The 72,089-nt window shown below is 35.5% G+C and overlaps 1 protein-coding gene and 1 pseudogene across 2 annotated transcripts; both read left to right on the top strand.

Annotated features, from left to right (window-relative positions):
* The first annotated feature begins 3,138 nt into the window (after nucleotides 1-3,138).
* Nucleotides 3,139-3,483, top strand: LOC100920718 (annotated as a pseudogene).
* Nucleotides 3,484-15,209: 11,726 nt separating this feature from the next.
* FGF9 (fibroblast growth factor 9) lies at nucleotides 15,210-55,198 on the top strand. 2 transcript variants are annotated; one of them, XM_031960795.1, is made up of 4 exons: nucleotides 15,210-15,423; nucleotides 15,631-16,415; nucleotides 27,398-27,501; nucleotides 54,247-55,198. In XM_031960795.1, the coding sequence occupies exons 2-4, from the start codon at nucleotides 16,136-16,138 to the stop codon at nucleotides 54,490-54,492; spliced, it is 630 nt and encodes a 209-aa protein (XP_031816655.1). In that variant the 5' UTR covers nucleotides 15,210-15,423; nucleotides 15,631-16,135; the 3' UTR covers nucleotides 54,493-55,198. The 2 variants fall into 2 exon arrangements, with proteins under 2 accessions (XP_031816655.1, XP_031816654.1); XM_031960794.1 differs by having other exon boundaries at nucleotides 15,210-16,415.
* Nucleotides 55,199-72,089: the final 16,891 nt, after the last annotated feature.

The following is a 72,089-nucleotide window of genomic DNA, read 5'->3' as shown; positions in this document are numbered from 1 at the left end:
GTGGTAAAAGATTATGAAAGACAATGAAAGCCAAACAAAGGCTTTAATATTCTCTCCTGAAAAGTATAGGAAAAAATTAAAATGTATTGAAGTAGAAATGTAAGATCATCAGATCTGTGCTTTAGAGATATCATTTTTAACACTCAGTGAAATATAGACTGGAGTTGGGAGAGGCTTGTAGCATGCAGCTCAACCATCATGCTATTGCAGTAATATAAGTATAAGATGATGAGGGCCTGTAACAAAGTGATGACAATGTCAGAGGGAAAAAGGAGGCATATATAAGAACATTACAAGGATAAAATTGACAGGTTTTAGTAACAGCTTGAGGGAAGAGTCATGAAAGACATATGTTATAACAAATTCATGGAGGATATTTGTACTTGTAATACTGAAGAAAAATTCAGAGGTTGAATGAAAAGTCCTTGTACTAATATTTCTAACTACATTTACTTCAGTCAATCTTCTAATAAAAGGTAGTAACTAAAATCAATTTTGTAATTGACTATATAATAAGAAATAAATGTGATCACAGGGGACAAAATATAAATATTTTCTTACATAAAACTAAAAAGGTTTTGTATGAATCTAGAATATCCTAGAATTAGAAGAGAAACTGTGGAATAGAGGAAAAGCTTGGCATAAATGAAAAGTCTGATTTACAAGATTTGATGTGACAAAAATATGTCAAGGGGCTATTCCCTAATGTGATTAAAAAAAGATATAAAAAAATTTCTAAATAAGAAATCTTAAACTATTAGCAACCATGTGAAATCTCTAAATTACAAATAATAAAATGATTGCAAATTAAAGGGACTTTGATGTTTTATGCCATAATTAATAATTTGACAGAGATAATAGAAGGTTGAAATAAAGTCATAGGAATTTGGGGAAGATAAGCAGTAAGGCAAAGTCAGTGGAGTTAGGGATTATTGGCTCAACTGTTCTGGAAACTTTCAAATTATATGATAGTTTGCAAATAAATGATTAAATTGTTTGCATTTGACATACTAATTCTATTACTATGCATATTTCAAGAAGACTAAAGACAAAGGAAAAAATTCAATAAATTATAGTAATCATAGCAATATTGTGTGTATATGTATGTGTGTTAGCTAAAAATATTGGAAACAAATTTAGTATTTATCAGTTAGTGAATAAATCGTGTAATGTGCATATTATCATGCCATAAAAAACAATGAATGTGAAGAATTCAAACATAAGAAAACACAAGATGCAGAGTAAAGAAAGTAGAACCAAAAAAATACAAAATATAATGCAACAAAAATGTAAACATGAATAAATGTAAGATGCAAGTGAAGAAAGCAGAACTGAGAACATTATACAAAATATAAATAGAAAATAATGTAAGTGAAAACATCATAAAAAGGAAGCAGAACTCACGTTAAATATAATAAATAAATATAGGTTCCAGAAGACAGATAATGGAACTTACCTTCCTTAGCAGAATGAATGAGTAATGGATGTATAATATTGTATATTCTAACAGATACAATTGCCATATTGTTTGGTTTGGTTAATAATTTTAACATAGTAAGTGATAGAAGAAACTATATAATACAAAATAGTTTTTTGTGCTTACATGAAATTGAGAAACTTTTGAATAAACAAAATGTGCCTAGGATAAAAAGTAGAATTATTGACTGGGGAAAAAATCTTTATATAAAATTTTTCACGTGAGGGTTTGAAATCCAAGCTATGTAGAAAACTAAGAGAAGTATGTAAAACAAGGGTAAATTGAATAGAGATAAGTACTGAGAAATTTAAGAAAAATAAAACTTGCCTAAGGTCAATAGTTTCTGGACTATTTCCTTCAAGTTGGTTCTCAAATCATGGACTGGATCCTCAAAGGATAAATACTGCTCCTATATTTTAGGGTGGCAAATTTATAAATTGTCAAAATTTATGATCTTTTGGGCAGAGTACATGCAAGTAAGGATCTGATACCTTATGTGGACAGAGGGAAGAAGAAGTAAAAAAGAAAGAAAGAAAGAGATGTGTTGCCCAACTGGCCAGTTTCAGTTGGGTCTCCTGTGGTAGCTTCTACTCGTACTTCATAAAGGTTGCTCATGTTTCATTCTCAAGGAGACCATAACATCAGGGAGGTGATACCATGTCATGCAAGTGAATTGTATTTTAGTGAGGGAGGTCTTTGCAAGGTCACCAGTCTTACTTTCTCTTCCAGAGCCATCTGGCCAGTGGCAAGATATAGATTAGGATGACTGAAATTGGGATGCAGGGAGAGACCTTGGCTTATTTAAGCTAAGATCTTTAATAGATCTCAGTTTGGCTTCCAAGATATCTTGGGGTTTATGGCATTGGACCATGCCTCAAATCACTGTGGTTTTCATTGATTGATCAACAATAGGTCCCATTCAAGCCATTATACACACACACACACACACACACACACACATATGTATGTATGTATGTATGTGAGTGTTCAATCCTTCATTGTCTAGTTCAAATGACAACAAGGCTTAGGTGATGCCTTTACATCTATCCCTGTTTTCATGTTTGTATATTATTCTTGAATATCCCAATTTTGAGACATGATAAATTCCATTCACTTTCTTTTTATTTATTCTTTGTTGTATTCCTTTTTTCCAGTCTTTTATCTTTCCCCTCTTAAGACCTTCAAAACAAAAGAAAACTACCTACCAGTTCTTTTATTTGTTTATTATTTATTTAATATAATTATATTATATTAATATAATATAACTAATAATTAATACATTTTATTAATATATTAATTTATATATCGATATATTAATATATTGATAATATAATATTAGTATATTATATATTATGTTAATAATAATATATTATTTATTATTTAATTCTTAGTATGACATAAAGATGTTAAGATTTTTCAGGGATACTTGTCACTTTTCCATCATTAGAATGTAAGCACTTCCTTATTATCCAGTCCCTTCTAAAGGCTAAATGTATTCACTTCTCTAGTTTTCACTTAACAACTGTATTTGCATTTCAGTCTTTCCACTCAGTACTCAATTATTCCATTAAAGATCCATCTTTCCTTTTTCCACTTCTAGGCTATCTTGGCTGCAGGTATCTGGCTGAAGGTCCTCCCTCACCACAGACAGGAAGATTGTGGCAGCAAAGAAGACAAAAAAGTCACTGGAGTTCATCAACTTGAGTTTCCAGCTGATCATGAAAAGTGGCAAATACATGATAGGCTACAAATAGAACCTGAAAATGATCAGCAAGGCAAAGACAGATTGGTAATCTTAGTCAACAACTGCCCAGTCCTGATGAAATCAGAGATTGAACGTTAAGCTATGTTGGCCAAAACTGATGTATATCACTACAGTGGCAACATTATTGAATTGGGTATGGCATGTGGTACTACACTACTACAAAGTATGTATACTAGCTATCAATGATTCAGGTGATTCTGATATCATTACAAGCATGTCAGAGCAAACCATTGCAAAATAAATTGTACGAAAGTAAAGAATACTTTTGTACAATTTATTTTTCAAAGCTTGTTGTTGTTTTCAAAGATCTATCTTTTTACCCCATAGAATATTACTTAGGGTAAATTATTATGGGCTATGATAATTTTTTTTTTGAAATGTGGTATTACTCTATAAGCATATTAGTTATCTGCCAAATGTTTGGAGAAGGCAGGAATTTATGACCAAAGAAGAACTAGAAAACATTATGAAATGCAAAAATGGATAATTTTGAGTACATTAAACTAAAAAAAAAGTTTTGCACAACAAAAATGCTGCCAAGGAGTAGAAAGGAAGCAGAAAGCTAGGAAACAATTTTTAAAGCCAATGTTTCTGTTAATGGCTTCACTAAAATATATGGAGAACTGAGTCAAATTTGTAAGAATACAAGTCATTCCCCAATTGTTGAATATATGAAGCGACAATTTTCAGATGAAGAAATTAAAGCCATTTATAGTCATATAGAAAATGCTCTAACTTACCATTGATTAGAGAAATGCAAACTAAAACCACCTGAGGTACCACCTCATACTTATCAGTTTGGCTAAGGTGACAGGAAAAGATAATGATAAATGTTGGAGGAGAAGTGGGAAAACTGGAACATTAATGCATTGTTCGTGGAGTTGTAAAATGATCTGGCCATTATGGAGAGCAATTTGGAATTATGCCTCAAATCCTATGAAATCGTGTATACCCTTTGATCCATCAGTGTCACTGATGGGACTGTATCCCAAAGAGATCATTAAAAAAAGGGAAAGAACCTACATGTGCAAAAATGGTTGCAGCAGCTCCTTTTGTAGTGATAAGGAATTGGAAATTGGATGGATGCCCATCAATTGGGGAATGGCTGAATAAATTATAGCAGATGAATGTAATGTATATAATAGAATATTATTGTTCTATCAGAAATGATCAGAAATGTTCTATAAGGCTAGAAAATCTTCAGACTGGAACTTAAGAAAAATCTGGAAATACTTACATGAACTGATGTTGAGTGAAGTGAGCAGAACCAGGACAACATTGTACACAGTAATAGCAAGAATATGTGATGATCAAGTATGATAGACTTAGCTCTTCTCAGCCATAGAGTAGAGTAAGACAGTTCTCAATAATTTTGGGATAGAAAATGCCATCCATATCCAGAGAGAGCTATGGAGAGTGAATGTGGATTGAAGTATACTATTTTCACCATTGTTGTTATTTGTTCGTTTTTGGTTTGCTTTTTTTTTTCTTGTGGTTTTTCCCTTTTGTTCTGATTTTTCTATTACACCATAACTAATATGAAAATATGGTTAAAATGATTGTATATGTATAACCTATATTAGATTTTTTGCTATCTTGGCAGAGGGGTTGGGGAGAGAAGGAGGGAGAAAAAAATTGGAAGTCAAAATCTTAAAAAAAATGAATGTTGAAAACTGTTTTTACATGTAATTGGAAAAATAAAATACTATCGAAATAAAAAAAATTAAAATAAAACAAAACAAGATAAAATACTTGGGAGTCTACCTGCCAAGAAAAGCCCAGGAAATATATGTACACAATTACAAAACACTTTTCACACAAATAAAATCAGATTTAAAAAGTTGGAAAAATATCAATTGCTCAAGGCTAGGCTGAGACAATGAATAAAAATGACAATAAACCCTAAACTAATTTACTTATCTAATGCTATCAAAAAGTTATTTAATGTGCTAGGGAAAATATGAATGAAATTCATCTGAAAGAACAAAAAATCAAGAATATCAAGGAAATTAATAATGAAAAAAATTACAAAGGAAGATGGCCTAGCAATATCCAATTTCAAACTGTATCATAAACTAATAATCTTTAAAACTATCTGGTACTAAGAAATAGAATGATAGATCAGTGAAATAGGCTTAGTATACAAGAAAAGTACTTAATGATCATAGTAATCTAGTGTTTAATAACTTAAAATCCTAGCTTTTCAGATAAAAACTCACTATTTGACAAAAATTTCTGGGAAGACTGGAAAACACTATGACACAAATTAGGAATAGGCCATTATCTCATACAACATACCAAGACAAGGACAAAATGGGTACATGATTTAGAGATAAAACGTTATACCATAAGCAATTTAGAAGAGCTTATGCATCAAATCTATGGGAATGGGAAAACTCTGTGATAAAATAAGAGAGAGCATTAAATAATATAAAATATATCATTTTGGTTATATAAATTAAAAAGCTTTTATACAAACAAAACCAAAGCAACAGATATTAGAAGAAAGCAGAAAGCTAGGAAACAATCTTTATAGCAAATGTTTCTAATAGAGGCCTTATTTCTCAAATAGATAACTCAATTAAATTTATAAATATATAAGCTTTTTCCCAATTGATAAATGGTCAAAGGATATGAACAGCCAGTTTTCAGATGAAGAAATCAAAACTAACTATAGGCATATGAAAAAGTGCTCTAAATCACTTTGGATCAAAGAAATACAAATTAAAACAACTCTGAAATTGGATGTATCACACCTATTAGATTGGACAATATGACAAAAGAAGGAATGGCTAAGTAAGTTATGGTATAGGAATTGTTCTATAATAAATAATGAGCAGTCTGATTTCAGAAAAGTCTGGAAAGATTTACATGAGCTGATGCTGAGTAAATGAGTAGAACCAGGAAAACACTGTACATAGCAACAGCAAGATTGTATGATGATCAACTATAATAAACTTAGTTCTCAGCAATACAGTAATCCAAAACATTTCCAAAAAACTTTGGACGAAAAATGCCATATCCATACAGAGAGAACTTTGGAGACTGTGTAATGAAACATACTATTTCTATCCTTTTTTTTCTTTTCTTTCTAGTGGATTTTCCCTCTCTTTTGATTTTTCTTCCCCAACATGACTTCTATGGAGATGTGTTAAAAATGAATGTGCAGGTATAACCTAAAAAATTAAATTAAATTAAATTAACAACAACAAAAAAGAAACATGGCATTACACGATTTACTTTTTTTACAATCCTTGCTGTCAAGTTTTGTGTGATCCTTACTGTGGCTCTTTGGTACTTTAATTGTTTTCTTTCTAGATGCTTGTGGTGTTTTTTTCCCCCTTTGTTGTGGAAAGTTCTGGATTTTGAATATGACAATCTTGGTGGTAAATATTTGGAGTTGTATTTTTTTTAGGAAGTAACCAGAGATTTCCCCCTCCTTCTCTCCCCCCCTCATTTTTCTTTGCCTTTTGATTCTACTAAATATGGGAAGTTTTCATTTATTATTTCTTGAAATATGATTTTTAATATTTTCTTTTAGTCTTGTTTTTCAGAGAGACTAATGATTATTTTTTATTTTTTAGTTCCTTAGCTCATTTAGTTCATTCCCCCCCAAGAAACATGTTTCCCTTTTTGAAATCTTTTCTTTCTTTATTTCCTTTTATCCACTGAACAAAAATTAAAAATTTCTCAAAACAAATCTAGATAATTTAGCAAAACAGATTCCCATGTTAACTGTTACTAAAAATATACATCTCTTTCTGCATTTTAAGTCCATCATCTTTCTGTTGGGAATTAAGTATCATTCTTTGGACATGTAGTTTATCATTTCATTGATTGGAGTTCTAAAGTTGTTTTTTGTTATAATATTATCATTGATTAAATTATTTTCCTAATTCTGCTTACTTAGCTCTGTATCAGTTTATAAAGGTCTTGCTAGTTTTGTCTGAAATTTTATATTTCATAATTTCTTACAGTATAATAGTATTCCATTGCATTCATGTGCCCCAATTTGCTTAGTTATTCCTTTTAATAGGTGAACAACCCCTTAGTTTCCAATTTTTGGCTATCATGAAAAGAGCTGCTATCATATTTTTATACATATAGACCCCTTTCTTCTATTTTTTTCTCAGCTATTGGTCTAAATCAAATTTCTGTTAGACTTTTTCAATTTTCCCAGCTGATATTGTCAAATTGTGAGTTCTTGCACCAGCAACTAGGATCTTTGAACTGATCAAATATTATTCTACTGTGTTTCTTTGCTTCTTTGTTGTGATATAGTCTGTTCTACTGAATGCCTCTCTCCTACAAACCAGCACCAAATAATTTTAAATGACTACTCTCTTATAGTATAGTTTAGGAAATGGTATGTATAGACCGCCTTATTTATTTATTTATTTTTTATCTTTATTATTCTTGCCTAACCAACTATTCTGGTTAGCTATACAGATATAGCTGGTTAAAAGGAAATTGTTTTTTATTGCCTAGACTACTTTACAACTCCTCCAAAAGTGCATTAATGCAACTATTTTCCTGTAGCCCCTCCAACTTTTGTCATTTCCCCCCGCCTTTTTTGCCATCTTTGCCAGTCTTATAAGTGTGAAGTAGAGTCTCAAAATTGCTTTAATTTGCATTTTTTTCAGTTCATAAGTAATTTAGAACATTTTCCCACGAGATTATTGTTAGTTGTGGTTTCTTCCTTTAATAACTATCAGTTTATACCCTTTGGTCATTTATTAATTGGGGAATACCCCTAATTCTTACAAATTTCTATCAGCTTTTCTTCCTTCCTTCCTTTGTTTTTTCTTTTTTCCTGCCTTCTTTTTCCCTCCCTCCCTTCCCTCCTCCTCCTCCTCTTGCTCCTCCCCCTCCTCCTCCTCCTCCTCTTCCTCTTCTCTTTCTGATTGTCTATCTGTCTGTCTGTTTGTCTGTCTCTCTTCCATCTTTTTCTCCCCTTCCTCCTAGACTTTGAGAAGATGGAACAGGAAATACTAGGGTATACTTTCCTTCTGCAGAGAAGGAAAACCTGTTCCTCTGTGTTATTTCCTCCTCATAAGGAAGAATAGGTGTCTACTTTTAGCATGGTAAATAGCATATGCTTGTCTAGGCATTTCAAACGGGAGTTGATGAACCTCAAATTCTTGACATATTCTACCTTTGAATTTTCTCTTCTAAAAATAGTTCAGAGACGAGAGATTTTGAGAACAGACTTCCATTTCCACACATATTTTCAAGAAGGGCATGAATAGCTTTTCTTCAGAAGCACATGGCAAACACAAGATATATGTATCTTCACCTGACTCAAGGAAATAGTTGATGAATAATGTTCTAGAACTCCTGAAAAAAGGAGAGAGGGCATTTTTGAATTCTCTGGGTAGTGTGAGCCCAAAATCTATCTATTGATCCAGAAAAGGAAGAATTTCTAGAAAGCACCTTATGATTGATTCCAAATTTAAGTTATCATAAATTTTAAATATTAGACCTTGAGAGATGGGGGAAAATTTCTTACAAAGTGTGCTCCTCAAAGAAGGAAGAATATTTTTTGTATAGTTTTTTTTGAAGAATCCTTGGTGAGTAAAGATAGTGAAATACTTGGATGGTGAAAGTTCCTCAAGGAGGAGATTACTTGTGTACTTTCAAGTGAGTCTACACCACAAGGTGGTACTGCAAGTCTTTGGGGGTATTGTAAAAGTGTTAGAAAGAGACTAGCTGGTTTTTGAGGAGCTAAATATGCCTTTTAAACCTTTGTGAGCACCTTGAATAGAAGGATCAGGAGTTTATATTTAGTAGTGGTAGTGGTAGAAATGGGGAGTTGCAGAAGTGATTTGCCTAGGGTTATAGTGTTATTAAATGTCTGAAGAGAGATTTGAATTGAGGTCTTCCACACTCCAAATCCTGTGCTTTATTCATTATGTCTGTTTTAAAATCTTCAGTATGTCCCCAGTAGTGGAAAGGTTAAAACTGGCAACTCTGCTTTGCCATCAAAGTCCTTTCATGAGTGGGTTTATTTTACTACTACCTTTCTTAAAGTTAATGCTTCAGCCAAACTAGGTTATGAGGTGTTCCTTGATATTATACAGTCCTTTGCCACCTTAATTATTTGAGGAAAGGTCTTTCTCTTTTCCTTACTTCTAGAGTATATTCCCTTGACTTTGGAAATCCTTCTCTTCTTTATAAGATCCAATGTAGGTAACATCTCTTTTTTGCCTTTTATACAGCTTCCAGTTATAGGAAATCCTTCCTTCAATCCATCATGTCTATCAGATCTCTCCTGTTGACTTCTGTCATTCTAGTTTATATATTTGTTTATTTATAAAACACCCTTTTAGTAAATTGAAAGACCATCTTAGCCCCTCACTCCTCCAAAAAAGAAGTACTTTAGTTTTTATTTTTGTATATCTAATGCCTAGAACAGTTGTTGGATTTGAATTGAGCAGTTACTATTTTCAAGGCAAGGAGAGTGTGAAAATAAGTTCCATAAGAGAGTAGATAATGACAAGGTGAAGAACTCAGTAAGCATACTGTTTACCATATATCTTATTATTTGGTAAAATAATATGGAAAAATTATGATACTGCTAACACATCCTCATGGAAGAATCTCAAGAAAGGCTTCACATAATGTGAAATCTGCAGTTTCTTGTAAAGAGCAAAGGAGGCATTACTAAGTTATTTACCTGACTGACAATAAAGATTACATGGGTTGGGAAAAGAGGAAGGGATGCAATTATCAAATACAAAATACTCTAGAAAAAAGAGGGCAAAATAAGATGTGAATGGAAAAGGGGAAGAGGAAAGAAAAGGATGGCAAGAAAAAAGAGGCAGTGCAGGATCCAGAATCAAGTTTTTCCTTTGATATATATGACTGTGGATGAATCACGTAATCTATTAGTGATTATCAATTATCAATGAGTTGTCAAACTCCAGCAATGATGAAAGTTTCCACATTAGGAGTTCCATACTCTGGTGACATCACATATGTGGATCAAAAGGTAAGAGATGAGAAATACAAATAGAAAGTAATAAGCTCTTAATAATGAGTAGTTTAAAGTTTCTATACATAACATTTGGAGTTTTACAAACCAGTTGATTTGAACTTTGAGGTAATATCCTTAAATCTAAGATGCAACTTTGTATATGTGCCTATTAAATATTTGTTGAATTGAATTGAACTCAATTAATAATAATAATTAGCATTTATATATTTCCTATTATGGGCTAAACACTGTGCTAAGCACTTTATAACTCTCTTATTTGATCCTCTCAACAACCCTGAGGGAAGGTCAAATTATTGTTTCCATTTTTTTACAGTTGAGGAAATTGAGGCAAACAGAATTTAAGTGATTTTTTCATAATGACATATCTAATAAGTGTCTAAGGACCGACTTGAACTTTAGGGTCTATCCTAATTTGCGGTCCTGTTTCATCCATTTAGCCACCTGACGTCTTTACTAATTTTACAATGTTAAAAAATAATAGTTACATTAATTTGGGAATTATATTTTGTACTGACTTTGTACTGTGAGAGATGAGGAAGTCTCAAGTTGAAGACTGAAAGAAACAACAGGGAAAGTAATTAAGGAGAAGATAGGAGTTTTTTGCAAGAGGAAAAAGAAACACATGTATACACATTTCAGGGTATCTTCAAGGAAATTAACTTTTCTATATTTTGAAGACTCTTTTAAGGAATCTGTGGAGAAAAGTGTCATAATTTACCAAATACAGGGTTTTTGTGTGTGTTATATTTATTCCATGCATTAAACATATATTGATCAAATTAGGAATTTGTTATTTTATGTTTAAAATGTTTTGTGATGGCACTATTTAATTTTTTTTTAGCTTTTTATTTTCAAAATATAAGCATAATTTTCAACATTCATCTTTGCAAAACCTTGTATTTCAAATTTTTCTCCCTCCCTTTTTCCCACCCCCTCCCTTAGATAGCAATTCAGTATATGTTAAACATATGCACTTCTTCTATACATATTTCCACAATTATCATGCTGCCCAAGGAAAGTTAGATCAAAAAGGAAAAAATATAAGAAAGAAAACAAAAAGCAAGCAAATAACAACAAAAAAGGTGAAATATTATGTTGTGATCCACATTCAGTTCCCATAGTCCACTTTCTGGATGCAGATGGCTCTCTCCATCACAAGTCTATTGGAAGTGGCCTGAATCACCTTGCTGTTGAAAAGAGGTACATACATCAGAATTGATCATTGCATATAAACTTCTTGTTGCTGTGTACAATGTTCTCTTGGTTTTGCTCACTTCACTTAGCATTGGTTCATCCCAGGCCTTTCTGAAATAATCTGCTGATCATTTTGTATAAAACAATGTTATTCCATAATATTCATATACTATAACTTATTTAGCCATTCCCCAACTGATGGGCATCCACTCAGTTTCCAGTTTCTTGCCATTACAAAAAGGACTAGCACTATTTAAAAAGGAGAAAAATGAAAAGATAATTTCATTTCATAAGAGCTTGTAAGTGGGAAAGAAAAGGATAAAAAACATATTCACATTACATATTCAGTAAAGAGGGAAGAAAGTGATAATGAAATAGAGATGAACAGAGGATAGGGTGTTACATAGAATAGTGATTTTTAATGTCATTATTGACTTCTATAATTACTAAGTTTAAATCACAGATATTAACCAATTTGGTAGCAAGTATAGGTGGAGAGGAAGGAAGAACTTACAATGGCATTTTACAGAGGGCAGTTGCTAGCCTGGGAAAAGAGAAACCAATAAGAAAACAATAAGGGTTGGAAGTAGTGTCTGTTAACAGAACTGATTTCCTCTTACTGGATGGAGCCTTGAGGGAAAAATCTAAGTCCTTATTTGTAAAAGTAGGCACTGGCACCATATGATTTCTAAGATGCTTTTTAAAATTCTCACAGTTCATGAGTTTGTGAAAATATAGGGTCTCTCTCCTCTTTTGAACTTATTAACAGGATGAACTGGAGAGAAAAAGGCATATAACTTGTAAACAAACAAGAATCAACCGAATGACAATTTTGCTAAGTGACATTTAATTAAAAAAAAAAACTGGTGGCATTGAAAGCATGAGATGACTCCCCTAAATAAAGATGTGAAGCAGCTTTGAGAAAGCCAATTAACTTCAGGAGAAGGGATGAGGGAAAAAAAGTGCGGAAAAGTAGGAAGGAGGAAAAGAAGAAAAGAGATCAAAAAAGGAGAGGACAGAAACAATGAAAAAAAAAATGATGAGTATAGAACAATGAAAACCTAGGGAATAGGTTAAGAAAATAAATTGGGGGGAGGCGATAAGAGGTAAAGGATGGTAATGGCTAAAGAGAGGATAAATGAAGCCCGGGGGAAAAAGAGAACAAAGCTATGAGAGGTAGATTTTGTTAATCATTTCTTTAAATGACAGTCATGAAGTTTGAAACAATAACAAACTTTCCTGAGCTTTCTTGTAGGACCTAGAACTGATTCATGCTCATTGGGGGCTCACAATCTTGACTCTGAAAAATGCTGCTGTTGACAGAAGGGAGATTCCCAGTCTCACTGCTCTCCTGTAAATGTGTCCAGATTCCTCCCAAAACACCATGATATTCACATATGTTACCCACTCCTCTCCCCGCCCCAGCCATGGGAAAAAAAGTTCAACAACACTGAATGCAAGTGGTCCAGCAATGTCCCTGTTTTCTGTAATGCTGGTCGGGTGTCTAGGGTGATTACTGAAAGCTATTGGGGTGGTTTATGAGAGCTGACACTTCCTGCTCAGCTTTTATCAGCCACTGAGCAGTTATCGTTAACAGTCTGCTGTGTACCACAGTTGATGTGACTGTTGTAAATACCACTTCGGTGCAGAGTAATTATGCTTCATAAAAAAGTAAGCAATCGGTACTGAGCAGCTAACCCAAGAAGCTCGATGACCCGGCACTGCGGAAAAAGGTGTGGGTGAGGGAGGAAGGAAAGATGATCCCAATCTCCTTCCACCTTTCCACTGCGTCTCCCCCCGCCCCCGACTCCGCCCCAAGTCTAGCTCCCCTCTTGAAGAGACTCCCCGCTGAAACCCCTTTCAACTTCGCTCCCCTGGGGGGGGGGGCAGGGGAAAGGTCATTCTAGGTCACGGGCACCGCCAACGCCCAAAAAAATCTGCATTTCACTCCCTGCCCTTATCTTCCAGCAAAACTTACGTGTCTCTGGAACATCTAGGACATCTTTCTATCACCGGTTTTTTTCTTCCCAACGGAGGAAAAAAAAAAAAAAACTCCAACAACTAACTCTCTCTCTTTTTATTTCTCTTTTTCTGTGTCTGTCTCTCCCTTCCTCTCTCTTCCCACTTTCTGTATAACTCTCTTTCACTCTCTCTCCCCCTTTTGTTTCCCCCCCACACCCCGTCCCTCCTTTCCACTCCTCCTTCCTACCATTCTCCACTCCCGCCCCCTTTCTCTCTTCTTTGTTCACAACCCTTGAACACCGGCAGAGTTTATTCCAAGTCTTTAGCAAACAAATTGAAAGTTCTCTAGACTCTCGCGAAATCCCCACAGACTGCCAAATTCCGAGCTGCAGGGCGTTCAACCGAGAAAGGACAGCCAAGGCTCCCGCTCTCCAAAAGAAAACAAAAACACTCGGAGAGGGTCGGGGAGAGTGATGGAGGGAGGGGGAGAAGGAAGAAGAGAAGGAAGGGAGCAGGAGGAGGAGGAGAAAAAGGAGGAGGAGGAGGAAGAGAGAGAGAGAGAGAGAGAGAGAGAGAGAGAGAGAATTGAGTTGTTATTCCTGGGAATTGCAGTGAAATAAGCAAAAGCATATCAGATAAAGTGTTTTCTGTGACCTCGTTAGTACTTGTGTCTAGTATCAGGAGGATTTCATCCCTGCACCGAGCTGAAGTGCCTTAAGATCCACTGCGGTCTGCGGGTTTCTTTGTTCCGAGCTCGGCTTGAGCCCAGTGTACACTGTTGGTTGCTATCAGAAACTTGTTCAAAGTCCCGGTTTATAGAAAGATTTCAATATGCAGTTTCCACTGGAGAGATTAGGTGGAAGGAGCTGCGTCCAATTCCGCTGGCGATTCTGCTTCTGAGGACGATTAAAAAAATCCAGCCCTCTTTTCTGTTTCTAGTTAGATTTTTTTGGGGGACACCAAAGCCCATCCCTCCTAGTCTCCTCACTCTCCCCCCATAATCGCCCCCGACCTCATACCCTCTCAAAGCAGCAGCTTAAGGAGCCTTCCAAGAATCAAGATGAACACAATTGATCATAATGGCGTGGTTTGGGGGAAGTTAGAGACAATGCTGTTCTTTTCCCCCAAAGTGCCCTCTAGGGTGAGAGTTGAACTCTTGGACCAGCAGCAACGCACTAGCGCCTCTCCTATAGGACTGACTGCAGGGGTTGCTGCAAAAGTTGGTGGACGAGGTACCGAAGCCGGAAAAATAGCAATCAAATCTGATCTTTTGAGTGTGTGTTTATGTGTGTGTGTGTGAGAGAGAGAGAGAGGAGAAAGAAACAGAGACAGGGAAGAGAGATGAATGTGGAGAATATAGAAAATATGAACAGGAGTCGCAATCTAAATAACTAAGTACAAATTAGTCTGCTTACCTTTTTGTAATTCTTTAGGGTAAGCAATTGAATACGATTTGAAGGGGAGTTGAGTCCCCCAAACTAGTACTAATATTTAAATCTTATTTTACAATTATAATACAATACCAAGAATTATAAATTCCACCCGAAAATTCACTTTTCAGTTTAGGCATGAACCTGCAGTTTGTTATTAGAGAAAAGGTTTCCTGCAGCTTGAGAATCCAAGCAAGAAACCTTCCGGCCAAAGCACTTGTGATTTCAATAGCATTGCACTGCCTCCTGCCTCTCTCTCGCTTTTTCGCAAGTGTTCCTCATCCCAAATGAAGTTCCGAGCTCTTGAAATGTTTGCTCTGCCGCAGAGCCGCGGTAAGACTACTCCACTAGAGTCCAGAGTGAGAACTGAATCTGTATTGCTGCAGGTACGGGTGAGCGCTAGGACCTTGGAGAATGCTCCCAGAAGCAGTCAGGACTACCTTAAACCCAGCCCAATGCCTCTTCCTGCGCCACTCTGCGTGCTGGATGGAGATATACAGTCAAGAGCCGCAGCTCAGTGCTGGAGTTCAACATTTCACTGGGAGCCCTGCAGAAGCAACACCTGTTTCACGCCAGCCAAGAAGGCATACAAGCACTCGTACGTTTTCTTCATTTGCTTCTTGGTCGTCAATAATTATAAGCCAATGGACATCTCCTAACCCGCTGAAGAATTACGGATAACATATTTGGACGTCAAAAGTTTTTTTTTTTTTTTCTTTTTTCTTTTTTTTCTTTTTAGGGGGGTGGGTGGGAGGGGAGGATTTATCTCAGCCTACAACGTGAGATTTTTTTTTTCCCTTTGAAGGATTCATGCTGATGTCTGCAGAGTCTGTTAGAGAGTAAAAACAGCGCATGCCTTCCTGGAGTCAGGATCCATAAATTCTGACGTAGCCTGTGCATCTTAAAAATCCCTATAATAACGCCTAGGTATTTAAGTTGCTATGGTCATTCTGATCTCAAACCAAATGGAGAAACTACGGATTTTTTTCCTTATTACGGTCGGATGGGATGAAGACCTTACTGCCTGCTAAGAGCTGGGAATCTATAGAAATACATATATATGTTTATAAATATGTCAGTGTGTGAGTATAAAGTGGTGTTTTCTTAGACTATCAGTGGTTTGACCTTGAACCTGTGCCAGTGAAAACAGCATATTACTTTTATTTATGCATTTAATGGATTGAAGAAAAGAACATTTTCTCTCTGTAACTGCAGTAAGGGAGGGGAGTTGGATATACCTCGCCTAATATCTCCCGGGTTTGACACCATCATTATTGTTTATTCTTGTTCTCTAAAAGCAGAATCTTCTGATGGCTCCCTTAGGTGAAGTTGGGAACTATTTCGGTGTGCAGGATGCAGCAGTACCTTTTGGGAATGTGCCCGTTTTGCCGGTGGATAGCCCGGTTTTGTTAAGTGACCACCTGGGTCAGTCCGAAGCAGGGGGGCTGCCCAGGGGGCCTGCAGTCACGGACTTGGATCATTTAAAGGGGATTCTCAGGCGGAGGCAGCTATACTGCAGGACTGGATTTCATTTAGAAATCTTCCCCAATGGTACTATCCAGGGAACCAGGCAAGACCACAGCAGATTTGGTAGGTATACAATTAACCCTTTAGTGGTCGTGTGATAAAATGATCTGGTTATAACTTAACAAAAAGGTGGTGGTGGTGGTGGAGGCTGGGAAGGGATTGGAATGAAGCTTTTGGAAATTTTTTATTTTGCCATCTAAGAAGAAAAGTCCTTTGGAATTGCAGGTCTACAGCTGGTACAGCTGCAATTCAAACAAAAAAATTTTTGGAGGGGAGAGGAGGTGGGATATGAAACAAGATGCTAATTCTTTTGGGATTAGATATATGGGAAGGTCTTACTTAGGAAGTTTCTGTTGAACTGACTAATTTCAAGAGTTACTAGATTTTAATCATTAACCACTAAAACCTTAACAATATATTCAGTTTCCTGAAGGGAGTGGTCATCATCGCGTACCAAAAAATAAGAGACAGGTTTCTTTCTTTCTTTAAAATTAATGCTCATTCAAGTAAACTTCTTGAATTGCAAATCTGCTGTATTGTTTATTCCTACTGTAAGATCCGATTGAATGGCCTATGGGACTAAGGGACTAAAGTCATATTTTAGACCCGAAGAGTGGTGGAGTAAGGGCATGTGGGGGAAATTACTTCTGGAGGGCATAGGGTTAGATAGAAATATTTGTGCTTGCAGGTATTAGTTTAAGATCCAAACTCCTTAACTGCCATAAAATGCAGGAAAAAAAGTGGATTTCATGAGTGTGTGCGTGTGTGTGTAAATCTGTGAGCTAATTTTAAAGAGCATTCCGAAGATTTCATTTCCAGAGGACGCTATTTGTGACTCAGCATTGAGGGTTGCAGACTGGAGGTCTCGTGGCTTCATCCACTTTTAAGTGCCTGCACACACACAGACACACACGTGTCAAATATGCCTGGAGCTGCTACTGGTGCAACCTTAAAGACCCAACAAGATGATTTAAAATAACTGAGTCACAGTGTATGTGTTGGGGGTAGGAGTGGGAGATTCCAATTATTTTTTCCCTTGGTCTCTTAAAATAAATAGAAACTAAGCGCCAGTTTGGGCAACCAGGTTGTTAGAAGGAGTTAACTTCTGAGTGAACCCACCTGACAGTACTTAAAACTAGGTCGTAAAAAGAAAGTCCTGCGGTGATCCGAAAACTCCCTCCTCCACCACCCCAGCCAGATGTTGAACTATACGTTATTGCTTATAACTATACGTTAATGCTTCGTGGGGTTGAAGATGATGCTAGTCTTGTGAGGGATGATAGCCAGAGGGCTCCTTATGGAGGGTTCAGAGCTTGCAAGGTGAATATTCACAGGCATATAAGATTCCATCAGGAGGTTCTTCTGAAGCTTGCGCCAAAAGGGATTTTTTTAAGCCCCAGGACACATGTTCCTTCCTCCCCTACGGCCACCCTTCCAGTCAAGGGAAGCACTGTCAATAATTTTGAGTTGCAGCTCCCCGCTTTGCAAAATATCTTTTGGACTATTCAATTGAAAATAACTTTCTCAAAAATGAAAAAAAAAATGCAACTACTGAATTTTTCAGAGCAGAGAATAAACTTTACAGAAAGATATTAAGGTTGGTCTGTTAGGGTATACCACCTTGCTTACAGCTTAATACTATACAGTCCTTGGGAGTGGGATGCGTGCGTGTGCGCGTGTGTGCGGTGTGCGGTGTGCCTGCCTGCCTGCCTCTAGGGACCTAAACTGCTCCCTTTCCCGTGGGTTAGGAAGCACTTGGCACAGAGATCAAAAGCTACAGTTAACTAAGAAGGAGGTGAGACGTAGCCGGCGTGCCCGGGAACCCCTCGCCGTGGGGTTCAAGTTGTCCCTAGCAGGTGCCTGCTCTTTGCACTGCTGCCGCCGCGCGGGGCCACGGCGCTCGCGCTCGCACATTTACCGGCACCGCTACGGCATTGGCGGCAGCGCCAGCATCGGCAGCGAGGAGTTCCGCGGGGTCCTAAAAACACTCCACTCTCCTACCACTTTTCTGTCTGTCCTCCGAGTACCACCAGCTGCTGCCGTCTAGTACCGTAGTGACCGCATATTTAAAACATCTATTTTTAAAAGCAGATTTCTAGCCGCATTGGGAAAAGCTCATGCTTCCCTCCCCAAAACTTTTAGTGTCGAGCTTTTTCTTTTTTTTTTTTTTTCTTTTTCTTTTGTGTCATTCACATGAGATGGATGGCTAATCTCTAACTGTAAGCTATATATACAAGGATTTGGGGGAGGGGGCGGCCGTAATGTGGTAGTGGTGATGACAAATAAGGACATGGCCTTTCCCTACTGCCTCGATCCCCCAGTAGGTCCCTTTCGCCTCTTTCTGAAGACCTTGTTACATATTTAAAGGGTCTTGCCTGCTTGTTTAGGCAGCTTTGCGCTGGGTCCTTTTTGCTGCGGTGCAGAGATCTAGGACTCGGGGGAGGGGCATGAAGTGGGGCGCCGAGGTTGGGGCGGAGGTGGACAAAGGGAACCTGATAAGGTAGGTGGAGATGTGGAGATGCTATAATCAAACCACATTCTGGAATTACAACTCGTTTTGGTTTGTCAGGGTGGAAAACCTCGGCGGGCTGGAGGTTAAGCTTTTTCTCTGTCCTCTGACCTCTGCCTCAGTGTCCCACCTCCTTTTCACAGAATCATCTCCATGGGATGGGAAGTGGCATTTAATGCACCTGGGTTCATTGAGCAATGCAGGTTTTATTGTGCGTGCATATTATCCAATCTGTCTTGATAATAATGCAGAACGTAGAGAAGCCTTTCGGGAAGCCCCGCACCCCACCTCCAATACAATTCAATCTCAGCTCAGTGAAAGATAATTTGCTCAAACACTGTCATGCCTTACAGTACCCTTGAAGCACTAAGGCCCTACTATACCTGCCTGTGTGTGTGTGTGTGTGTGTGTGTGTGTATAAAATAAATCGCAGTATAAGAAATCTGTCAGGGACTATGGAGTCATTGTCAGTTCAGTAACTCTGTAATGGGGTGCGGGGGGTGAGGGTGCAGAGGAGACTGGGATGGGGAGGAGAGGAGAGAGGCGTGTGTCTTGCGTCAGCAGAAGAGTACTGCAGGCACAGCATTTAAAAAAAAAAAAAAGACCCAGGAGAAACGCTTCGCCCAAGAGGTGACCTCTACTTCCTAAGACTTGTCTGTCGATGCTACCAGGGTGACGGCTACATCGAAGGGAAGAGAGTGAACCGATCACTCAAAGTCGAAGTTGAAAGCCTGGGATTGAGAAGGGGTGGGGGTGGGGGAGGAACCTGCAAGGGGGCCGGGGCCACTGGTGGCCGCAATGGGGAGAGAGAAGTAGCCAGCCTTTGTGGGTCTTCCTTCCCTAACCCTTGGTAGGATGGGGATAGGGGTGGTGGTGTTCAGAGAAAGGAAGGATGGCGGGCCCTCCTGGGAGGGATGTGTATTTCTTAGATACTTCAAACTAGATGTAGTTACCTTCCTCTCTAGTCTCCGACCCCTTCACACACTCTTTTAAAATGAATAGCTGTCTTTGTGCAGTGGGGGATGGTCAATCAGTCGGGAGGGTTATTTAAATCTCAAATCTTTCTTGGGGTTAGGTTTCTGGGAGGAATTGTACTCCTGGGTGACAGGAGCCCTGCCGCTGTCTCATGCTGCTGCTGCTGCATATCCCAATAATAGCAACTCTCTGCAGAGAGCTTTGGGCAGAGTCTTCTTCCCCTACATGTGACAGGCGCTTCCCTTCCTGGAGTGAAAACGAGGACCTTATTGAAGGGGGAGGGAAGCAAGAAGGGAGGAAGTGAGAGGGTAAAGCTTCTGCTGCAGTTTCTCACACATGGAACCTTCCGGCTTGCCGGTCTCTTTACTCTCTTTACTCCATCCCCCACATCTGAAGCCTCAGGGACCTTTCCCATCTTTCCTCTTATCCCCTTCAGGACTTGGTCTTTATTCACAGTTTCTCTTGGATGTCCTCTAAAAGGGTTGTGGGGGAGAATAAGGAGAAGGTTCCTTCCTTGACAAAAATAGAAGGTGCTTTTTTCATTTCAACTGTTTCTAAAGACCGGGGAGGAGGAAACCTTCTAGAGAGAGAGGGAAAAAAAAGCTGCCTCCACACAGCTGCAGGGGATTGCTGCTCCTGCTGGCAAGCCTGGTGGTGACACAGCAGCAGCAGTGCAGGGGACACTAATCTTGGCAGTAGCTACCGTGGTGATAGCAGTGGGGTTTAAATTGGGTGGGGCCTGGAGGACTGGTTTTTTTTTTTTTTTTTCTTTTTGGTATATGTAAATCTTTGTGTATGTTAGGGGAAGGGAAAGTGTGAGACAGATTAGGAATATAGATAAGGAATTTTACATTTTACTTTTGATTAATGCCCTGGAGGAAAGGAGACTTTTATAATAATTTAATAAAAAATTCTGGTGCCTAACACAGCAAAAGAAAAAAAAATGATGGAGAAATAATTGTTAGAACCAGAGCAAAGCAATCCCCAAAATGAGCTTTAGCCCTCTTCTGCAATTTAGTTTGCAGAAAGCCTAGAAACCCAACTGAAGCTGAAACTTAAGTGCTAACCTTATATCCTAGATGGTTGACCTGCTGCTACTGTTTTGTCAAGTAATGTAATAGAAAAAGAAGAATTGGAAAACTAAGAGATGAAACACCAATTAGATAGGCACCAATGCCAAAATCAAAGAAGAATATATTCTTCTTTAACAGAAAGTTGTTTTTGGGAAAAAGGACTGATTCATTCAATGGGCATTAAAATTTTCTGGAGAAAGGAGAAAATAATCACATTTCTTTCCGTATTTTGCCCTGTTTCCCCAAGTTCTATAAGCCTGATCATTCAATAACTTTCTATGCACTATGGTTAGAAGCTGTTCATATGATTCTTTCTGGCTTTCCATTCTTATGAATAGATTGTAGAACTTGCTTTAGTTACCAGTTCTGACTTAGCAAATTGTTCTAGGGTTTGCCAGCCATTTTATTCTGTAGACCTGAAATAAGGAATCCCTTAGAAATGAATAAGTTCTGTGGGCAAGAGCATTATGATTTGTTTCCTAGAGTAGTTAAAACCATGTCTTTTACAATAGCCTGAGCTATTTGATGTTGGTTATTATTGTCTAATATCTTTTGATGAAGTCTTAATATGTTAGTAAGAGTTAACAAGCATTGGATTAGAATCTAGCAAGATTCTTCTTTTCCTCCTTCCAAGTGTTGGTCTTGGTTCAGTTAGGAAGTTTTGGCATAGTTCAGAGTAGATCTGGAAGGTTTGGGTCACTAATCACTTGGGAAAATGATAAGCTTTCCTACCCTAAGAGAGACAGAATGTCCTAAACTAGAGTGTTAGACCAATAGAAGTGGGTTCAAGTTCTATTTTTAACTTATTATGAACTTGAGCAAATTAATCTCTCTGAGTCTTTGTTTCCTCAACTGAAAAATGGGCATATTAATAGTTATATTATTCACTTAAAGGATTGTTATAACTAAAATATATTGTATACTGTAAGCTACTATGTAAATGTGAATTGATTTTATTAAATGAAAGCTATTTCTAGAGTGTAAGCTCTGTTACTGCAGAGATTATATCTTACCTATCTGCTTAATTGGCCCCGAGTTCTTGCAAATAGAATGAATCCAGTAAATGTCTAATTAATATGAATGTTTGAATGAAGAAAATCAGAGAAGTCTAGTCATCTCTGGGATTGATTGTCCTTGGAAGATCAGAGGAGAGCTCTGTAAGAGAAGGGCAGTAAGGGGAGATGAGAAGAAAAGACAAAGCCAAGGGAATTCTCAAGCCAACTCTGAATTATTGAAGCACGTGCAAGAACTGAACTGATCTTCTTGGGCTTCTTTAAATCAGAGATGACCTATTTCTCTATCAAAGGTCATGACTGCATGATTCAATATACAAGTAGACCTTCTAGACCCAGGCTAATATCCTCCAAGTCCTTTTGGTTATGTTAGAATTGGTTTAACTATCATGTGATGGGATCCCAGATAAAGTGTGTTGGGAGGTGGAGGACAGGGGAAATGGCTCATCATTTTTTCTGTATTCTATTCTTTATTATATGATATTATGATTAAGGATGTCAAAGCTGTATCTACACAGGAGGAAATGGATGTTTTGGCAGGGAACAAATAGTGCAATATGGTTGCAGGCTTTAATATTTCTACTTGGAAAAGTTCTTTTTAGCTTTTGTTTCATGAACATTTATTTCTGCCTATGAACACTTTTCCAAGCAAAAGTCATTCCCTTAACTAGAGCTGAAAGAGACCTTAGAGATTATCTTGTCCATTTTATAGATGAAGAAATTGAGGTTCAGAGAGAAGTTGTTAGAGTTCCAGTGGCTAAGCTGAAATATGTAGCATTTTAAAAAATACTTCTATGTGAACAATGAAGGTGAAGAAAATAGTTTTGTGTCAAAGTTAGGGCGGTCAGAAAAACTGATCTGATACAAACTGCCACATACAAAGAGTTAACTTACTTGATTAAGGTTAAGTAGTTTATTAATAATGAAAGTATTATTGATAATATAAAAATCATTCCTTGAGTAAAGAATATCAAGGCTTTCTGTCAATCGACCAAGAAGTTTTTATTATGCACTTAACCAAATGCTAGGCATTGGGCTAAATTCTGAGGCTACAAAAAAGGACAAAAACAGTGCCAAGTATCAAGGTGTTTATATTCTAGTGGGGGAAGCAAAATATACAAAATATGTACAAAGTATATTTTAAATAAACTTAAAGATGAAAGCTCTAGCAGCTATAGGATTTGAAAAGCCTTCATATAGAATGCAGTATCTGACCTAGGTTTTGAGGGAAATCAGACATTCTAGAGGTACAGAAAGAGGGCATTCTAGGCATAGGAGACAAATAATGCTGTAAGGATTTGATGACCTATCCATTCTTATAATTTGAATACTTTTCTCTAAGAAATGTTTTTTTTTCAGTCACTTTATTTGAGAAATTCTAAGTATAGGAAGCAGGAAAGTGGAATAAACACAAAATAGGAAAAATCTTCTAGTTTCAGATGAGATATGATAAAAGAGTATTTATTTAAATTATGAAAGAATTAAATTAAGTTCTCACTATTTTGGAGTGTGATTACTCTGAGAAAATTCATGTGGCAGGAAGAAAATATTATTAAATTTGATTCCCCTCCCCCTCCAAAAAAACCCCTCAGTTCAAAAGGCAAAAACAATTCCCCTGTCAACATTTCTCTCACTTACCAAGATTATTCTCCTCATTAGAAGCTATACTTATGCTTGCAAAATCTGGGAGGTAGGGGTGGGAAGGGAAGTCACAGGTAAATTCACTCAATACAACTGCTGTACTCTGAGGTTGTCTGCATTGCTGGCAGTCATGTACTTTTGTCTTTGTCTTATTTCCTCACAGACTATAGATATGCCAGGAAATAGCAATGCCTGAAAATTATGGGGAATACTTTGTTTTTCTCCTAAGATAAAAATCATTTGTTGAATGATATAGGTATAAATTGTGTAGCCAGGAAAAAAGAAATTAAAATAAATCTCTACAACACCCCTCCCTGCCCCCCAATAATCTACACTTAGCTATCTAAAGTGGTTTGGAAGTAGATGGGTAAGATTTTAGTTTTCAAGTCAGTGTTCAGCTAAAGTAAATGTCCCAAATCTGAGTTCTTTCCATGTTTGATGAGTTTTGGTTGTGTTATTTCCCCACAGTGAAGATGTAATTATAGGAAAGTAGTAATTTCACTTAATGTCAGGATCAATAACTATAGAAGGAAAAATGTAATTACAAAAATGATTTGACTTTTTATCGAAGGACTTGTGGGCATATTATTTTCAAATAACTTCAAGATGCCAGCAAAACACCAACTGAGGGAATAAAGTAGTGGCTAGCTACTCCTTTCCATTCCTTTTTGAGCTTAACTTCAAATTGCGCCAGAAATGATTTTGTAAACTTTGGAAACGTAGTATACTTCTCAAGGCATTGTTAGTGATTGCTTTACCTCTCTTTAAATGTCTTTAATCCAGCTGTCAGTCACTTGGTGTGCCTTATAAACTCTTGAATTTTTCCTCTTCATCTTTGATATACAATCTGATTTTCTGAACAAGTAAAGTTAGAAGCCGAGTACGCATGCTTGAGGATGCCCTTTTTGTCCCCAAGTGTGAGGCAGATTTGCCCATCTCACCATGCTTGGGCATTGTAGGATTCTGAATTGTAACTCTTATTTTCCCTGGTCAGCCACATTGCCAGTTGGGACATGGGGGAAGATCCAACAATAGTTTTTATTTCTATTGGTATATCTAGTTTCTCAGCTTGTCCATAAAGATATCCTCACATTTCTCCTGAGGTGAATTTCCATGTGACCTTTCACTATTAATCACATGACTACAAAATGTGACTGCTTGTAGAAAAGGATAAGCCTGATAGAGGGAGGGGAAACATAATTAAAAAAAACCCAAAACAACCAAAAGGGAAAAAAAAAACTGGTGGAGTAGAATGGGAATAGATTAACTCTCAAATTTCTCATTCTAACATTCCCAGGGTCTTCCTTTTTTTTTTTTTTTTTTTTTTAAACTCTGCTCATTAATTGAATTAAAAGCAACAAAAGAACAGTTCCTGTGTATCTGTTAAAGGCAGAGTGACATATAAATTATAACAACATAATAGGTCTATTAAGTAATATTGGTGACAAGCACAATAAAAATTATTTTATATGAGATTAAGTTTCAGTTTCTTTACCAATAAAATGGAGATAAACCCTTCCTTCTCTGAGTTACAGAATAGTTGGCAGGCTCAAATCAGAATCTTAAAACACATTATAAGCTTAAAGAGCTATAATAATGTGAGTTTATTCTTCCCCTTCCCATTTCTCAAATGGTTTGTAACATTCTTCAGACAAATACACTTGGTGTGAGAGGCAGAACTAGTGACAAGTTTATTGTTTTTGTTTTTGTCCAAATTTATTGTTGCATGTGTTAGATTGAACAGTGTTTGTCTTATCTTTTAGGTAAAATCAATGTCAGATTATAATCAACATACTTTTGATTTCATAACTATTTTCTGATTGACCTAGTAGATTGTTGGCCCTCAAAGGAAACAAGATAATTCTTTTGTTTTAATTTTTCATGAAAATTGAATATTAGTGAGTCCCTCTGTGTAGTTTTAGACATTAACCTTTTGTTGAACATTAGTTGTGGCATATGCCATTTTTGGTGGTGTTTTTTAACTAGCTGAAAGTTTTTGGCATTATGGGACCACTAACTTATTTGGTATTTAACTCAGTATTTCTACTACTTTGAAATTCAGAAATCTTGGTTGCACACCTTGTATATAAACAAAAATAATTGCTTGTGTTGAAAATACACACAACTTCTATGTAGTGATATTATCTCTATAGATTATAATATCTTTGTGAAGTAAGGAGGAATCAACAAACTGGCTTTATTTGAGGTATTCCTTCTATTCATAATTTATTACATTACAAACATAATTTTAAATATAATTTCTTTTTTTTTCTCACAATGTATTTCAAATTCCATTACACTGTATGGTACTCATGTACTACCTATGTTAGCAGTCTCATTGCTCCAGATGCTAGACTTTCAGTATTTATAATACTGTGTATACCATAAAGGAATTACAAATACTTTTTCATAAGAAGCAGGTTTTATCTTTACATTGCTTTGATACAAAATTTTCTCTTGAGACTTTATCCTAGGCTTTATTAAATTTATGTGGTACATGCCTGCTATTGATTATTACACAGTCTATTTTGTGAGAGATGCAAAATTAATTGTTTAAAAAAATCCATGTAAGTGCTTTTTTATTAGTCACATGGGACTACCTATAGTGCAGTGTTAAACTTAGTTCTTTTACTGTTAAATGTAAGTAAAATTTTAAGTAATTGAAGGTTTTCTTTTTATAAATTGTTCAGTATTAAACTATTCTAGAATGCATCAATTCTAAATAGTGCATTATAGATTTATTATATCAATGAAAAAATGACTGAGCACAAAAATATTACTTCTGTATTTGCTTTGCCCAATTGGTATTGTGAGCTAGTCACCATATAGCCAGTTAGAAAGATCGTTCAGGTTGCTGCAGTAAAATTTCAGTTCTGTGCTTAGATTGGGTAGCAGCAGGGGAAGCAAATTTCAGTAAAAGGTGCTAATGACAAAATTCAATGCTAATTTGTGAAGATAATGGACTGTGTCCAATAGATAACAAATTCCTTGAGGGCAGGAGCTTTATCTATATTTTTGGAAAAAAAATTCCCAGTGCCCAGCAAAATGTGGAGTCCTAATAAATACTTACTGAATCTGCATTAAAGAATTACTTTTTTTGGTGTAGGATGTGGTGTTATCTGACATGTTTTTGAATTTCACATAAAATGTAGGAGAAAAATGAATAATTTCCAAAAGCAGTAATGTTTGGTATTAAACACAAACATTTCAGTTTTCAAGGTTAATTTTAGCAAAACAACAGAAGGGAGCTAGATGATGTTTTCTTTGCAACATTTGTCTATAATAATAATAATCTAGATAATCTCTGTTATGTTTATGTGGGGACACAATACAACATTTTAACAGAAAATATGTTCTTGATTCATATGTCTAGATGTAGGCTTCATTCTCTGAGAGTATTCAGTTTTCTATCTGTAGAATAATTAATCTTTTGGTTAAATAGAAAATAACTTTTGTGGGCTTCTTTGGCAAACAACAATTAGCATTCATAATTGCGGGCATGCATCTACATACCTAGTATTTTATTCAGGGAATTTGTTGTATTTGGCACAAATCAGGATGCTGATAAGTTGTGTGATATTATTAAACTGTAGATTTAAGTTAAAACTTTGGGAAAATGTTCAAGATTTACTTTTTGGTTGTCATACTACAAAACAGACTACAACTAATTCTTTTGTATGGTTATTTTAAAAATCAAAATATACTTTAACTTTCAGAAGATATTTTCTAAATAGTGAGCTAGATTTGAGACCACTTCTTATCATTTAGAATTTATAAATTTCTGAAGAAATTATGTATATACTGACTTATTCTTTCTTTCCTTTTTAAAAAAAGGCATCCTGGAATTTATCAGCATAGCAGTAGGTCTGGTCAGCATTCGAGGCGTGGACAGTGGACTATACCTCGGAATGAATGAGAAAGGGGAGCTATATGGATCAGTAAGTATTCTGAGAGGTGTTGCCTATCTTTGTCCTATTACTAATTATTTTCTACTACATTTTATTAAGATTTAAAAATAGCCCCAAATGGGCCAAATATTTATTCTGGAAAAAAGAGTTAAAGTGCTTACTTTTACATATGAAGTGAAAACTATTTAATTTAATTCTAAGTAGAGAGTATTTTGGATCTACAAGATAAATACCAAACAAGTTCTTAAATGCAGGCAAAAGTGCTTCATATACCAAACCATTCTCACTATTCCTCTACACTGAAAATCTATAAGTATAGAAATCATTCTTCATCTACTATTGAATGGAAATTGTTTTTGAGAAGCATTGAAATCCACTCTTTTCAAGCATCCCAATGAAAATTGGGTATGGACAAAAAAGTATTTAAAACCAAATTTCAAATCACAAAGAATTTTTCATTATGCAGGGAAGGTGAGCTTAGAACTAGTAAAATTCTCATCCTTGAAAAAGAATTTAAGAGTATTGTAATACTTTTGTTGCATATTTTAACCTACCTTTTAGGTTACAAACTCACTGGGAGCAGAGACTAAGTCTCGAACTTTTGTATCTTTCAAGACTCTTAGCATATGATTTAGCAAATAGGAAGAGCAAATGATACTTTGAAAATACAAGTCTAACAGTCCTAGAAAGAAAAATCCTTGGTGTATCCAAACCAGAAGAAATGAAAATAACCTTCACATAGTACTTGGAAATATCTTTTTCTATCACTTTTCTATCTCTGTACCCATTGTCATATACAAGATAACAAATATGTATCAAGATAGTATCCATCTTAGAAGAAATGTGGCTCAACAACTTCAGATCTTAGAAAACAATTGTCTACTTAAGTTGAACCTAAGTCTAACATGTTGTTTTGGAATGGCATAGGGTGTTTGACAGTCTTGGTAGGAAATGTGAGGTGGGTAATTTCTTTAGGTGTTTACATATCAGTACTAGTGCATATATTTTCACATTTTTTTAAAAACAGAATTTGAAAAAATTAAAAATTAATTTCACTAGAGGTATAGCATAGGTTGGATTCTGTCATAATAAGTCACATTTTATCTTGAACTATTATTTCATTGTTGTAGGGAAAGCTCAGTGATGAACCCTCCTGTACTAATACTGAATAGCAATTATTCTACAACTTAGAGGCTTACTGAGTTGTTTGGGAGGCTAAATTAAGTGATTTCTCAGAGATCACAAACCTGGTATGTGTCTGAAGAAGATCTTGAGCTTAAGGTTCCTGACTCTAAGTCCGGATCTTTAGCCATTATGTCATGCTATCTTTCAATTTTGCAATAATTTTAAAAAGGGTGCTTTACTTTGTAAATATCTGACTGTTCCTCCCCTATGTTGAGTGATGATCTTCTCATTAAATACATTTAGATGTTTTATCACCCTTTTGTAATTTCTCCAATTCTATGAAGGTGTGTTTACCTGAAGTACATTTGTTCCTGGGGGGACATGTTTTGTAGTAAATGAGAACTCGGTGGTGATTTCTGTTTCTACAGTTGTATTTGTATTGTTGTTCAGTCACTTTTCAGCGCGAATTTGTGTACAACTCTTCATAACCACATTTGGAGTTTTCTTGGCGAAGATACTGGAATATCTTTGCCAGTTTCTTTTACATATGAGGAAACTGAGATTCCTCCATGAGAGGAAACAGGATTAAGTGACCTACTGAGAAAGTCACAGCTAGGAAGTGTCTAAGGTCATAGTTGAACTCAAGAAGATGGGTCTTACTGAGTCCTGCTCTGACACTTTATCACTGAGCCACTTAGTGGCAGTTATAGTTGTACCCTTTTGTTAATACTGAGAATTTAGAAAATGGCAGGTTTTTAGGCCTCATGGCTTAACAGGTGAAATAATCGACAGATTTCAAACTACAGATTTAATTTTGATTTAAGAGTACTCCCTTAGTTTTGACAAACATTCTCTGGGTTTGTTAAAATGATTTTGTCTAACTCATCTATAAGGCCATAATGGAAAACTATTTGTTCACGGTCACATTGTCTTTATGGAACCTCTATGCAATCTCATATAGGGATATATGGTTGGAATGAGTCAAGAGAATGCTGGTCTGGAGTATTTCACAGGAATCCATACTGGCCTTCCTAGGCCTATTTAGTGTAAATAAGCTATCAGTTATGGATGCCCCACTTCTGTAGTCAGAGACTAGTTTGGGTAGATAATAGACAATCCCCTTCACTAAGATTTAAAGGGGAGAATGCAGGGGAGATAAGAGAGACCCTTCTTCCTTCTCTGCTTAAGAAAAAAATGTTAATTTTTTGGGATGATGGGAACTGTACCATCTCATAAAATAAATATAAATGTAAAAATAAGCAATAGATCATTTCTCCCATTATAATTTTCTTATAGAAAAGCTTTTAAAATTTTGCATCTTTTAACAGTTTTTTCATGCATTTCATTGCATTAAATACATAGGTATGGGATTGGGTATATCTATGTTGGCCTGATCTGAGAACATGTAAGCAAGGGTCCAAGGGAAAAACCATCCTTTTTTATTTCTCATATTCATCTGCTGCATCTTATGAGTTTGCTTGCAGCATACCACTGGAAAAGATGGTCTCTAATCTACACACACACACACACACACACACACACACACACACACACGAGTTTTATTAGCAGCCTAAGTATAGATTGGGAGTTTAGGGGAGGGAGTGGGTTAAGTTCCTAAGAATAGCAAGCTTTTGTCTATTTTGTCATTTGTCTATGTTTAAACCAAGATCAAGGATTTTTAATCTGGGGTCCATGAGTTTTTTTTTTTTTAAGTTCTGATAACTATATTTCAGTGTAATTTATTCCTTTTTCAAAGGGGATATATTTTATTTTATATAATTAAAAATGTTATTCTGAGAAGAAGTCCATTTGTTTCACCAGACTGCCAGAGAGGTCCAGAGTACACATACAAGAGCCCCTGACCTAGATGAAAAAGATAATATAGGAGAGAGTAGAGGGAATGATACACTTTACTTGGTGACTGGGAGCCATGAGTTTATGTAGTGGGGTAAAGTCTAGCCCATTACAGAAGTGTAGAGAGATAAAGAATTGGAACAGTGATCAAAAGGTCTAAGCTGGATTGTGAGAAAGTAAGCAACAGAAAGGAAATAGTAATAAAGGACTAAATATATCCAATTTAATGAACAAATGTTTAGTAAGTGCTTACTAAGCAGAATGTTATGCTATTCCCTTAAAGAGAGACTGTTTGCATAAGATGTGGTCCCCAAAGGTTTGCATGATAATATGACACTTAGATAACTGTTATATAAAATCATACTTGGGTTGTATATAAAAAAATGTACAAAGCAAAATGTCATATAAAACCTAAAAGATAAAGGGTTACTATGAATTGAATCAATTGAGAAAAACTGGAAGAAGTGATATGTTAATTGTACTTCAAAGGATGTTTAAGAATTCAACAGGCAAAGAGGGAAGGAGAAAATGTTCAAGATCTATAGCTTTGACTGCTGGAGGTTAGGAATAGTTGAAATTGACTGCAATATAGAGCTTATAGTAGGCAGCTATAGTTGAAAGGAAAGGTGGTATCAGATTGTGAGATACTTGCTAAGGTGATTTTTTTTTTTTACTTATTCAATAAGCAATGGGGAGCCACTGAATATTTTTTTTAAATTAAATTTTATTTTATTTTCTTAAAAAAAGGTATGTTTTCTCTCTTTCCCAGCTCCTCTCATCCTCCTCTACCTCCTTTTACTCAGAAAGCAAGAAAAACAAAAAGCCCATTACAAACATTTGTTTTATAAATAAAAATACATTTCTACTATGATCATTTGGCCCTGGTCAAAAAAGGTTTAAATTTGCATTCTGAATCCATTACTTCTTTACCTGAAGGTGAGAAGCATATTTCATCATGAATCTTCTGGAATTGTGGCTGTTTATTGTGCTGATCAAAGTTCCCAAATTTTTCAGTTGTTTTTTACTACAATATTGTTGTTGTTGTATAAAATGTTCTCCTGGTTCTCCTCACTTCACTTTACATCAGTTCATAGAGTCTTCTCAGGTTTCCATTTGTCATTTCTTACAGCACAATAGTATTTCATCACATTCACATCCAGAATTCATTCACTGAAGATTTTTGAGCAGAGAAATTCTGTTTAAAATCCATGAATAATCCAGATTCATGCATAAATATAATTAGCGTAGCTATTGTATGAAGTTTGATGCTGGATTTATGGGATAGAAGTATTTATAAAGAGAGTGGAAGGAGGCTGACTTGATAGAAAGCAATTTCTGTGTTCTAAGTGGGTGGTATTGAAAGCTTGAATAGGGTTACAGAAATGGTAATAGAGAAGAAGAGATGGATTTAAATGAATTGTTGAGATAGCATTCACATTGACCATGACATTAAAGTTATAGTGTAAAGAGAAACAAACTTGCCTTGACCTTTTATGAAATGACACAAAGCTCAAATGAACTAAAATCAATGCAGGAGATAGAATTTCTGGCTATCCTCAGACATTTCAAAAAAAACAACCCAGCCCATGTTGGTAATAAGATTGTTTCAATAGTGAGGCAATAAATATACCATCCCTGGGAATACAGTACTTACTTCTATTAGCCAGTTAGCTTTCTGATGATAGAAAATGTAATTTAAAACAAGTAACTTGGATTTATGGATTAACTTTACATTCTCAACCTTGGGCTTTTGTCTCATAATTTATCCTTATATTAGGTGCAATCTGACCAATGGCCTAACAATTCCCTAGATAATTAGTGGAGATGCCAGTTCTGCTAATATTTAAAAATAGAAAAGATGAAATGATAGAGATTACAAGTGAGAAATATGGCGATTATTTTGTTCATGAACATCATTCCTTTTCTTTTACGAGGAAAATTTGGACATGTTTATCCTCCACTATTTGAATAAGACATTATGGAATAGTAGATAGGTCAGCCTTGACACATAAATTATGTAACTAAAAGTAATTCACTTAAATCTTCTATGGCTCATTCACATAAACATTCAGTGGTTCAAGTGAGTTAAGTTAACAAGCATTTATTAAGCACCTACTATGTGCAAAGCAATGTGCTAAGTACTGGGGATATTAAAAAAGTAGAAAAATACTCAGGAACTCACAGTCTAAGAGGAGAGAAACATGTAACAGCAATGTAATTCTATCACTATATTTTGGAAATGACTTGCTCATCTGCTGTGCTAGGTGGAATTTCTGAAACTGATGAAATTGCAGATATAGGCAAAAAAAAAAATCCAACAATTGGGTATAAACAACTCTAGGTTTGGATATCACTGTGGGTAGTTCATATAACATTTTTTTGAATGGAAAGAGAATATCTTCATTAGAACTAATAGAAGGGATTAGATCAGGTATGTTTGAAAGCTAATATCTTTACATGTGTTGGAAGTGGGCCAGGGTCTTAGCATAAATTTAGTATCTTTATTCTTGGAAACAGTGTAAGGCCAGGTGTTATGACCCAATTATTCTTAGCATCAGTAATCAATATTTGAGTATTGCCAAAACACAAAGGAAGTAAAAAGTAATTGCTAATAAAAATTTGGTATTATAATGTAGTCATCTGTTGCTATTTCCTAAAATTTAAAAAGCCTCATTTGTTTTTATTGAAGATTTTTTTTTTTTTTAGTGGAGAATAGGTCTTAAATGCTTACTAATCACATTTTAGCAAAAATGTAAGCTTTCCTGAGGGAGGGGGACTATTTAAATTTTTTTTTTTATAAATCTGGTATTTACTAGATTTCCTGATAAAATAATAGTTGCTTAATTAATGTTTAGTTGAATTTAAAAAATAAATTACTTGCTCCTAAACAGAAAATTTGTCCAATTTATAATGAATTTATGATGAATGAAATTTACTTAATTTACTTCTTGTTTTCAATCTATCACTGAGCTATACGCACATGTAGGCTTCTCCATGCTATTATTGCCATGTATTTTCTCATAGATTGTGGAATATGTTTGAAACATTGGTGGTAAGGGATGAAACTAACTTTCAAATAGAATAAGCAGAATATCTAGCTTTTTCCAGACATAGTTATTAAATATATGATTTGACCCATCGCAATGTAAATCCACCAGATACTAGTATTTACATAAAACTTTAAAATTTGCCAAGTGCTTTATATGTGTTATTTCAACAACCCTGAAAAGTAGGTGCTATTATTATTTCTATTTTACAGATGAGAAAACTGAGACACAGAGCTATGGGGTGACTTGTCCTTGATTGCACAACTAGTAAATTTCTGAGGCTCCAAATCCAGTGCTCTAGATCTATAAACTTAGTCTGTTGTTCAGTAGGGAGTGAACTAATGGAAATGCCAGTTCCACACTGGGATATGAAGAAGGAGATCTTTGGGTATACAACCTCAGAAATGGCTTTTATCAAGGATATGTTGTTTCCAAAGCTGGTGATTTTGGCCCCTGGAATTTGTTTGTTTGTTGTTGTTGTTGTTATTGTTTTTTTTGGGGGGAGGGGGAGGCATGTTCAACTCTTTCTCTTTGCACACAGCTCTTGTTAAAGCTATAGATTTATACAATAAGAGTACTGTAGTAGGTGCTATTACCTAAAAAATCTACTGATAACTCACATAATCTTAGAGTTCATGGAGTTCTTTAAGGAAGTCAGTTCATATTAAAAAGAATGTATAGGGCCAATAGGTAACCTATCTGATATCCAACATCATCAAGAAATGGTATGTTCTAGTTAACCAAATATTTTGGTTTATGGAAGATTATCTCACACACCTTATGAATTACCAATTTCTCAAGGTTACAAACACAATGAAATATATTCAGCACTCAAACCAGCCTATAGAAAGCATTTTTCCTTTGGTGATTCAGAACAAACTTCAAGATCTTGTAATTCAGGATCTCAGGTTCATTAATATGAATACCAGGAATTTTTGTAAGAGAGATAACTGAAGGTCTAGCTTCTAGAATGTTCCAGTGATAAAGTGCTGTATGTAGGCAGGATGGTGCAGTTGTGAGAGAACACTGGATTTGGAATCCAAGGACTTGGCTTTGTTTCTTTCTATTGGACTAATAATATTTATGTACCTTAGTTCCTCTATTTGTAAAAGAAAATAGTTGATCAACTTAGGACTTCTTAAACTTTTCCCACTCATGATCACTTTTCCCCAGGGAAATTTTTATGTGACCCCAGGTATATCAGTATATAAAATAAGTATACAAATCAAATGTTAACTGATAATAAATCATAATTTTGACCCCACTATTCAGTTGGGAGACCTCATTTGGGGTAACCCACAATTTAAGAAGCTTTGGACTAGAGAACCTCTAAAGTTTCTACTCTAAACCTGTTATCCTGTGCATAAAATTTTACTACATTAAGTTAGTGAATACATTGATAATGTATGATGGGAGGTAGGTGGGAAAGATGAAGTATTTTTTCCCTAATTTACATGAACAATAAAAGTGGCTTTCCATGAAGAAGAAAATATGTTACCAAGATCAAATATGCAACCAAATAAATTTTTTTATTCATTCTGCAACATTTTGGAACTTAGAGATTATGGGGGAAAATTGGTAGTGAAAGTAGTCTCTTTGATCTATTAGACTGAGATTTTTCATATATATATATATATTTAGACTAGGTTTAATTAAAGTATTTCTCTCCCTCCTCCCCTTTCCTCTTATCCCATGCTCCTCTTTCTCACTAGCCTTAGTCATATAGCTTACATATAATTTATTTTTCTTCTAAGCACTTATCCTTTTGGTCTTTAGTTTTCTGAAAACTCTTTTTATTTGACTGTTCAAATTTTTAGGAAAATGAATGGGTTGGACTAAATGATTTATGTGATCTCTTCCAGCTCTGAATCCTATGATAATAGAGTAGGGTAGCCAAATTCACTATATGAGTCAGACATGACAGCGTTTGGAGTGGTGTGGCAAAAGTCAAAAGTATTAGAGATGTATACATGTGTATATACACATACATGCATACTCAAACACAATGTATATCATATAGATCTTTCTCTCTAAATAATTAATCTACATTTTGGACACTTCAGTAGTTTAATTTAAAATGCTCTCTGTTCTGTCATACGGAAGGGGTCAAGGATTATTTACCAAGGAGGAAAAGCATAGCCTTTGCTGTTCAGATGAACATAACTTTTATACATGACTCTATCTTCTACCCACCAGATCTTATTTGTACTTATGTCCCCATAAATCACACTTTAGAAACTTCTGAAGCAAGCACTTCCCAGGTCATGGTACAGAGAAACTGATGAGAGCTCCAAGTCTGGCGTTGCTATGATTCTTACTCTATCTGCTGGCATTGCCATGATTCTTACTCTATCTGTTTATGGATGCCCTGAACATACAAATAATTATTAGGAGCATTTGCATTTGAAACTCTTCCTTCTCCTATGGGGTTGTTTTCCTTTTCCTTCCTTTTAGGACCCCTAAGAGTGACTGACTCAGAAAAGTAACTTCCCTGACTATAAATGTAGAAAGAAGGGTTTTCTCTTATGTAGACTCTTATGTATACAGAGCAGTGTAGAGAGTTAAAAAAAAGTTCCATCACCCAGGAATCTATGTCTCTGGCTGTCACATGAAGTATGTCCCCCTCTCCCTTGCTACTTTCAAGGAGACCACCTGCTACTTCTAGTGTAGTAGATATATTTCTGGCATGCCAAATTGGAACTTTAAGTCTATTTTTCCTCTATTGAAGCAATGTTATTAAGTAAGGCTGATTTATATTTTCATAGACTTTTAAGGTTTACAAGATCTTTCTTCACAATGAAATTGTGACTTTACTAAGAGCACTAAGAAAACTAAATATTTCAGTGACTTCCTGCTGCCTCTAGGATAAGATGAAAATTCCTTTGGATGTTAAAGCCACAATCTGCCTCTAGCTATGTGACCCTGAGCAAGTCACTTAGCCCTAAACTATTGTTTTATACCACTTGATACCTTATGTACCCTTACATATTTTATGTTCTAGCCAAACTGACTTTTTCCAGGTGATCACCATCCTATTTCCCACCTCAGTGCCTTTGTACAGGCTGCTTCTTGTTTATGATGCTTTTCCTTTTTTACATATACCTCTTGGAATTTTTTTTTTGATGAGATAATTAGGATTAAGTGACTTGCTCAGGGCCATATAGCTAGTAAGTGGATGGATTGGATTTGAATTCAGGTTCTCTTCACTTTAAAATGGATGCTCTGTCTATTGAGCCATCTAGCTACCCCTTTGGAACCACTTTTGTTGTTATTCAATTGTTTCAGTTGTGTTTAACTATTTGTGAGTCCATTTGAGGTTTTCTTGGCAGGAATATTGGAGTGGTCTCCCATTTCTTTCTCCAGTTCATTTCACAGATGAAGAAATTGAAGCAAATTATGTGTCACATAGCTAGTAAGCATCTGAGGCTGAACTTGAACTCAGTTCTTCCTGACTGTGGGCCTGGCACTCTATCCACTGTGTTACCTAGCTACCTCCTAGTTACTTCCCTTCAAAGATCAGCTCAAGTACTACTTTCTAAAAGAGGAATTTGCTGTTTGTTTTATTGCAGCAACAAAATGTCCCCTTTCAAGTTGTGTTTCCTTTGTATACATGTTGCATATTGAATATAAACTCTCTGAAGGTAGAGACTGGTTTTTATCTTTGTATTTAGCACTTTAGTCATCTGCGGCACATAATTTGGCACTTAAAAATACTAGATAAATTGAATTAATTCAAACCCATGTCTATTTTTTCTTTACTTTCTCAATTAAGATTATTACTATGAGTATTCTACTTTTAGATATATTAGAGGTCAAATAGGCTTTTGTGGGCTGGCCTGGGAACCTAATCACCATTAACAACATAGTTTCTATGGAAAAACACATTCCAAGTTTCAACCAGTTAGGGAATGCCTAGTTACAAATAACAGAAAATACATAGTAGAAGAATCAGAAGGGGAAATTTCAGTTTGTCCCTTCATTTTTCCATTCTTCTTTGACCCCATCCTTACCCCTTCCTAAGACTATGTGGTAGGAAAAGCCTTGCTGAAATTGAAGTGGAAAGGACTTGAGTTTAAATCTTATATCTCCTAGTTCATTACCTGGATGACTTTGAGCAAATCAATTTACTTGTGCTGGCCTTTAATTTCCTAGGTGGAAAATTAGCAGATTGGACTAGACAGGACCTCATGGCATACATTTTGTAATCCTCAGTCTATTTTCCTTACCTACACTAGCTCCTTTGATGTCTTAACTGTTCTGTCCAAGGTTATCTCTATCCCAGAAATGCAGACCCAAATACTTGACTCACCTTGGAAGTAAATGGATGGCTCAAGTCCTTCCAGAACATTGAGAGAACTTATAGGGAGGTTTCTTGGGCATAGATTTCACCAAGCCCCTAGAAAATCCTTGGTCTCCTTTTCAGTCATTGCTATAACCTGAAGGGACTAGAATCTCCCATGGTTTTAGCTGTCTTGTTCATAAAGTATGTTTAGTAGCTGTTCTAAGTCTTTGGCTTCAATGTGGAACTTTTTTTGCCCTGTCCTTGATTACTGGATTTGGAAACATAGGCATTTTTTCTTTTTAGGGGATGGGAGAGCTGGGGATGGGGGCAGAAGCAAATATTTTCTTCCTCAATTCTCTCCTTCCTGTAGTTATGCCTCTTTTTATTTTCTTCAATCCCCACCCCAGATTTTTCTTATTCTTTCAACCTAGTACACCACTGCCAGAATTGCCTTCTTCTTGATACCTTGCTGTTAGTCTAATCTGTGCCTTGGTCCTGAAATCTGGTACAGTTTGACCAGTTTGCAGTTGAACCACCCAAAGAACTTGATTTAATCGGGAACCACTCAGAATATGCTTGTTTCTAGTTTTGAACCCCTTACAAGCAAAAATGGCAATTGTGCACCCACAGATTTTTTTAAATTTCCCCAGCTAGCTGAGAAAAATGGCAGGATATATGAAGGAACCATAAAATGTCCAGCATTTTCCTTCAAAATAATATTAAGAAATGGATTGGTTTAGTATATACAACTATATCCTTTCATTCTTTTCAGAAAGCATTTTTTTTACTTGTTCTTAATTCCTCCCTTTCTCAAATACATTTTGTTAGTTTTCCATGAGCTGTCCATTGCATATTTCTTCTTTCTGATAATGAAAGACCAGTAGCTTAACGCAGCATTCCAAAAACTTGTCAAGGTCATGTAGAGTACATTGCTCTCTCTGATGCATAATGTGAATCCTTTCCTGTACCCTAGAACTATTTTTATTTTTTTAAATTTGGTCTTTTTTCCTTTTTAGCTACCATGTTGTATTGTAAATTCTTACATAATTTGCTGTCCAGTTGCAGCCCTGGGCTTCTTTATGCACTACTGCCCACTGAATGCTCTTTCTGAACAGCTGTTTCATATAATCTTTTCTTTGTAGTAACCTGCATTTTAAAAAAAGCAATCTGATTTCTAGTTTGTTGATTCCTACCCCTTTTCCTGTTATTCTATAATCTCCTTTGCAGTCACCTCTTGGTCCTTCCTTTTATCTTTAGCACTTTCTGATTTAACATCATCTGCAAGTCTCTGGAAGCATTGGGGAACATTGTCAGTATAGAAATGTGGATTCTAATGTAGTATGTGCATATTCTAGGGCCAAATAAAATAACAGATTTTTGCTTTTGCTATTTAGGACAGTTTGAATTGGGATTAAAATTCTGTGTCACTTGCCTGTCAAATTAAATAAAGCAGATGAAGTTATTCCTTCAAATCATGATATGACATTTTATAATTTAGGGTGTTTTTCAAATTTTAAAAGAAAAAAAGAAGCTATTCTGTTGGAATTTGTTTTGTCTGCTTTGTTCTTCAATGTATCTAATTATTCTTTTACCCACTTAGCATTTTAAAATCATTTTAAATTTACTAAGAGTTTAATTTTCTCTGTGCATAATATGGGCGATTAGAATAAGTAGTTGACTGAATATTGCATTTTTTATGTTGCTATTCTGCACCCAAATGGCAAATATCTACCCCTTCCCCATCTGTTATAGGGTCTAGAGCGCCCATTGCTTTGAGTTAAAACATTGTGTCTCCAGAAGATACAATTTAGAATGGAAATATGTCCCCTAAGAGGGTTAACACATTAAGCCATTATCACCAATTATCACGTTAATTAGACAGCTGTGACCTAACAGATAGAAGACTGAGAGAATCTGGCACAGGACAGGTAACTTGTTATGGAAAAGAGAAGAGAGTTAAGAGGACTGCAAGACTTAGGCTGAGAAGGCTTCAACCACGGTGATGCATGAGGATACTGGGAACTAGGTATGGGATGTGGGGAAGATCATTTTCTATTCATTCTACTTTGACAATATTTTTCCCATTTGTCTCCTCTATTACCATTGCAACTCTAAATCAGTGCCCCCCCCCCAATCTCTTCTTACCATCACTACTTTAAGTTTCCTAACTAATGTTCCTATCTTCAGTCTATTCCCTTCTTACTCCATCTTTGCTTGAGTAACCTTTCTAATATATTCCTAACTGGTCAACACAAAAGTCTTTAGTGACTCCCTGTAGCTTATCAAATAAAGCATGAAATCTGGTTCCTGCCATTCAAAATTTTCTACAGCTGATTCCAAATTACCCTTTCAGTTTAATCTTATACTATTATTCCTTTTAACATACTCTATATTCCAGCCTTGTTAGAGGATTATTTCTTCTTTTTGTGTTGCCTTCATTTATTAACAAGCCTTCTCCCCTGTCTAAAGTGGACTTTTTTTCCTTTCTCTACCTCATACCTCCATCTATTGAAATTCCCCTATTACTTCATAGGCTCAACTCAAGTACTACTTCCATGAAGCTTTCCTTCATGTTTCATTTTCCCTATGCTATAGCCCTCTCCTACCTGTCTAAGATAAGTCACCTTTCTTTCCATACTTAGATTTCTCATATTATTTCATTTCATAGTGCTTTACCTATCACATTCTCTGTTGTATCAGTTATTTACATATATGTTTTTATTGTCCCTAGGTAATAATCTTTTTGAGAACAGAGTTTGTGCTATATTTGTCTTCCCATCACCAGTATTAGGCTTATACAGTAGATATATTATTAGTAGATTATATATTAAATATAATTTTGTTAAACTTAATTGAATTTAGATGGGAGAAACCAAAAGGAAAAATAGCTTTACCTGAGCTTGGTTCTGAGGAACAATGCTTTTTATATCAGGATTAATAATCATGGGAAATCAGTAAGGAATAGGGAGATATCAGACAAGGTGATTTAGGAACTGCTGAGTTATTTCTTCTTAGGGCTGCATTTCTTCTTTCTACTATATATATGTTTTATATATGTGTATATATGTGTGTATATGTATATATACACACATATATACATATATGACTTTTTTTTTCTAAGTCCACTTTTTACCATTTTTAGCATCTTTAGGTTGTTTTGGGTATTCTTCAAATTGAGTTTCATAACATAGTTCAATATGTCAGATCCCCTATTCAACTTGTCACTTTATCTGTCAGCAATCCTCATTGAGCCCTGACTTTAGTTAACATTATGTAATGGAGCCCTGAAAAGGAAATACTTATTTTGTAGAATTGTAGAATTTTGAAATAGGAAGCAACCTTGCTTACAGATCATATTTAAATGATCATAGAGTTCAAACCTGGAAAGAATAACTATTCAGTTAACAAGACTTTATTAAGAAACTGCTGTATACCAGATATTATGTTAAGGGATACAAAGAAAAGGGGAAAAACTGGTCTCTGCCCTTAGTAAACTCATAATTTATTGGGGAAGCAACAAAGAAACAACTCTATACATATAAGATATATACACCATAAATGGGAGGTAATTCCAGAGATAGCACTATCAGAAGGTAAAAGGGGAAGGAGAAGAAATGATTGAAAAGAGTCTCTTGCAGAAGGTATTCAAGGAAGCCAGGAAAGTCAAAAAATTAGAGGGGAGAAAGGAAAATATTCCAGACATAGATAGCCAGTGAGAAGGATTCTGAGAGCTGAGGAAACAAGCCACAGGTTGAATGTCTCACTTAGTCGTACATCGAGTAACAGAACTCATATTTAAATCTTGGTCTCTTCACTCTGAATTCAGAATTTTTTCTACCATACTCCACTAGTCCCAAGCTTTGGCTTTACAGATGAGGTCCAGATTCTCTGACTCCAGGAAATCAGAAAAGTTACTTGCTCAAGAAGACGTAGCAAATAGATAGAACTTTGTCTCAATGTTTTTGTCTCTGTATCTCTCATTCACCCTGCAGTCCATTGAGCTCTCAGTTTGGAAGCACATAGAAGGAAAGGCTGTCATTCTCTTTCCTTTCTGTATTTTATCAAAATATTTTTCATTCTTCTTCCTGCTTCTTAGAACATAAATTAGGCGGGTTTTTCTGCTGTATTTTTTGTTTCTTTGCAGTAGTTAACTGATACAGTTTCTTCTTACCTTGTTACTATGGCTATTCCCCATGTTTGCTGAAGGCTCTTTTTCACCCTTTCCTATTCAGCATGACTTTTTTCCAATAGTATTTTATTTTTCCAATAGTATTTTATTTTTCCAAATACATTTAAAAATAGTTTTCAACATTCATTTTTGTAAGACTTAGTGTTCTAAATTTTTCTCCCTCCCTCCCTAACCTCTCCTCACTTCCCCAAGACAGCAGACCATCTGATTTAGGTCAAATATGTGCAATCCTTTGAAATGTATTTTCATAGTGTTATGTTGTGCAAGAAAAATCAGACCAAAAGGGGAAAAAACCACAAGAAAGAAAGAAAAAACAAATACATACATAAAAAGTGAAAATACTATTCTTTAATCCACATTCAGTCTCCTTAGTTTTCTCTCTGTATGCAACTGATTTTTCCATCTCAAGTCTATTGGAATTGCCTTGAATCACACATTGTTGAGAAGAGTCAAATCCCTTATAGCTGATCACATAATCTTGTTACTGTGTACAATGTTCTCCTGGTTCTGCTCACTTCAACTTCACTTAGCATCAGTTCATGTAAATCTTTCTAGGCTTTTCTGAAACCAGCCTTCTCATCATTTCTTATAATGATGAGTTATTCCATTAGGAACATTCACTTAATTTTCACTTCCCTGCCTCTCCAAAAAGAGCTGTTATAAACATTTTTGCACATGTGAATCCTTTCCCCTCTTTTATTATCTCTTTGAAATACAGATGCAGTAGTGAGAGTGCTGGATCAAAGGGTATGCACAGTTTTATAGCCCTTTGGGTATAGTTTCAAATTTCAGCATGCCTTTTTAAAAAATAGCCTTTTATTTTTCCAAAAAACATGCAAAAATAGTTTTCAATATTTACCTTTTCAAAACCTTGTGTTTCAATTTTTTCTACCTCCTTCCCTCTCCCCTAAATAGCAAGCAATTCACTATCGGTTAAATATGTGCAATTCTTTTAAATATATCTCCATCTTTGTTATAAGCATATCTTTTAAAAAGTATTTTGGTTGTGATACTTCTCCTTTCTTCCAACATCTGTCAATTTATAAGATTTATGAACTCATGGTAATGAGAGATCTTGAGGTTATCTAGTTTGCTCCTCATCCTTGTCATTCATATAAAGGAGAAAACTCAGGCTTAGTGAGTTTCAATACCTTTAAAAGTCTTTGTGACTTTTTGAAAATTTTGAATGGCAGGAACCAGATTTCATGTTTTATTTGATAAGCTACAAGGAGTCACTAAAGACTTTTGTGTTGACCAGTTAGGAATATATTAGAAAGGTTACTCAAGCAAAGATGGAGTAAGAAGGGAATAGACTGAAGATAGGAACATTAGTTAGGAAACTGAAAATAGTGATGGTAAGAAGAGGTTGGGGGGGGACACTGATTTAGAGTTGTAATGGTAATAGAGGAGACAAATGGGAAAGATATTGTCAAAGTAGAATGAATAGAAAATGACAGAGTTCGAAGGATTTGATCCTAGTTCCCTTGACCATAAATCCAACACTCTTTCCACTGTATGATGAATACAAATTCAATAGACAATAATTACAAGTAGGTGTACATGGATCTTGAAAGATTTAGAAACAGAAAGTTATCATTAAGGATGTTTCTAGTCAGTCTCTTGTGTCTGACTTTAGATTCTGACTTCATTGACCTTTTAGCTTACCAAATGACTACAAAAATGAAATATCTGGCTGATTGTGTGTGTGTGTGTGTGTGTGTGTGTGTGTGTGTGTGTGTATGTGTGTATCCTTTGAATTCTTTCTTTATAGAGTAGAATGAATGTAGCTCAGGCTTATATGATTTGGTATTTAAATGTTTGCTGCATAATTTCCGATCACTTGTTTAAATGCTATGCTTGCTAGGACCATAGAGTCAAACAAAAATGGGGGTCAGAATGTGTAAATGGTTGCTATTATTGGCAATGTGTGAAGATCTCATTAAATGACCACCTGAAGAGTGAAACTTTTAAAAGCCGAATGCCATTCACATTAAATGTCACTGCATCTGAAAAGTAGAACCTCAATTGAAATGAATTTTCATCTTTATGAAAAGCATGACATTGTTATCTTTGAAGGCAAAACTTCTTGAAGCAGTTTGTTCTTCACAGAAAGTGATTGTGTCAGTCTTTTTCTCACTCATATCTAATTCTTCAAAATCATATTAGAAACTTAGTGGTTGGAAGTTAGAACCCAAATTTCCTTTGATGTATTCTTCCTTTATCCCCCGACTTTGAGAATTTCACCTTTCAACCTTGTCTATTTTCATCATTCCATCATTCCATCCCTTATTCAGTCAGCCCTCCATGGCTTTTCCTTACACTTTTGTCTTCTTCCCCAACAATATTTTCTGGTGCCAATTGACAGATGAGCAAAGTTGGAAACTCTTTTGAATCTTGTTATAAAGAGGTAGAATTTAAGAGGAATTTTATGTTAAAATTTCAATGCAGGAAAACCTTACTTTAGGACAGTTTAATATCTTTAATAAATGATTGGAATTAGCTAGCTTATATTTGGGAGCTCTCATGTTCTGAATGTTGCCATTGTAACCTCATGTCGAAACAAATCTCAAATGAAACCAAAGCATCTGACCCTTGGGCTAAAACTAAAATGAAATTCAAGGGACCCTTGGTACTATGCTCCTGGGAACTATGTGATACTAAACCTGATGGAAAGCAGTTTATCAAAGTTAAGACTCTCTTGGTGCCAATAGATAATGTTTTTTTTAATAGATGGAAATACCTTTGTACTTTACACAGATCATTTGGAAAAACGAGTGATTTTGTGTAGCTCTTTTTTGTAACTTTTCTAATGATTGTTTCTGTGACCTGGAGAAATGATAACCCATCTGATGATGGCTTTTATCTCATGTGGAGACATTCAAATCATATTATGTCATTGACAATTCCCAAAGAAATAGAAATTTTCTGTTTCGTATAATTTATAGCATATGTGCTTTTAATCAGCATACAAAGTCATATGGGTGAATTTGAAAAGCTTTTCTTGCAAGGGTTGTATGGAAAAATTAAATGCCTAGAGAATATACAAATACTAAATTCTCCTTATGGTGAATGTTAAGACTCTTAAGTGTGAATTTTATTGTGTACTGGGGGCAAAACATTTTTTGTGGGCCTATATTTCAAAAGTTATAGTGAAAATTAATAGGAAAATGTGATTTGATATATGTGTTCATTTTACATTCTTTAAAGGATCACATATTACAATGAAGCCAGTTAGTACTCTTTTTTTTAGCAGACTGGTCTTGATGTTATCTGGGACCATTGTTTAATAGATGTGTGTGTGTGTGTGTGTGTGTGTGTGTGTGTGTGTGTATGTATGTATCTATCTGTTAGAGGCCTCATTGTCTATTTGTTGTTGTTTGTTTTTAAATCTTCCCTAAAGTGAATCACTAATAATCCTAATACTTTAGACTGGCCATGTTGATTTGACCTATGTTTTGATTGTTCTATTTCAGATGCTCAGTATTTAATAGAAAAAACTGACAAGTGGATCATTCTGTAGTTTTTAGTCTTTTGAGGAAAATCTAGTCTTTTAAGTATTTAAGGAGGGTTGTTTGTACTCAAGGAGATCTTGAAGTAGACTAAGAAACGGCTCTGTTTTGTTGATTTTCCTGTGTTTTGTTTCCTTCTCTTCTCATTTACTTCTTTCATTAGGATGTTTCCCTGGAGAGAGGAGTTAAAAGACTGGGCTTCTTATTAAAGATCTTTTAGCCATTATATTTAATCACCTCATCCTTATAACAACTCCCATTAAGACTTTACTGCTATATTATTAATGAGTGAGAGAGAGAATATGAATATGAATATGAATATATATATATATATATATATATATATACATATATGAAATAGGAGCCTATTTGTAAGAGGTGCTCTGGTGAAAGGAGTTTTAAATACCAGGACTTTAATGAATAGTAGATATTAAAATGAGTGATTACATCAAAGTCATTAACTTTTAAAATGTGCAGGGACTCTACAATTAAGTCTGTTCCTGAGTAGTCACTTTTAGTATTTAAAAATATAATTTATATAAACTGTCTATTAGTGGAATACTTTAAAGGATTTGTATTCTTATCTACTTGCATATTTTTCCCAGGGCTATAGACTGCCCCCCCCCCCCCCCCCCCCCCCCCCCCCCTTGCTTTGGAACACAATCTGGTGAAAGATACTTGCCTGCTTTTCCTGTTTGACTTTTGTTCATGTTTGCCACAGGGAATCCAATGTGTTGAGGATTTTCCTTCAAGTTCTCTTTATCTTACCTGGGTACAGATAGAACATTGGTTGATTATTCATCACTCTTCCTTTCTGACTAGGCTATTGCTGCTTCTTCTTCTCTTCTCTTCCTTTTCTTTCTTTTCTCCTTCTCTTTCTCTTCCTTCTGCTCCTCCTCCTTCTTCCTGCTCCTCTTCCTTCCTCCTGCTCTTCTTCCTCCTCCTTTTTCTCCTCCTTCTCTTCCTTTTGTCACACATTTCTTTGTTGATACAAGGAAATGAATATATTTAATTATACAGTTGGTCAGCTAAATATGTTGTCAGATCCACATCATACATATGTTAATGTAGAAATCCCATTTGAAAATATCAGTGCAGAACTACAATTTATGCCATTTCAGAGAACTACTGTTCTTTGAGAGAAAAAAAATTCTAATCAGCTCCATTTTCCATTTTTATAGTTATAGATACAAATTGGGCATAGTAACATCCACATGGATCCCACACTTTCTAATTTCCTTACTTTGCAAATTAGGTTCCCCAGTAGTATGTGCTGTAAGATAATCTTCCTTAACTTGCATTGGGACATACTGTGATTTTTCCCATCATTAATTCATACTTGAATTTTAAAGGGCCTGGTACAAGTTTTGCTGGTTTAATTTCAGTTTTCCCCACAGCTTAGGACTGGATGACATGGAATAAAAAGGGGTTTCCATAGTAGCTAACTTTCACCAGATTGTGTTCCAAAGCAAGGGCTTCAGTAGACTTTTGAATCAAGTCCACATTCTCCACCCAGGCCCGGTGATATAATCCCAACAGTTCAAAGATAGGTATGCTATAAACAGCTACAGTTAAATAATCTAAAAAAGCAGTTAAAATGTGGAAATACAGTAAAACAAGAATTGATCACTTTATAGTGGAATACTCTATAAACTGTCTGCATTGGAAACATGTGGTGAGTTAGAAAACATCTGAGTTGCATAATTCTAAAGTGTATAGTTATGGGCAAGCAGACACTTTTTGTACTCCCCCTTTCCCACCACTGCTTGTATGTTAGAGCATGAATCAAAATTTCTCTTAAAGTCCCACTTATTTAGCGATCTATTTTTTTAAAATTATGATTGGTAAGATTTGCTTTGGAGTGTAAATTTTAAAAATAGAACAGCTAATGAAATGTACAGAAGTGTTGGGATACAGTAGTAAATGAAGGTGATTTCTTGAAGTTTTCCCAACTCAGTTGCAGCACTAGTGCTTATATATTAAGTGAAATTTGGTTAGAGTCATCAATACTTCTAAACAATAGAAAGAATGACTAACATTTTGAGGGCTGTGCAAGTTTTGCAAGAGAGGTGATTATAGGGGAATGGGAAGAGAAAGGGATGAGTTATAAAGGTTGTAAATTGCCAGAGAATTGCAATGTATTGGTGACTTGGGCCATATGTTGGTTTCTGGACAATTTCATTCTCTAAAGTGGAACATTCCAAGATCCAGCTTTGAATCTGGGCTGTCTTCTCCTCACTCCTTGTGCGACCTTGGAAAAGTCACTTTTCCTTTCTCTGTTTTTTCATCCATCAACGAAGTAGTTGGACCAGATGGTGAACAAGTAAACAGAAGGCTGAGCCTGGACTTGGCAAGAACTGAACTCAAATCTGGCCTCAGATACTAATTAGTTGTGAGGTCAGTGATAAATCATTTCACCTCTGTCTGCCTTTATTTCCTCAACTTGTAAAATGGGGAATGCAGTAACACCCAATTCCTAGGGTTGTTGTAAGAATCAAATGAGATACTATTTGTATTTAGCACAGTGAATGGAATACAGTAGGCACTTAAGAAATCCTTCCTCTCTTTCTTCCTTCTTCCTTCCTTCCTTCCTTCCTTCCTTCCTTCCTTCCTTCCTTCCTTCCTTCCTTCCTTCCTTCCTCTTCCCTTCCTTCCTCTTCCCTTCCTTCCTCTTTCCTTTTCCTTCCTTCCTCTCTCCTTCCCTCCCTCCCTCCTTCTCTCTCTCTCTCTCTCTCTCCCTCTCTCCTTTCCTTCCTCCTTCTCTTCTTTTCTCCCTTCTTCTTTTCTTCTCTTCATCCCTCTCTGCCTGTGAAGTAGGCCTTTTTGAGCTCTGTATCTATCGTCCTGTGGTATCTGGGATCTAGGTGTAGCCAACATAGTCTTTAAGTTCTTATAGGAGAATTGAACTTCTCAGGATTATGACAAATACTCCCATTGGATAATCCATTTTATTTTCTGGGTTCCCTAGAAAGCTAGTTTATGTGTGTATAAACTGTAGTGTAATAGTCTATTAGGGGAAATGAACAGTGTTTACTGAGCAGTGAAAATGCCACTTCAGTTTTTTTTACTTATTCAATCTTCCCCCCTTTATGTTTAGGAAGTCTTCACATTCTGACAGAAAAATAAGGAAAATGAGAATATTTACCAAAATAAACACTACTAGTGTTCAAGTTATGAGATTCCTCTAGCACCACTTCTCCTTTTTGTCTTTTGTAATTGACTCCTTTTTTGTCCCCTAAAGATTTGTATTTTCACATTTTGAGGGGGAAAGAAGATGATAGGGGAATAGGGTTTTTGGAACTCACCCTTGAGATTCCTATAGTATATTCTGTTATAGCATGTAGTCCTATTTAAGGAAGGTCCAACTTATTTCCTCCTGTCTCATTTTTTTTAACCTTTCAGTATAAACCAGTGGATCCTTTCTCTGAGAGAGAAGATTAAGAACAGTCATAATGCTTTCTGAAAAGTAACAACAGCAAACAAACACAAAACCGAAGGATCTAAGTCATAACTGTATGGTTGTTTCCAACCCCACTACTAGAGAAATTTTGTTTTGATAATTATACTGTAGTTATATATAAAAATTGAAACAAATAAAAATGTTTATATTTGAATTGTTTATTTTCAATTTAAGAAAACTACCTAGGAATATATATTTATATATGTATATGTATTATTATATTATGCATATAAGTATATTCATACCTATGCATATTTATATGTTTATACACACATATACATTTATCACAATAGATTCAATGTTCTTAATCTTGAGTTCATGTCTATGGATAGATTTCAGGGGGCCCACAACTTTGGATAGGGAAAAAAATTACATATTTCTTTTTTACTAACCTCTAATTCAAATTTAGTATTTCCTTCAATTATGAATTTAAAAAGCATCCCTTAACAAACCATGATTCTGAGAAGGGGCCTGTTTGTTTTAAGAACCCTTGGCCTAGATGACCTGTGGGATACCTTTCAGCCTTAAGAATCTGGGATATGGTTGTGTGTATGTGTGTGTGAGTATATATCACAGACATATACATATATATATGTGTGTTTATATGTATATATATGTATGTGTATGTATATATGTATAGATATGTATTCTCCCCTTTATAATCAAAAGACTACTATTTGGGAAATATAGAAAATATTGAATAGTAAGAGGATCCAAGAAATAAGAAAATATGACATTTTAGGAATAGTTCTATTTTTAATAGAATGGACTCTGCAGTGCTTGTCAGGTGATTTGATTTCCCACAGAGAAAAGGAAAACTTCATTTGGATTAGTTTCATGTTCCCTGTGGAACTGCAGACTCAGTGTATAATACCATTCTATGTCTGTTTTTGTAATTAAAGAATCAACATAGTTTTTAGTTTTAGTTTTAAAATTTTATTTAATTATGGTAAACCCAAACTAGTGGTTTTTAGCCAGGAATAATCTTTAGTGTGAGGAAAATATTCATTACACAGATGGAGGTATAGACTAAAGATAGCTACTAATATGTTTAACACACTATTTTTGTTCTGTTAGTTTTAATACAAATGAAAGAGAAAACATATTCAACCTACTTTTTTGCCACCCCAGGAGGAGAGTGGGCTGTTGTATATCCACAGAGGGATGCCCTCTCTGGGTTCAGCTGGATGTGTTGGTGAGGAAATTATCTGCCCCTTGTGCAGAGGCAGATGACGTGGAAACTATTCCCAAGTGTACACCCAGCTGTGTAGTTTCCATAGTGGGATTTACTAGAATGGGACCCTCAGTGTATGACCTGTGTACTTTACTTGTTCTCTGCTGTGGGGTGGGGGAAGATTAAACAAAAACTTCCCAAATATATCAAATGGGAAATTTTAACCAATATTTATGAAGTAGACACTTGTATAATTGGACTGGCATTTGTAGTGTGTGTGTGTGTGTGTGTGTGTGTATTTCCATATTGACTGCCATAATATATTCAGGCCTAGTCTACATGAGAAGAGTAAAGGGGAAAAATTATTCAATTAATTCATACCTTAATCCTGCAACTGAGTAAAATTAATTTGTCATTGTCTATTATTTAGTTGACTATATTGATCTATTATGGGTAATCCCTTGGTTACAATATTTTGGTTTCATTTTGCTTGTGTAGTCACAACCTAACCTTAGGATTACTCAGCCTTTTCTTACCTAATACATGATTGCTTCTTTTTATGTGAGGTAAAACAATTCTAACCTATTGAGTTTTTCTTGATTATATGGAAGATTAGTTATTGGAAGTACTAGTTCTTCATAGTGAATTGGGTTTATTTGCTCACTCAAAGAGCTGAAGCAGATAAAGTGTACTTGTATGGACTTATAACAGGACTGAACTCTACCATTTGGAATCTTGTAGTTCAATTAAAGATAGAGATTTTATTGAAACCAACCACACCAAGAATGGCCACTGACTAGCTGGGCCAACAGTTGAAGACACTAATTCTGCCTTGTTGTTTGAAATAAATATACAAACTAGAAGCTGTTTAACTAAAGTGGCTCAAACTTTTCTGCTTTACTCTGAAAACTCATGAAGAAATCAACATGGGGCAATAACACCTATATTATTGGGTAGTGGCATTGGTAAAAAAGAGAAATCACTTAATTGTCAACATACATATAAGCTAAGTTACTCTTACAGTCCTTGAGAATTGATGAGAGAAGTAATTCACCAAGGTAGCATTCTGAGGATATTACTTTGGGTACATCCAGAAAAACGGAGGGGTAATCACTTTGCTATTTTTTTCTTGGGTGTCTGGAATTTAAACCATGTCTTTTAGCATGATATAAAAGAGTTAGAGAAAAAAAAATGTTTTGTTAAACACTTACCATATGCAAAGTACTATGTTGTGTAAGATAGTTCCTGTCCTCAAGGAACTCATGTTCTTTTTTTATTATTATAATAGCTTTTTATTTTTCAAAATATATGCAAAGATAGTTTTCAACATTCACCCTTGCAAAACCTTGTATTCCAATTTTTTCCCTTCTTCCCCACCTCTCCCCTCCCCTAAATAAGTAATCCAATATAGGTTAAACATGTGCAATTCTTCTAAACATATTCCCACATTTATCATGTTGCACAAGAAAAATCAGATCAAAAGGGAAAAAATGAGAAAGAAAACAAGCAAGTAAACAAACAACAAAAAGGTCAAAATACTATGTTGTGATACGAATTTAGTCCCCATAGTCCTTTCTCTGGATGCAGATGTCTCTCTCCATCACAAGTCTATTGGAATTGTCCTGAATCAGCCTCATTTTTGAAAAGAGCTATGTCCATCAGAAATGATCATTACATAATCTTGTTGTTGCTATGTACAATGTTCTCTTGGTTCTAATCACTTCACTTAACATCAGTTCATGTAAGTCTCTCCAGGCCTTTCTGAAATCATCCTGCTGATCATTTGTTATAGAACAATGATATTCCATAACATTCATATTCCATAACTTATTCAGCCATTCTCCTACCGATGGGCATCCGCTCAATTTCCAGTTCCTTGCCACTACAAAAAGGGCTGTTACAAATATTTTTGCACAAGTGGATCCTTTTCCCTTTTTATGATCTCTTGGGGATGCAGACTCAACAGAGACACTGCTGAATCAAAAGGAAGGTACAGTTAGATAGCTCTTTGGGCATGGAACTCACATTCTAATAAGGGAAGACAATACATACAGGAAGTTTCAACTACAACTAAGAGAGAAAGACACAGTTATAGTGGCAAAATACTTCTGGCAAAGTAGATGATAATGTATTTTTTTCCCTTGGTGTCATTTCTGCTAATAAGATCCTACCTATTTCTGAGATTTAATCATTTGATGTGCCAAGGACTTAGTAGTGAGAACTTTTTCTTTCTGGTCTTCAGTAACTGTAGCTATTGAGAAAGTGGAGACTAGCATTTGCAAAGGAAGTTGCTAGGTCAAATCTCCACAAGGGTTGTTCCCCTTGATGATAGCTCTGGGAATTGGGCTGAAAGCAGAGTAGTGGTTAGGTGTCTGTGGGGAACTATTCCTAGGGTTTTTTGGAATAATTTGCCCATTGATGGTAGTTTGTTGGTGGTTAGTATTAGTGGTGGGGGTGATGATAGAGGCTCTTTCCACTCAGGCTGCTTCTTCAAATGATAGCTTAAGAGAACTGGGCTAGAAGTAATGCTGATGGTCTGGGGTATACTGTTTTTCTGGGGCTCTTGGGTATAGAGCTCCAAAGTCTAAGGGGAACTGTTAGCTGAAATCATATTGGTGGTTTTATTTTCTTGGCACAAGCAAACCTCCTCTTTTCCCTTTCCCTCAGGAAGCTCAGCTGCTTCAGTTAAGCTGGGTAGCCTGCTTCATCAATGACAATCTTTCATTAAGTACATGTAATGGATGACAGAATTTGGTACTGCATATAATTTGTCCACTAAATCCTGAGACAGAATTGTGAAAATGGAAGAAATTAAGCATCTGATCATTTTTTGTTACCTCTTTGTAACAACATATTTTATTATTTCTTTATGAAGCTATAAATAGGTAGTTCAAGTCACTTTTAGTACATTTTGATTCATTTTCTCAAAAGATCCAATCTAGTTCTACTTACTCAACATGTCTATGTATTAATAGTAGTGAAGGAAACAAAACACCCAATCTTAAGGCTCTATTTTTCTAGGGATAGGCAAAACAAAGATATACAGTGAAGTTTTGGGTATCGTCATATAGATGCAGGTAGGTGTCTTACCAGGTGGAGTTGTAGATTGAGTCAGGAAAACCCGAGTTGAAAAACTGTCATGTAGTGCTTGTATGATCCTAGGCAAGCCACTTAATCTTTTTGTGCCTCAATTTCCTCAACTATAAAATGAAGGATATGGGCTTACAGGTTCTAATGGCCTTTAATTATCAAATCTGTGATACTATAATACCCTACTTAGGCCTGCTATTGTTGCAATTTATGAAGTATTGTTGACTGCATGAACTCCAGAAGAAGAGTAGACTTCTTTTGGTGATTCTATAGTAAATATGCCCTGCTATGCAATGTTGTAGCTCTATGTACTTTAGACAGTTTATTAGCTAGACTCCTTTCTTCTCTTGATCACTATTCCTGTACATTTTGGACGGGCATACTTTTGTCAGCTGAATTTTTCATGCTGATCAGCTTTAAGGAAGGAGGAGATGAAATTTCTGCTCTCCCTCTCCCCCCATACTTCCAGAAAATGAATGGAATTACCTGTGTAGGAGTTTCAAAAATGCTTGTTGCTTCTTCATATGAAGATTGCTACCCATCAAGGTTATGACTGTACCCGAAACTTTACAGAAAACATTTAAAAATAAAGTATTTACCTGAACTTTTAACATTAGATGGGTAATTTTCATTTTCCCAACCTATATAGTAGTCACCCTTCTAGTTGTCTGTAGTAAAAAGGAGAAAGCTTTGTTAATCACTCTCCATTGTCTCTCATAATCCTCTGCATTTCATCCCTCACTCAAGTGATTAGCATATGGGTAAAATTGATTTGGAAGCTGAAAAATTACTGTTCTTAGAAACTGTCCACAGTTTAAACAGAAACCAAAATTCTAAGCCTCTTTTAAATTTTTTTTTTGTAAGTAAGCCATTAAAATGGGAAATGAGAATGGGACTAAATTTTTATGGTTGAGAAATTAGCAAAAATAGTTTTTTAAAAAAGCATCTGTTTATCAAGATCATACCATGCTGTAGGATCATTTTAAATGTCATTGAAAGTTGATTATTTTTAGTAAGATATTTCATTTCTGTTTTGTCTTCACAGGAAAAATTAACCCAAGAGTGTGTATTCAGAGAGCAGTTTGAAGAAAATTGGTACAATACGTACTCATCGAATCTATACAAACATGTGGACACTGGAAGACGATATTACGTTGCATTAAATAAAGATGGGACTCCAAGAGAAGGGACTAGGACTAAACGGCATCAAAAATTTACACATTTTTTACCTAGACCAGTGGACCCTGAGAAAGTACCTGAACTATATAAGGATATTTTAAGCCAAAGTTGACAAAGACAATTCCTTCACTTGAGCCCTTAAAAAGTAACCACTATAAAGGTTTCATGCGGTGGGTTCTTATTGATTAGCTGTGTCATCATATCAGCTCCACTGTTGCCAAACTTTGTCGCATGCATAATGTATGATGGAGGCTTGGATGGAACATGCTGATTTTGTTCTGCACTTAAAGGTTTGTCCTCCTGGAGGAGAGCCTATGCCCACTTGCTTGATTTATTATGAGAGAGAGAGAGAGAGAGAGAGAGAGAGAATAAATGTGTGTGTGTGTGTGTGTGTGTGTGTGTGTGTGTGTGAGAGAGAGAGAGAGAGAGAGAAAGAGAGAGAGAGAGGATGAATGAATGAATGAATGAATAGAGTGAATAAGTGTGAGAGGGGGAGATGGAAGATAGACATGAAAGCAAAAAGGAAAAAGGCCTGATGCATGCTGGGAAATAGACACGCTTTTAAATTTTTGATCAGTTGTATTTCATCATATATCAGCATAGCTGCCATACTTCGACTCATCAGGATTTCTGGCTGGTGGCCTGCTCAAGGGTATGCTGCATTGACAAAGGCATGGAGGGTGCAGTCTTACTTTTTAAAAAAAGACTTTTCAGTTTAAATTGCTTGCTGGTATCACCCCAGTGAGCTTAAAGCAAAGACCTCTTAGTAAAAAAAAAAAAAAAATAAAAAGTTAAATTTATTTATAGAAATTCCAAAGGCAACATTTTATTTATTTTATATATTTATTTATTATATAGAGTTTATTTTTAATGAAATATGTACAGGCCAGATAGGCATTTTGGAAGCTTTAGGCTATGTAAGCATCAAATGGCAAAGTCCGCTACGAACCTGTGGTAAATTCATGCATTAACTGTAATGGTGCATGGATATAAGAAATTCTAGTGACCCTAATGTACTGAAAGGCGACAATCTCTTTTGTGCCCGTATTATTGTACAAGTATGCACACCACTCATGACCCTGAGTATTCACTTCAGACTGCTTGTTTCATAGCTTACCCCCCCCTCCAGAGGATTAAAGATCAAACTGGGTCTCAAACTCTTATTCTGTGTCTGTAATATTTCCTCTCTGATTAAATGATTTATTCCATCATTGTAACTTCACAGTTGTGGAAAAGTATAAGGGTTGATATATTCTACTTGTTTAAATCTATTGCAAATTATACCAAAGCTAAACCATAAATATGCTTTTTATTTTTAGCAGATTTCCAGAACAGCAGGACTAACGTCACCATTGTACTAATTTAAAGTTCTCAAAAAAAAAATGAAAAAAGGAAGAAAAAGAGCTTACATAGCACAGAATTATTTTAAAAAGGCAAGAATCAGGTTAATAGGATCACTCTTGTAAACACTTTTTATTTGTTCACTTGGCTATCTACTATGAAATGATAAAAATTCCTTAGGGGTCATTGTATAACATCTTCTATGGAAAACTGCTTTCAGTGTGAACTGTTATCATACATGATACTAGCACCCTTCTTAAAGTAAAACTTGCAAAATGAAACTAATAAATCTTTATCAATAATGACAATGAGGGGGAAAGCATTATACTTGTTGGCTGTGTTTTGTTTTTCAGAATGGTCTTCACAAGCACTCAAGTTTTTTTTTTAAGGGGGAGGTTACAATATATAATATCTTTTACAAGACTTTTTATAATGTTTTATGCTGTTAAGCATAGGAATACATATTTCTTTAGTAGCAATAGTTTTGGAACTTGCCCTTGGGCAAGAGAGAATATTTCTTACTATATACTAAGGAAAATAGAGCCAAATTCTTAAAGCAATATTTAAGAAAAAAGGAATTTATAACAAATTCCCACACCACAGCTAGCCCTTTCTAGCCAGTTATGATGGGAAATTGAGAGTGACAGTTAAAAAATGTTTGGAGATTCATATTCCTGAACTACTTTTAATTTAATATTCCCACTTTGTTTTGCTCTGATGCACATTATGTAGGACAAAGGTATGGCACTGGCAGATTTAAAGCAGGTCTGAAATATCAGTACATGTCTCAGTGTTCTGAGTTATTCTGAGGTCCTTAAGTTGGAGTAGGTAGCAATGCCCTCCTCATGAGTTGCATTACTAAAATTTAAGTCTAGTAATATGGTATTAAATAGGAATTTTTTTTGGGAGGGAATGGGCAGAAGTGATAATAATGAGTTGATTTAAGGTGGAGGTTAGAATTGCCTATTCCCTTGTTTTAGGATTAGTTATATGTCTAAATAGTAACTTGCATTTAAGTCCAACAAGTAAGATTCTTATTTATTTTTAAACCCTTCACTGCTATTGAAATATGCACATATTCAGGCTTTAGTTTGCGTAAAATATTTGATTCTTTTGATGGAAAAGTATTAAGTATCTGCTCATGAGAGAACCAAATTTCTGAGATGTAGAAGATATGACATCAGCACTGAAAAGGTTCATTTCAGTCAATTGCTAAAAGCCTCATTAAAGTAGCATTAGAAGTCAGGTAGCCAGCCTCAAAGAAAATAAAATCCAATCACAAAGAGATTCATGGAAAAGGCTAAGATGTCCACAAGTTAGTTCATGCAAGAATGCTACTTTGAAATGTACTTTGGGAATTCATTTTGTTCTGGTCTCTTTTTAAAGAGGAACAAAAACAAGCAAAATGTTATGTGCTTTTTGGCAAGTGATACAATAAATTGTAATGGATTATTCAAATCTCCATAATGGTGTGTAAATAAATAAGAGTTGACTTATCTGATTTATGTAAATAGGCGTTATTGGGAGGGGGCGGGGTTGCTGGCTCAGGGTTTTGGCATGGGCATTGTATTGGTGGACTATGGAGTGTGTCATCTCTAGCTTGTTGATTCATATCTATCTCATGTCACTAGTGACCAAAGGTCTAATTGATGACAGCTCTTAGCCTTTGTGCAATGAGCTGTTCTCTTTTTCTTACACAGATGCTCATGTTACCAAACCACTATTGTGTTGGTGCCAACATGCACCTTAGTCAAAGACGGAATGGGTATGGACTGACCCACCTATTCTTTCATCTCTCATGTGACCCTTCCCAAGCGGTGTTGAAGGACATGAGCAGGTCAGAGTTATGTGAGAACTTACTCTACCTGGTCCTGTTTTATAGAGAAATGGACAACTTTGTCTCTCTATGACATCCTTTCTCATGAACACTAAACATTGACTTCATGTTATCTACCTGATAATCTGTAATTGTATGTAAATACATACACAATTATGTAATTTGTGTAAATACATAATTACAGACTTTTGAAAAATGGTATTTTTTACTTGATGTCCATTTTAGAGCTGCTTCAGATGCCTACATGAATCATTGGAATTTGGAAAAAAAAAAGTTTTCCTTGCTCTTACAGCTGTTGTGCGTATGTTGAGGGTATGGAGGAGGAGGTGGGAAGCAAACACATTAAGATATTTTTTCTTTTCTGCAAGTTCGAGGAGACAACTTTCCCAAATTGCACTTGGAAGCACTAGAATGAGGGGTGTGTATATGTGTGTCTCTCTGTGTGTATGTGTATGGATGGATGGATGTGGAAGGGTGAATGGAAAAAGAAGTTACAGTCAGTTTACTGCATCTTTTGACCTTGTTTATATGCTAGATTTAGATCAGCTTCACCAGATAATTTGCAAAATAGTCTGATAAGCAAATGTCAGTGAGGGAGGTATTACAGATGACAAGAAAAGAGAAAATACCAAGTAACTCATGAATGTATGTATTTTTGCACATAATATAGATATGCAACATATTTACCTACACATATATGTATTATATACACTATATTCAAAGAAATTTTCTTCTTTTAAAGCTCATATTTTACTATTAGGATTGTCGAGGATTATGGGAACAAACGACTCATAGCCGTTGTTCTAAACAGATATCCAAGTACCCAATAGATGTAGTAGGAGCATCATTCCCACCCCTCCAGCCCCTGGAGGCTTGGTAAGGGTAGTTGAAAAAAATGTAAACATTGGTTAAGCAGGTTTTTCTTTCAGCAAGTTAAGTCATTCTTGCTTTTCAAGTATTCTTACTAAGTTTTCAATATGATGTCTGGAGCAAGTGGTAATGATTATATATCAAGAAAATAAAAATCAGTTTTTTTTTGGCTGTTCTGTGTTTTGCTCTTGTCTCTAAAGAGGCACAAAGAGAGCATGCAGTTACAAGGTAGTGAGTGCCTGATCTCTGGCCAGGGTTGGATATGGGGTTGAGTGCCACAGGGGAAGAATAAAATGCTGGGAGCAAAAGTTTCAGTAGAGAGTGGAAGCTCTCCAGCTTGAGATTTATACTTAAACATTCTCTCCTCCAGAGAAACTTTCTTTACCATGATTCCATGACTTGTCCAAGTGAATTGGGGGAGTTTAAGTTCAAATTTTCCATTTATTGAATACCATAGTTAGCAAGTCAGAGAAAACTTTCTATTTTTCTTTTTCATTTCATCACTTGAAAGTAGCTTCTCACTTATTTATTAGCATCTTTTTAATCCCATCCCATTTTTTTTTTGTTTCAAAAACTGCTGCTTTTAGGAGTGAGAATATTGAGATCTCTCTTTTATTTTGTAGGTATGTACAATTCCTTAACAATTCTTGGCAGTTCTATTTGTCTGGGCTCTGTCTCTCACTGCTCCCAATCAGAAGTTCCCTTATTACTACACAGTCCGACCTCTGGCACTGCTAGTTCTTGCCATCATTTCCATTGCCATCAGTGATGCCAGGAAAATCTGATGCCTGGTACCAAGGAGTTAAAAGTTGTGCAGTGGGAATATCCAAAGTATGGACCACGGGTTCTGCCTTCACATCAGGAGGAATGTAAAAAACCTTGTTGACAGTATGTAAGGCCAGGTTCAGGAATCGGGAAATGGATTTTTCTAAAATACTCATAGATGCTTTTTCCTGTTTCCTGACCATATTGTGGGATATTGCAAAACACTCTAAAGTTCAACCTGGCTCCTGTCTAGTGCTTCCACTATGTATATGTGCCCTGGGTTTGTAAATTATAGCTTTGTGAGCACTTTTTCCAACGATCTCTTAACCATCAGGAAGCCCTTTTCTGTCATTGAACTTAAGCAGCTACTCAAGTTTATAGCTGTGCCAGTTTGGGAATACATAATACTCAGAGCTTCTTATTAACCTTTGATGGAAAAACCAATATGTAATCTCTATGCCTCTAAATGTGTTAACAGAATGTTTCATACTCAATACCCAGCTAGTTTTGGGAATTCATCAATGGAGTTAGGTGGTATAGTGGATAGAGCATCAGATCTGGAGTCAGAAAGATGAGTTCAAATCTGATTTCAGACAGTAGCTATGTGATGCTAGGCAAATCTTTTTACCTTTGCCTTAATTTCCTCATCTATACATGGGGACAATTATAAATTTCCTCATCTGTAAAATGGGATGGGGATACCTATTTCCCAGGGATATTATGATGATCAAATGAGATAATAATTATAAAGTGCTTAGTACAGTGCCTGGCACATAGTAAGCACTATATAAATATTACTCTTACTGTTATTACTCACAGACTTGTACAACTGTTATCTAAGTTGGATCATGACTTCAACACAGAGAATCCATTCAATATGCCACTGGATCTTCTTTGCTTTTTTTTTTTTTTTTTTTTTTTTGACATAACAAGCCTACCAAGGAAACATAAAGGCTGCCTATGTTGTCATTTATTTTAGGCACAATGTTAGCCTGTCCTTTTTTCAGTCATGCTTTTTTTGAGTTTTTTGTACTTTGATAATTTAATACCTGTCAAGTGAAGGGGCATTGGACTAAGAGTTAGAAATGTTTTTGTCAAAGTTTTGTTACTATCTAACCTTAGAGTAACATTAAGGTTACTATGTAACCTTAGAGAAATTATTTCTCATACCTGTTTCCCTCATTTATAAAAAATAAGTGTTGGACTAGACCTATGAGGTTACTCAACTAAAAAACCCCAAAATCTTTAACTGAGTTTCCACTGTATATTTAGGAACATTGTTCACATCTGGGTGGGTCTATAACTCTCCAATGGAAAGACTTTGTGGTTTGACTTAAACCAAATAGTTGGAGAGTAGTAGGAACTAATATTGGTGATTTCCTTACCAATGATACCATCATGTGGATTTGTGGCTGAAAAATGGACTCTTTCAGTTAGATGAATTTTTTACTATGTGCAATCTCCATCCCCCACCCCCACTCCATTCCCATCCACCAGTCTTATATTTTGTTCCATTCCTGTATAATATTTTTTTCCTCACATGATATCCATATAACATAACAAGCCATGATGCACAAAGTTTATTTTATATTTAATAATTATAACTTTTTATTGACAGAACCCATGCCTGGGTCATTTTTTTTACAACATTATCCCTTGCACTCACTTCTGTTCCGATTTTTCCCTCCCACCCTCCCCCCCCCCCCCCCGATGGCAAGCAGTCCTATACATGTTAAATATGTCACTGTATATCCTAGATATAATATATGTGTGCAGAACTGAACAGTTCTCTTGTTGAACAGGAAGAATTGGATTCAGAAGGTAAAAAATAACCTGGGAAGAAAAACAAAAATGTAAACAGTTTACATTCATTTGCCAGTGTCATGATGCACAAAGTTAAAGATGTAGAGCAAAAGGAATCTTAGATGTCATCTGGCTCAACAAGCTTATTTATAGATAGAGAAATTGAATCTCACAGAGGCTAAGTGACTTGTCTAACATTCCCCTAGAATGTAGAGGCAGAAAGGTAGCCCAGTGGAAGGAGCACTGGGCCTAAAGCCAGACAGATGAGTTAAAATCCCACTTCAGTCACTAGGGTATGTGACCCTTGTCAAGTCACTTAACCCTATTTGATTCAATTTATTCAATTGTAAACTAAGGAGAATAATAGGGCATTCCTCCCAGAGTTGTTATGAGGATCAAAAGACAAAAAATTTGTAAGATGCCTAATAATTCTTGGCACATAATACACACTTTTAAAAAATTGTGTTATTTTTTTCCTTTTTCCCTCCCTCCCTTTTTTCCTTCCCTGCCTCCCTCCCTTTTTCCCTCCCTCTCTCCTTCCCTCTTTCCCTCCCTCCCTCCCTTTTTCCTTCCCTCCCTCCCTCCCTCTCTTCCTCCTTCCCTCTCTCCCTCCTTCCCTTCCTTCCTTCCTTCCTTCCTTCCTTCCTTCCTTCCTTCCTTCCTTCCTTCCTTCCTTCCTTCCTTCCTTCCTTCCTGGAGTTTGCAAAGTGCTTTTAGACATTATTCATTTGAGACTCAATAAAATAGGTTGAATGACTGCTATAGTGAGTATTCTCATTTATCTGATGGTTCAAAATAATTAGGTGACTTACTCATAGTTATATCCTTCTTTTAAATAAATTAATTTCAGAGATTAAGTTTCAGCACATATCTTCCTAATTCCAAATCCATCACTCACTTGTTTATGTTCCATTACTTTGTATAAAGAAATTGTAGAGATAGTGACATTTTTTTCCTCTCAAAGGAAAAAAAAAAGACAAAATTCTACTTGTAAATGTTAATCAGTTAAGTGCCCAATTGTACATCACTGAGCTGGGCACTAAGTAAATTGTTAAACAAATAAACATTGGAGAACTCTCTATTTAGCTTTTGCAGGATTAGGATATCCAGATTATATGGTACTGAGGACAGTGTTGGCAACTGTCCCTGAACTTCTCTCTTTCTCTCTCTGAACTTTCTGATGTAAAATAAACTGGTTAGCAGAAAGCCCCATTTAAAGCCACAAAGCATGAAGGGGAATAGTTTTTTCAAAAGTCATACTAGACTCTTCTGAGCTATATTTTTCTAGTGTTTTGACTCTTCCTTGGGAATCAAAACTTCCTTTTGGAATAAGAAGAATGGAGCTTTTCCAGTTTTAATTCTAAGGAAAAGGCAGAATCAAAAAGTGGATCAACTGTAGACTTACCTGATTTTAGGCTATTCCTTGCTGAAAGAGAATTCTGAACTGAGTTGAATGTGAATGATGGAAGCAGTAATTTACTAAATGATGATCTATGGCCTGAAAGAGTTAATGCAACTTCCAATAGTGCTTTTTTTTTTTTTTAATTCCCAGCAAACATTTTTCACACAATGAGAATTGGACTCAATGAAAAATGGCCATATCACAATAACATTTTTTTTTTAACTAGAGGAGGGGGTAACATGATGTATTTTTGGTTAGAAGGATAAAACATTTCATTGTTTGTCTCCACCAGAAACACAAATCTGTAGTTAATCAGCTTTTGGCTTCAGTTTTATTTCCTTTTGGTTTCCTCTTTCAGTTCCAGGGAAGGACATGACTGCCCCTTTCTCCGCCCCTATTTAGGAAGAGACATGTTACTGAACAAGTAGGGCTGACAAAGAGTGATGGATAGCTCATGAAGGAATAGCTGATGCGACTTTAGACCTTGCCTGAAAGAGTTTGATGTTGCTCAATTTAGCTTAAGAAATCTTGCCTAATCCAATTAGAGGAGCATTCAAAACAGTGCATGCTGGCATGAAAATATATTCTCCATCCTTTGGGACATACATCATGTTGCTGGGGCAAAACTGAGGGTGAGAATCCTGTTTGTTGTGTTTCCATTTGTGGAGTCTCTAAAGTGCATTCTCCAAAAAAGGATCATGAATGGTTTTTTGGTAAGGGGAGACTGTTGGAAATGATGACATCTTTTCTGATGATCTACCACAAAGCAGCTTTGAATTTTACAATGATTCTGTGTCACAGAAATGTTCTATATGTTGTATGTATGTACTTATTCCTTGTGTCTACATGCATATACCTATATATACATACAATATAATATATACATATACAACAATATACATCTAGACAAAAACACATACATGTATTCTATTTGTCTATATATAGGTACAAGGGAACATACATATAACACAATAGATACATACATAAAACATATACATATAAATTAATACATATTCCACCTATGTGCATATACATACATATATATGCACAAGGGACCCATATACATGCAAATATATTTTATATATATGGGAAGGGAAATAAGCATTTATATAAATATGCCAGGCACTGGCTTTTTACAAATGTAGTCTCGATTAACTTCACAAAAATCCTAGGAGATTGGTGCTTTTATTATCTTTACGACTGAGAAAACTGAGTCAGGCAATGGTTAAATGACTTGAGCAGGATCATACTGCATTTGAATTCAGGTCTTATGACTCTATTCATAATGCTATCATTTGCTTCAGATTGGCACATCAACATGTCTATAAACATAGGTAGGCAAAGAAACATGTATACATACATATACATCCATGTACACATATGTCTATATGTATATGTGCTTATGTATACACATTATAAAATATTTATATACATATATACACATATATTTCCTCTTGCAATTCTCCATACAAACAATTTGCACTATATATTACTATTTTTGAACTTTAATCTAGTTTCTGAACTATCTATTCCTTTTAGTGAGTGGGTAGGGTAGGGGTATTTAGGTTTAACAACTGGCTCAATGGGAAAAAATGTATGCAGGACACATTTTTCAGTTTACATTAAGAACATTTTCTCCATGATTTTATTCAGTATAAACAATCAACAAAACACTAAATCATACCCTGCTTTACTTTATTTGTCGGATATTTGAGGTGTAAATGCTCACACTGATATGTAACAATTGGTTCTCTTGAATTGGCTTTGATTGGCTTTTGCACACAGGGTGGGGGTGGGGAAACCTATTCTAGCAGAATTAGTTTTGACACTCTTTAAATTAGTGTATGAGGGCAGCATTTTCTCTTTTGTTATCTCTTAACCTATACTTGTTCAAGTGTTTTTTTCTTTTCTTCTAGTACTTGGCACAGTGTTTGACACATAGTAGTATTAAATAAATGTTTATTCATTGATTTATTTTTCTTCCAGTATATGTGCTCCCTTGTCTTCATATCTGTCCTTCTTCATCTTTCCTAAATTTGCCATTTTCTTAAGACATAATCTATATCTATCATGATTCACAATTTCTTTTTAAGAAGTCAATCTCGTTTCTTTGTTGAGAGAATGTTAGTGACAATCAAGAGAAGATCAAGGAGAGAGAAAAGCACTGGTAGAATGGGGCTCCTCTTTTCATTTAAACAAACCTTGACTCACAACACATTTTGGGAGCATTTGCAAGTGTCATGCACACCCATTTCCAAATCTGCATATCAAAAATCTCTAAGTCCCATTTGGGGAGCACAGACATTTACACATATACACATTACATGCACATTAATACTCACACATGTTAAAATGGCTATTGATTTCTTTAAAAATAAAAAAAAAGCCTTTAATTTTCAAAATATATGCAAAGATAGTTTTCACATTTGCCCTTGTAAAACCTTGTGTTCCAATTTTTTTTCTTCCCTATCCCCACCCCCTCCCCTGGACAGCAAGTAATCTAATATATGTTAAATGTGCAATTATTCTATACATATTTCCATAATTATCAATCTACACAAGAAAAATCAGATCAAAAAGGAAAAAAAATAGAAGGAAAACAAAAAGCAATCAAACAAAAGAGATGAAAATACTATATTGTGATTCACATTCAGTCCCTGCAGTCCTCTTCCTGGATGCAGATAGCACTCTCCATCACAAGTCTTTTGGAATTGTCCTGAATCAATGAATCAATCATTTTTGAAAAGAGCAATGTCCATCAGAATTGATCATTACATAATCTTGTTGCCATGTACATTGTCCTCTTGGTTCTACTCATTTCACTTAGTATCAGTTCATGCAAGCCTCTCCAGGTCTTTCTGCAATCATCTTGTTGATTGTTTCTTATAGAACAATAATATTCCATAACATTAATATACCATAACTCATTCAGCCATTCTCCAGCTGATGGGCATCCACTCAATTTCCAGTCCCTTGCCACTACAAAAAGGGCTGCCACAACTATTTTTGGGTCCTTTTCCCTTTTTTATTATTTCTTTGGTATACAAATCCAGGAAAGAAATTGCTGATCAACAGTTTTGATAGTGGCTGTTGATTTCTTTAAACATAACTGGTTTATCAAAACTGTATTATGCAAACAACTTGACATACCTTTCTAAAGTTGGTTTGAAGCCATTTACCATGATGGGAGAAAGGCACTTGTGATCAGAAAGATTTACATTTACACCCTTCTAGCACATACTAGTGTTTGTGACCACAGATATGCCTTTTAAAACTTCCTATGACCTTAAATTTGAATCCATTTGCCTTCGCATAGGAACTACATTGGTAGTTCCTGACATAGGTGAAATTACAAGTCTAGACTCAAACCAATCAGTAACTTACAAAAACTATATTGAGACTGGGACTCATGAGCTAGAAGTTGCTTTTTGTTGTGTCAAGACTGTCCTATGGTCCACAGAGATCCCAATTCTCTCATCCTTAGGACTATGTTAACTCTTCCAAGTAATATAGCATCTATTAAGGAATCTCTAGCATGTCTTTGAGTTGGATACCCAAGAAATTAATTGATTGATTGATTGATAAAAAAATTCTCAATCTAAAAGTAGATTAAGGTGAATATCTAAGGGGTGTAGTGGATAGAGTTCCAAGGCCTAGAGTCAAAAAGACTTGAATTCAAATCCAGTCTCAGATGCTTTTCAGCTGTGTGGTCCTGAGCAAGTCACCCTTTTATTTGTCTCAGTTTTCTCATCTATAAAAAAAAAGATAATAATACCATCTATCTTGCAGGATTATTGTGAGAATCAAATGAAATAATAATTATAAATCACTCAGCACGGTGCCTGGCACATAATAAACATCATATAAATGTTAGCTATTATTTTAGAAATTATAAAATAGAAATAAATAAATAGAAGTAAAATAAATTTTAGAGAACTGAAGCCTTTGACAGCAGCATGATATAATGGAAGAAGCATTATCTCTGGAATCTAGAGGATCAGGATTCAAATCTTGCCTCTGTCACTTTGATGGATATTATTTTGGTCAAGTTATTCAGTCTTCTTCATCTTCATTTCCTCCTTTGTAAAAGGAAGAAATTGGATTATATAGCTTTTTAAAAAAATATTTAAATTTATATATTTTTGGGTGGTTCAATTGGGATTAAGTGACTTGCTCACACGATTAGTGTTAAGTGTCTGAGGCTGTATTTAAACTCACGTCCTCTTGACTTCAGGACCAATGTTCTATCCACTGTACCATCTAACTGCCCCTGGACTAGATAGTCTTGAGGTCCCTTTTATCTTTAGAGCCACAATTGGTCCTACATTAAGGAGAATGAATGGGGCTAGAGTGGGGCTCTTTTACTTAAAGAGATCTGTACAAAATGGGTGAACCAACTCTTTCCCATATCAAAATTTAATTATTTATCTAATTTCCTACATAAAGCGTGAATTATAAAACCTGATCAAAAGAAAGAATCAGAAAATTCTTTGGCTCATGGACTTAGAATTGAAATTGAGCAGAGGTTGTTGAGTAAAACTCCCACATATTATAAATTCCATGTTATAGATAAGGAAACTGAGGATCAGGATGATGAAATAATTTGCTTAAGGCCACAGGGGTAGTAAGTCAGAGGATATTTTTGAATCCATATCCTTTGATTATGAAGCCAATCCTTGCTCCTCTGTCAAAATGCAAATAAAATGATGAGGCTATGCTTCCAAGAAAATATGGTTGGTGAAAGGATATGTAATCTTGCAGTTGGGCAGAAAGAATATAAAATAAAAGTCATATAAAATATGCACATATAAAATATTCTCTCTTCCTTTACCTTACTTGCATTCCTTCCCTTTGCCTATGTCATTGATGCACTGGATTGTGTAGTAGGTAGAGATGTCTTACAGAGATGTGGCAGCACTCAGGGAAGGATTACTACACTTGGATTTAAGATAGGCTGTCATGTGGTTCCAATGAATACATTTTATTCAGGCCATTTGAGGAGTTTCTTATAGTTTAAAGTGAGCGGAGATCCCTGTTGCTATTTTCTTTCTCTTTGCTTTTGAATTTAAAGGGGTCATTGGAAAAAAATGTGAAGAAGTCAATAGGATAAAACCTAACATACCAATCTAAGCATGTTGTACAACTGGCAGTTATGTATATTTTTAGGACAGAATGGTAGTTAATTTTCATAATTCCTGCTCTACTATTTTAAACAAGCAATGTGACAATTTGTTATATATGGTTGTTTACCTAGTTGGAAACCTCTCTTATTATCTCTGAACATTCTGAAGGAAATTCTATTATGGGATAGGTGATAAATGTGTGGACAATTTATTAACCCAATTTATTGATGCATGATCTCTAGAAATAAAGAGGTCAGAAGAGTTGGGAGGAAATGTCACAACATTGAGAAAAATGGGGAAGTTTGAGAGAGATGGCAGGAGAAAATGAAGAGAACTTGAAACAGTGGTTACACAGCTGATCATTAGTACTTTACTGGTTTTATATCTGAGACATGACACAAAGGTCATGCTTGATGCATTATGGATTAATGGCCTGGAAACCAACTACATTGCAAGGACAGAATTTCACACCAAAACGCCCTTTATAAATCCTCCCTCACTTCACAAGGGAGCTTTATTCTGAGGGTAATAAAGTAGAGACTGAATGATTCCTTTTTGGGGATTTGTAGACAGGATTCATTGGGTTAGGATTAGACCTGATAACCTCAAGTCCATTCTAGTGCTTCAGTTTTATGATTATGATCCATTATGTGGGCCCAGAGGACAGAATGCTGGGCTCAGAATCAGGAAGACATAGGTTTAAAACCTGCCCCTGTCATCTGACTAGACATGAACTGGTCATTTATCATCTATGTGCTTCCAGTAATACTCTTAAGTTTTATCTGCCAAGTTATAGACTGAATTTTGTTATAGACAATTAGTTTCCACATCATGTTCCCACATATGAAATGAAAATAACATTGGACTCTATTTTGATATTTAATATTAGTAAGAAATAGGGGCAGCTAACTGGCATGGTGAATAGAATAGTAGTGCTGGACCTCAATTCATATCTGGCTTCAGATACTTACTAGCTCTGTGATCCTAGGCAAGTCATAGCCCTGATTTCCTCAAAAAATTTAATTAGGAATAAAGCAAAACTCTGTTTAGTGCTGAAGTGGTCATAGCTTGTTTTCACTAACTTTACACAGCATTACCAACATCATAATCTACATCATTAATCTACTTAATGGGACACTAGTGACTTTAAGGAATGATGTGAGCTATCTCCCAAATGACTTCTGCTTTGTTGAGAATAGCATATAAAGTGCTCAAAATCACTGATAATGAAGATAATAATGAATGTTGGAAAGGATGGGGGAAAACTGGAGCACTAATGCATTCTTGGTGGAATTGTGAACAAATTCAACTATTCTGGAGAGCAATTTGGAACTATTCCCAAACTGTGCATATCTTTTGATTCAGCAGTGTTTCTATTGGACTTATTTCCCAAAGAGTTCTTAAAGGAGGGGAAGGGACCCACGTATGCAAAAATGTTTGTGGCAGCCCTTTTTGTAGTAGCAAGAAACTGGAAACTAAGTGGATATCCATCAGTTGGAGAATGGCTGAATAAACTATGATATATGAATGTTATAGAATATTATTGTTCTATAATTTTAGGAGAATGATTTCAGAAAGGCCTGGTGAGACTAAGTGAAATTGAGCAGAACCAGGAGATCATTGTGCACGGCAATAACAAGATTATATGATGATCAATTCTGATGGGCATGGCTCTTTTCAACAATGAGATGATACAGGCCATTTCCAATGATCTTGTGATGATGAGAGCCATCTACATCCAGAAAGAGGACTGTGGGAATTGAAGGTGAATCACAACATAACATTTTCACTCTTTTTGTTGTGATTTGTGTGAATTTTATTTTTTCTCATATTTTTCTTTTTTGATCTAATTTTTCTTATGCAGCAATTATATAAATGTGTATGCATATATTGGATTTAACATATTTTTGCCATGCTTAACATATATTGGATTACTTGCCATCTGGGGATGCAGTGAGGAGAAGGGGGAAAAGTTGAAATACAAGATTTTGCAAGGGTCAGGGTTGAAAAATTATCCTTGCATATGTTTTGAAAATAAAAAAAAAAACTTCAATTAAAAAAAGAGAATAGCACCTAAATACAAATAAGTTCAGTAAATCAGTCAATATTAAACATGTTCCAGATACTGCTAAGTCCTGAAGATATAAAGAAAGGTAAAAGAGAGTTTCAGTCCTCAAGGAGTTCTGTTCATATAATATCATTTTGTACTTATGAATACTGTTACTAAATGTATATCATACAAAGAACATCATTGTTACCATTTTTTAAAACCAATATTTGTTTACCAAAGTGAGGTTGATAATTTATAAAACCTAAGAAAGAGTTTCTGTATTCAGAAATTCAACTGAGTTTTTTTGGTGAAAACACCTAATAGATTTCACAGATGGGAGTGACTTTCTTAACTAATGACTGCACACGTCTTGGTTCCTCAAAAATATCTATTTGCTTTGGTAGCCTTAACTGAGTAGCTATGGTGTCCATTGCCAAAGAATGAAAAACACTCAGGCATTATTTCAATTACCTTCACCACATTCTAGAGAGGTATCTAATAGGCAAGGTTGTCCTCATTTTCCACAAAGGGAAGCCCAGAGATGAGAAGTGTCTAGGTCCAGAGCCTGTAATGGGCTAAAAGCACAGTCCTCATTAGCATGTAATCTGTTGGATCTTGAATCCAGTTCTCTTTATACCAACCTTCTTCTTGGTCCAATATTCTAAATATTGTATTTCACTCTAGAGCCAAAGGACTCCTGGCAAGTGGGACAGTCTGGGAGAGCATAGATCTTCTCTTCTAGTGGCAGACTTGTTCTGGGAATTTTGACTTTCCACCCCTCTAATATATGCATGCTGGTTCTTTTACAAAGCATTTCTACCCAATTTTGTTTAGTAGGGGGTTAGAGAGGCAGAAAAAATAACACTCAAGTGGTGTGGCCCACTGAGATTTGCTGAGTTTGAATGGTTAATTTCATGGAAAATGACTTTGCTATTTTAAAAAGTAATCTTAGGTAAACACGTTGTTTATTTTTAGCTCTAGAGATATTTGTTTGAATAGAGCAATCTTGTTTGAAACTCATCATGCAGCTCATGATTATATACAATTGTGCATTCTGTTCTTCATTTCAGAGTTTGGTGATCTGTTGCTATGGGCTGTGACTGAGCTGTGTAAATGCTTCTTGATGCCACTTCATGAAACATCCAAAAACCTGAGTTGGAAAACTCTATTAGCTATCTCATGAAATAAAAGCATATTGGATGATATTTATATATGAAAAGATGTTATATTTTCAAGGAGATATCCTAAGAATGAGACAGTTTGAATGCTCAACTAATTCTTTTTTGATTCAATTAAAAAGTATAAATATATGCACTTATTCTTTTATCCCAATGATTTAATTAAAAAAGGGCAAAATCTGTTTTTGTTTTATTGTTATGTAATGGTATTTGGATAGTTACAATATTTGCCTAATAGCAAGTTCCCTGGAATGAACCAAAGAGTTATGTTGGCAGTAAAAAGAATACTATCTAGGGGTAATTTTTTTGGCCCTAACACCTTCAAATGAAAGCAGACAGCTCAACCAGCACTTCTGCTGTTTTGGACCAAGATAGCATGAGCAAAGAGAAAGAATGCTAATAATAATACAGATTGATATGGCATACTTTCCAGTTAGAAGTTGCATGGAGTAATAGAGAATTAGCCTTGAAGCCAAGGAGAGAGAGCCTTGAACATATCCTTTGTGACCTTGAGCAAATCACTTTTCATTGTCTTAGGCCAGAAGAGTCAATCTCCCAGCTGCCAGCAAATGGTAAATAAAATAAATAAAAATACAATTGTGGTTCACTTGTTTCATTCTTGTTCCATTTTTTCTAACCCCATTTTTGGAATTTCTTGGCAAAGTGTTTTGCCATTTCTTTCTCTAGATCATTTTACAGATAAGGAAACTGAGGCAAACAGGGTTAAGTGACTTACCTAGGGTCCCATAGTGAAGGGTGAAGGAACTTACTCAGGATCACACAGCTAGCAAGGGTCTGAGGTCTTTTAATTAAATCTTTCTGATTCCAGACTCTGCAGTCTATCCATAGTGCCATCAAGCTATCCTCCCAAAATTCAGAATAACATAGCTAATGTTAATCTGGATTTTCTAAATCAATCTATTGCAGCAGGGATTTTCTATTTGAATCTGACACCTCTATTCTAGGTACTTCTTTTAAGACCATAAATTATGGAGAAGGAGCCAGGTACTTTACTAAAGGACATTTCTTCACTTGAATTCTTTATGCCCAGGAAATTATAAATCCTAGTCCTATCCTTTTCAGTTACAATATGTTTTATCTCATTGGATCCCATACTCTTGGGGATCAATTGTATAAGTATTATCACCCCTGTTTTTCTAAGTGTATGTGTGAAATTGCTGATCAGGTTGTTGACCAGGCTCACTTAGCTAGCAAATGTCAGACCTGGGACTTGAATCTGGATCCATCTGACTCTTATTTAGGTGTTTGCTATTGTTCAGTCACTCTTTGTGATCTTATCTGGGTTTTTCTAAGTAAAGATAGAGTGTTTTGCCATTTCT

The sequence above is a fragment of the Sarcophilus harrisii genome, chromosome 3 (assembly GCF_902635505.1).
Source record: "Sarcophilus harrisii chromosome 3, mSarHar1.11, whole genome shotgun sequence".
NCBI lineage: Eukaryota > Metazoa > Chordata > Mammalia > Dasyuromorphia > Dasyuridae > Sarcophilus > Sarcophilus harrisii.
Note: the sequence above shows the minus strand (reverse complement) of the source record. Positions and strands in the feature narration are given on the sequence as shown.

Excerpts from the sequence above, each read along its gene's own strand:
- FGF9 (XM_031960795.1), top strand. The coding sequence starts at position 16,136 with ATGGCTCCCTTAGGTGAAGTTGGGAACTATTTCGGTGTGCAGGATGCA. Across the intron at positions 16,416-27,397 it reads GCAAGACCACAGCAGATTTG|GCATCCTGGAATTTATCAGC; the intron begins GTAGGTATACAA and ends TTTTAAAAAAAG. Across the intron at positions 27,502-54,246 it reads AAGGGGAGCTATATGGATCA|GAAAAATTAACCCAAGAGTG; the intron begins GTAAGTATTCTG and ends TTGTCTTCACAG.